Genomic DNA, 72089 nt, shown 5'->3' on the forward strand with positions numbered 1-72089 from the left:
GTTTCTGTGCAGTTCAGTTAGCTTTTCAGTTTCATGCCAAATGTTTTCTTCATGCTTCAAGCAACTAGCCGAGTTTTTTCTTCCTATTCGCAGTGAACCAGTGTGGTTTGAGGATCCTCCTGACATAATCGAACTCGTCATTATCCTTGCTTCAATTTAACTATTAATTTAATCATTAAAGTTCGATGTAGAGTGAGTCCCACAACTAATTTCTATTTTTGAAGTACCTAATTCCTTAAAGGTCCTCATATTCGCAGTGAACTATTGTGGTTTGAGAGCCCTCTTGACATAGTCCAATCATGGTTGTCATTGATTCAATTTAATTGTTAATTTAATCATTAAAGTTCGATGTGAAGTGAGTCCCACAACTAATCTCTATTTTTGAAGTACCTGGTTCCTTAAAGGGATTGTATATGTATTTATTTTTTATAAACGAAATACCAGATATGGAATAAGCTAGCATTTAATTAGCAGTAAAATATGTTATAGTGGCATCCAGATTTCATTTTGTTGGTTGTTCTTTTTTTCAATACATTTTTAATCTACAATAAAGGGAGCGGGGAGCTTTTGGATTCGAGACATAGTGGGTGTAAACACGAAAATTTTGTATTGAATGAAACAAGAACATATGTACAAAGTAGATTTGTATTAATTTGAATTTGTAGGTTACAATCTCTGTTTACAATTTTCCTCTAATTCAGTCTTCAAATTTGATGTAGATACGTAGGTTGTTGATCCAAGGGTCGTGATGACTGGATCTCGGACAAACGATAGAATGATTGCTTCGAGTTTTGAGCTTGAAACAATGCTTGGATAGTCTTCACCTCTAGGTTTGTGTATGACATGCGGCAAAGGTGATGTTGATGTGGGATTTTGTTGATTCAAGAGTCTTGGCGACTTGATCTTGAAACGAACGTTGTTACAAGTTTTGAGCTTGCAACATAGTCTTGAAGGAATCGGCACAGTTGCTTGTTGATTCTTCAAGGAGTGCTTCAGCTTTGGTCGACAGAAAGCTTCGTCTTTGGTTGTGCATTCTTTAAAGAGAGCTTTGGTAGCGTATTAGTCTTCAAAGATTTGTGCAAAGGTTCTTCTCAATGTGTAATTTTTCAACCCCCAATGTCTGTCTTGGATCCTTGTATTTATAGACTTCCAAAGCCATGCCTTTGGATGGATTTGGCCTTGATTTGTGTCTTGATTCGTCCATGGGAGAATTTAGGCATGTTTTGTGTCTTAATTTCAACCACCTTCCTCTTATTGGCTGAAATTTATAGGCCTTATTGCCTATTTGTGAGCAATCTTCAATTCTTTCTAATTTTGTGAAGATGCTTTGGCTTTCTTTTCGATTTTGAGATTTTGGGCCCCTTGCCTATTTTAAGGGGGATTTTCTCCCTTTTGCCAAGGGAATGTTTTACACTTCCTTTGCTTGATTTGTGCCACATGTCATTGATGACTTGTCCATTTGTGATGAGTCATATGTCACATGGAGTTTTGTGATGCATCATTTGTATGCTACAAAATTTACATGTCTACAAATGCCCCCACTTCAAGGCGCGTTGTAGGCATGTGCTTGTCACATGTAGGAAACATGTTTTGAAGTCCTGCAATGTGAATGTTCAAACTCAAGGGTCGTCGAGACTTGATCTTGAATTAGTTTGCTTCTTCAAGGGTCGTAAAGGCTTGATCTTGAATGAAATGAAAATTGTCTTCAAGGGCCGTAGAGGCTTGATCTTGAATGAAATGAATTTTTTCTTTAAGGGCCATAAAGGCTTGATCTTGAAAGAAATTTTATAAATGGATAAATCGGCACATACTTATTGTGCACATTGATTTTCCATAATTTTGACAAAATACATTTGGTGTATTTTGAATTTTTTCCTTGTGGTTGTAGGAAAAAAATGTTTTCCTTTCTTAGGTAGGAACCTCCTTCAATTTCCTTCAAAATGTTGGAAAGTTTTGGTGATTTCCTTCAAGGTTTTGGAAAGCCTTGATGATTTCCTTCAAGGTTTTGGAAAGGTTTGATGATTGTCCTTCGGTAAGTAGGATGTGCATTTTTCACTTTCCTTTTTCTTTTCCCATGGCAAGGAAGGAGCATTTTTCCTCTCCTCTTTTGATTTTCACGGCAAGGAGGGCAATTTTCTTTCCCTTTTTGTTTTCCGCGGCAAGGAGGGAGTTGCTTCTTTGATATTTTGGAAATTTTAAAGCCCTTTCCTTTTTTTTTCCTTTTTTTCTCTTTGCTGATTTTTTAGTGCAAAAACAGCATGCTTTTCTCCTTGTTGGCCAAAACTTACCTTGCCATTTTTTGCTTGGAATTTGCTTCCAACTTTTGGTTGGAATGTGCTTCCTTGTTTTTATTTTCCTTTTTCTATTTGGGTATGTGTTTCCCTTATAGCATCAGGAAGCAATTGACCCTTATTTATAGGATAATTGGGTGCGTATTTTTTTCACAATTCCTTGTCGTGCATTGTCTTTGCTGCTATGTCATGTGTGCTGCTGTTGTTGCTGCCATGGGCTGCTTGCTTGGAGCTTGTTATAGTGCATCACATTTTACCACGTGGTGCTATGTAAAATACTACAATGGCGTTACACTGTGTAGTGCCTTTTGATCACAGTTTTCCCTCAGTGGTGACGTTAGCAATTGACACCTATTTATAGGACAAATGGGTGTGTTTTTTTCACAATTCACATCATTGCCATGTGCTTGCTACTATGCTTTGTCATGGGTTATGATGCTTGCTTGCCGTGGGTTTTGCTTGCTTGGAGCTTGTTGCAGTGCGTCACTTTTATCGTGTGGTGCTGTGCAAAAGACTGCAGTGGGTTTGCACTGTACAGTGCCTTTTAGTCACAGTTTTCCCTTGGTGGTAATATTATCGTGCAGTACAAGAAACTGCTTGCGTAATCGTTGAGGGGTTATGTAGTGCAATTGCGTAGCATTTTGGTTTTCTTTATTGAAGGACCATCTTGTAACTGCCCTCTTTGCCATCCAGTGTGAGAAACTACTTGCGTAATCGCTGCGGGTTTGCGTAGTGTGATTGCATAGCATTTTGGTTTTCTTTGCTACTGTAACATGCGTTGAAGGACCATCCTGTAACTGCCCTCTTTTTCGTGCTTTTCAAGCTTTTGTGGCTGATTTCTTTTCGTCATTGTGACTTTGTCATCGTCATCCTTCAATGCTTACGAGGTTTGTCTCACATGTTTTTTGCTTTAACGAAGCAATTTTTTTTCTTGTCGTCCCACCTTGTGCTTATGTTACCTTGTTTGTTTTGTTGCAACCATGGTATTTTTTAAGTACTTTAAGAGCAATTCCATCACCATTCTTGTGAAGGAAGGCGATTCATAAGATAAAGGAACGACGTTGAAGCTTTATGCATCGTTGACTGGCCCTAAGGCATTTGTTCTTCCTTCAAAAGACAACTCGATGCACATCAAGTCGTTGTCTTCAAATGCATCTTGGGAGGTGACATATTTTAGCTGACCAAACATGAAGAAGAAGGTGTGTACGTTGAGGATTCTTATCTTGAATCCTTCGCTCCATACTCATGACAATTCATCGGCTTCGTTTGAGCTTCTTAGAGATCACGTCCGTAGTGGAGCTGCTACTTGGAATAGTACTTTGGTGACTATTGGAGAAGCTATCTTTATTGAGCTTTATTGGGAGTGGCTTGAAGATGTCTTGAGCCGATCCAAAGATGTACTTACCAACATGGGCTTTTATCACACTGTGTACGCATGTTTGTTTAGTTATGATCGCCATCCTTTCGTCCTTCGTGCATTCTTTGAGCATTGGTGTTCAACGACCAACACACTTCACACAACTTAAGGGGAGATGTCGATTTCACTTTGGGATCTCCACAAGATAGGAGGCTTGCGATCCAAGGTAAGTTTTACGATGAGGTTGTTCCTAGCGTTGAGGAATTTTCTCATCGTAATAGCCAAAGATTGCATGCGAGTTACCGCTATTTGTTTTGGGCGTATCACAAGCTTTCCCATGAAGCTCAGAGTAAGTCAGGCATGAAGATTTCTTCATGGATCCGACTTTGGTATTGGGATGCCATGAAGTACAAGAAGCCTTTGAAGAAAAGTGGCTGCAACAAAACCACTAGGCCAAAAGGAGACTCAAACCCGTCAGGTGTCATTGGTTCAACTAGGGGTGAGTATTGTTTCGAACTCATCGAGCACTGAAGATCGTGATGCAATACTTCCCTACCATTATGTGTACGGTTGGTTAAGTGAGTACTTTGGCACTCATTTTTCTTCGTCAACTTTAGACAAGTTGGGGCCTTCTTCGCCAACTTCAATCAAGCTGGAGCCTTTGATGACAAAGTACTCCAACGTTCTTTCTGTGAAGAGCTTTGATGATTTGCAGGCGCGGGCTTTGTTTAGAATATGTGAAGGTTTGAGAATGGACCATCTAGCAAGGGTTGGCTCGGCACATTGAAGCCTCATAGATGATTCACACCTTCATTTCTCAGACTTGTCTTATTTTACAAGTTTTGGCTCGGGGTATGTTTCTTTGCAGCAAGGAGACCGATGTATTGTTTAGCCGTATAGTCCTCACTATTTCAGCAGGCAATTTGGTTTTATCTAACATGTGCTAGGCAAACTGAAGGAAAAAGCACAGTCAGAATCTTTGCAAGCCGTGTATATGCATTGAGAGTCTTGCACTCGTTCATAAAATAATGCTTCCATCACTTTCCCAGCCAAGAACAAGTTCAAGAGTAATCTAGTGACCCATGCTTACGTAGGTTGGTGCTCAAAGGTCCATCGTGAGGACTTGGGGATGGCAAGTGGTGCCAATTCTTCTCATTCAAGCAATGATGCGCCGAGAGAGGGTTGTTCTAGGGTTCCTACGCAACTGGCACCTTTTGATTGTGCGAGTGCAGCTCCTTTGCAAGATTGTGCGAGTGCGGCTTTAACTTATCAACGCCTGTGTTTGTCTTCTCATCATTTGGATGTTTCTGAAGAGGTGGGTGACGAGGTTGACTCGCATAAGGATGACCTTGTTTTGCAGCATTGTCAAAAAGTTTTGAACAAGCGACCGCTTGAGGGTGGTCTGGATGACAGCAACGTTAATTTCCATCATAAGAATAAGAAAGTGTTTAGACCTCCTCAGTTTGATGGTCGTGTGTCGCTTGAGAAAGATGTATTTATTTCCTTCTTTCTTGTGATTTCTTCTGTTTTTTATTGGTTTAGCTTTTTGTTTCTAACACCTTTCTTTGTCTTCTTTAGGCTGGGCCTTCTTGTTTTTTTGACTTGGCGAACATAGGCATTCATTCCTTTACAGAGATGCTATTTGGAGGCAATCTACCTACAGAAAAGGAGATTAGGGACCAGCCCGGTGCAGAGCTTGTTCCAAATCCACCAAGTTGCCCAAGTTTGCCGTGTGTGGGTAAAGGTATGCAAGAGCCCGCCATGCGTCCAACACCTTTGCCAGCTAGCTTTGAGATTTCTCTTAGAGGGCCGAACCCTAGTGGTACTGAGTAGCTCATCCATCGCATCATCCTTCGGGCATTTATGGATATCAAGAGCCACATTGAGAAGAGGATTGCGAAGTGCCCATTGGAGGATCTTGCGTTGCTCAATGAGGACTTGTTGAAGCTTATTTCTGCAATTGACAACCTTAACATTGATTCTTTTATCTTGAGAGTCAAGATTGCCCAACTTATGGCCACCTCGATTGAGTATTCTTCCTTGCATGTTATTTCCTCGAAGAAGTTAAGTCTGGAGGTTAGAGCTCAACAGTTTGCGGCAATAGACTTATCAATTGCCCAAGTTCGGTCTTCTCAGCAAGTTGCTTCAGAAGGTTATCAAGATACAAGGACTTCTTTGGCTTCCGTCCAAGCAAGTCTAGAAGCTTTGGCACGTGAGCGAGAGCAGTTGGAAACCGAAGCATCACGACTTCAAGGTATTCTCTCGGAGCAGGAAGCTACACTTTCTCAGCATCAAGAGTAGGTTTCACACCTAGAGCAAGAGAAAGGCGTGGCCATGGAAATGCCCACCTTGTCTCCCACTGATGCAAAGACTTTGAAGACTTTGAAAGGCCTGCTTGAAGATCGTCGCCGTAGTTTTAAAGACATAGCTCTCACGTAGTGTCTTCTATTTTTTATGCTTGAAGCCTTCTTTTTTTTTTCTCATTTTGTAACAAGGCTTTGTAGCCAAATTCTTCCTTTAAAGAAATAAAGTATTCATATTCTTGAATTTTCTCTTTATTCTTCAAAGTTTTTGTGTTTTTGTTGATGATGCGATTGTACTTGAAGTTTTGAAGTTTCAAGTTGCCTACATACCCTCAGTTGAGGAGGGATCAAGTCATGGCGTAGTTCAAATGAGTGATGGGTTGCTTTAATGGTTTTGACTATTTTGATGGTGATTTTTCCATACACAATTTATGCTATTGCGGGCCAGGAGTTTTGGGTGTCGCCTTTCAAGCTTGTGCGGACAAGGAACATTGTTGTTGTGTGCAGTTTAGGCTCGTACAGGCGAGGAGCATTGTTGCTGTGTGCAATTTAGGTTTGTGTAGGCGAAGACCATTGCTTGTTTGGTTTAGGGATAGTAACGCTTCAAGAATCTGTCATTGATGAGGCCGATATTTAAGTCGTCTTCTGCCATGATTAAGTAGACGCCGTTGGTGTAAACCCTTGTATTACGTAAGGTCCATCCCACTTTGATGTGAACTTGCTTTTTGTCTTGTGAGTTGTGATGATAGGCCTTCGTAATGCCAAGATAAGATCTCCAGTTTGGGAAGACCTTGGGTGATGTGGTATAAACTAACACACAAATTAAACCCTATTAATATGGTTGTAGTACGCGTAAGTAGGGATCGTTCTAGGCCGGGGATTAGTTAAGGTTGCTAATCAACACAAATTAAACTTAAAAACTGAAAACGTAAAGTCCATCCCACTTTGATGTGAACTTGCTTTTTGTCTTATGAGTTGTGATGATAGGCCTTCGTAATGCCAAGATAAGATCTCCAGTTTGGAAAGACCTTGGGTGATGTGGTATAAACTAACACACAAATTAAACCCTATTAAGATGGTTGTAGTACGCGTAAGTAGGGATCGTTCTAGGCCGGGGATTAGTTAGGGTTGCTAATCAACACAAATTAAACTTAAAAACTGAAAACTATACTCAAACAACTCAAAACAAGCTAAACTGACTCAAATAACACAAAACTAAGTTAAATTGACTCAAAACAAGAACTAGAGGGTGATATGGACGAAAATTAAACTAAAAAGACTCAGAATACTAGATGGGGGTTGTTTTGACGAATTTAAAGTAAACCTAAGTACTTGCAGAAACAAACTAAATGTACTACGAAATTGGATATTTTTAGGGGTGTAAGGCTAGCTAGAGGATCCTTCTCCACACATGACACATATGCATACAAATCGATTTCCAATTATTATTCCTATAAACCATGAATGACAATGCCCCAAATTAATCGTGAGAAGCACAAATTAACTTTCAAATTTTCCTGAATTCATTGAATTGGACTCAACGACGCAACCAAATTATTCTTATCAAGTTCCCTATATGAATAGCATGATAAAGATACATATCAAAGATCATTAAGTTCTATAAAAATCATAAGAACTAACATGGCATTCGTAACTATGAACTGCATGATACTCCTGCCACTCCAATGGCAGATTTGACACAATCCTTGGCTGCAGGGTCACGGCACAAGTCCTTCTTCTCCTTACAAGCACGACACAAGCCTCTAAAACTCTCAGAAACATGCGGCACTCTTTTTATTTTTCTCTCTAAATTTCTCTCTTGTGTGTGTTGCGAAATTGTGGTCAGAGATGTGTATTTATAGGGCTAGGGTTGGCACAAAGGTTGTAGAGGAGAAGGATTTAGCATGACAGATTCCTAGGGGGAAAGGGATAGGGAGTTCGGCACAAATCTTCTAGAAATGGGGTGTTGTGGCAGGTTTCTAGAAGGAAAGGGATAAGAGGGTGTGGCACCAATTTAGGGCAGAGGATAGGGCTTTTAGAACCAGATATTTAGGTGCTTTAATGTGAAATTAATTCCCCCTTGCAACTGGAATCAAGGTAGGATAAGATTATGATAGGATAAGATAAGATAAGGTTAGTTTGGATAAGATAAGGTTGGATAATGTTCCTTCCTTTTAGCTAATTCCTTATCTTCTTTGTCTTGACTTTATTTTCTTCATCTCTTTAACATATTCCTAGCCTCTTGAACTTCAAAAACGTCCATCCACCTTGCTCCATTCATGTGTTATCCATTCTTGGCCCAAAACTGCTCCAAAATGCTCCAAATTGCACTTTCTTGCCAACTTTGTCATTTGAACCTAAAAACACACAAAAATAACTTAAAACACTCTAATAAGTAGAAATTAGCTATGAAAATGCAAGAAAACAAGCTAACTAAGTCGCATAAATATGCTCCTATCATTGGGCAGACCTTCATATTGAATGTCTTGGATATCTGTGCTTGGTAGCATTCCAAGTGTTGTTGAGCTTCAAGCCTCCTTTCATCGAGTGCTTCCAACTCTTGAAGTCATAGCTTTGCGTTTTCCTCTTCCGTCAAGCCTTCTTATATAGCCATCCTTAGTGAGGGGATTTGACTTTCGAGCGGTAGAATAGCTTCCACGCCATACACGAGAAAATAAGGCGTAGCCTAAGTAAGAGTCCTATGTGTTGTCCTATGTGCCCAAAGTACTTCACTTTTTTTTTCATGCCAGTCTCTCTTTGTTCGACCAATTACCTTCTTCAAGAGGTTGCACAGCGTTTTGTTGAATGTTTGTGCAAGATCATTGGCCGGAGCATGATACATGGAAGACTAGTGCTGCTTGAACTTGTATTTCTCACAAAGCTCGTCCATGAGTCGGTTGGAGAACTATTTTCTATTGTCAATGATGATGTAGCAAGGCACACCATATCGATAAATGATATGCTTTTTGATGAAACGGACGACAGTTTCCTTCTTGACTTCCCTTAGGGGTACGGCTTTAGCCCACTTAGAGAAGTAGTCTATTGCGGCTAGGATGTAGGCTTCTCCGGCAGATGATTTTGGTGCAATTGGTCATACAACGTCCAATCCCCATGCATCAAACAACTATGAGGCAATTGTAAGGTGTAAAGGCTCAAGTGGTTGATGTATGAAGTTGGCATGGAATTGGTAGGCATGGCACCTTTTGGCGTATTCCAGGCAATCATTCTTTTGAGCTGGAAATGTAACTTTGGTCCAGAATGATATGCTCCACATACGCCTAAGTGTGCTTCTTCCATGGCTTGATTGGCCTCTTCTTCACCTAGGCATCATAAAAGTACTCATTCAAAAGAGCGTCAGTAGAGTGTTCTTTTATAGTAGAGGAAGTGAGATGCTCGTCAACGTATTTCATAGCAATGTCGAGGATCGTCCGGAAGCTTTCCATGCTCCAAGTAGTCAATCAGTGTCTGTCTCCACTCTTCAACATCGACTGGAAGTACTAAGATTACGTTTGTGTCATCTAGTAGTATTTCAGTGACGAGTGGGATCACCCATCTTTGGCAAACAGGCATGTCTGCAGCTTTGTCTTCTTCTAACGCCATACTTGAGGCTAAGTTAGCGAGAGCGTCCGCCATTTGATTTTCTTTTCTTGGCACATGTTATAGCATCACGGCCTTGAACTTTTGTAGCAGTTGAGTTGCTAGCCAAAAGTATGGGACAAGATCATATTTCTTCAATTCATATTCAATCAAGAGTTGATTGATTATGAGTTTGAAGTTTCCATACACTTCAAGTGTTGTGATTTCCATATCGATCTCCATTTGGAGTCTAATAATCAGTGCTTAGTACTCAACAACATTGTTGGAGCATAGCTTGCTTAGTCAGAAGGAATAGGGTAGTACTTGTCTTTGTGCCAAAATGAATACTACTCTTGTCTCTACACCGTCCGTTCGTGCGAATTCGTCAAAGAACATTGTCCATGTCAAGAAGATGTCTATGTAGAACACATCCCCGTCAGGCACATTGCCCGAGATTTTACAATCAATTGGGATTGGGTGATCAGCAAGGATGTCTGCTAGTGCTTGTCCCTTGACAACTTTAGCTGAGACATAGATGATCTCGTGTTGGTTGAGAAGCAATGCCCATTTAGCTAGTCGCCCTGTCAAAATCGGTTTAGACATAATGTACTTGACCAGGTCGGCTTTAGCAACCAAGTGAATCGTGTAAGCATGTATGTAGTGTCTTTGCTTTGGACGGCAAAGACTAAGTCGAGTCACATCTTTTCGATTGGTAAGTAGTTGAGCTCAGCACCAGTGAGGGTTCTACTTAGGTAGTAGAGTGCTCTTTCCTTTTGGTCTTCATTTTCTTGTGCCAAGAGTGCCCCAATGGAACCTTCTTATGCAACAATGTATAAGATGAGCGGCTTTCCAGGCACAGGAGCTCCTAAGACAGGTGGGCTTGCCACGTACCGTTTTATGCTCTCGAAGGCATTGCGGTAAGCGTCATCCCATATGAATGGAGCGTCCAGCAAGGTTGGAGATGAAGCGTCTGATGAAGGCAAGTCATCCTTGTAGACTTTTCAGGTCGTGTAGGTTCCTTGGCTCAGGCATGCTTTAAATGGCCTTGATCTTTGACTGGTCCACTTCAATGCCACGGTGCTTGACAATGAAGTTGAGGAACTTCCCAGAAGTGACGCCAAATGCACACTTTAACGAGTTCATTTTGAGGTTGTAGTTCGTAGTTTGTCGAACACCATTCGTAAATCCTTCAAGTGATCGGATCTCTTCTTCGTCTTGACAACTACATCGTCTACATAACATTCTATGTTTTTGTGTAGCACGTCGTTGAAGATCTTCTGCATTGCATGTTGATATGTAGCCCCAACATTTTTCAAGCCAAAGGGCATTACCTTGTAGCAGTAGATACCTTTTGAATTACGAAAGGCTATTAGTTCCTTGTCTTCAGGAGCCATACAGATTTGACTATATCCAAAAGAGCCATCCATAAATGAGAGCGCCTCGTGGCCAGTGGTCGCGTTCACCATGATTTTAATGATTGGCAAAGGAAAGTCATCCTTCAAGGAAGCATCATTGAGGTCTTGGAAGTCTACGCAAACACGTATTTGTCCAAATTTTTTAAGGACAATGACGATGTTGGAGATCCATTTAAGGTATTATACCTCTTAAATGAAGCATGCTTCAATTAGCTTGTAAATCTTTGTCTTAACTTGCAGGATGAGCTCAGATCGATAGCATTTTTGAGTTTGCTTTATCGGCCGCATTCCAAGGTTGACTATAAGACGATGCACGGCAATGGTAGGGTCAAGGTTGGGCATTTCTTTGTAGGTCTAAGCAAAGACATCTTTATACTCCAATAGCAGTTGGTAGTACTCCTAGATCTCGTCCGCACTTAGTAGTGCACTAACGAAGATAGGCTTCGGTTCCTAACTTGTGCCTAAGTTGAGCTCCTTGAGATCATCAACCGTGGCTTGCCCCCTATCCTCGAGCTGTGGTGATGCCGCAGTGACGTCCTCCTTGGGCATTTCATCTTCTTTGTCTTCTTGGATTGTGATGTGGAAGACGTCTTGGACCTCTTCTTTAGTATTATCCTCTTAGGCTTGTTAGCGTGAAGATTGGACAGTATGGATGATAGTGTGCCTCCTTACCTTCAGTGGTCCTTTTGTGTTAACTTCCAAGGTTGCTTGGCGTTTCATCCTTGAAGGAATCGAGCTTCGAACGTCATCCTTTTCTGCTAGACTGTCAAGCTTTTCTTCTTTTGGCATTGTCTTCCTCTTTCTAGAAGGCTTTTTGGTTTCTTCAAGTCTTTCCAAGGCCGACCATCTCGGAGGATAGCTAGACGTGTTGCTTTGTTTCTGGGGTTTTGACAACCTTTCAAAAACAGAGCTTTGGGGTGTTGGCGTGTTACGCCTTTTGAAGATAAAAGTTTAGTCTTAACCATCAATGCGATCAAGTGTCGAAATTCTGAGTTTTGAACAATTCAGCCTATCAAAGACTGAAGTTCGATGGGTGGGTTTAGGCTCCTCTTAATCTTGTTCAACGCTCAAACTGATGTGTTGAGCACTAGCGTTTTTCGCTTTTCTTGAAATCTTTACGGGGTGTTTTTGGTGTGAAGCCAAGTCCAGCTTTGTTGTTGTCAACTCCGTGACCATGCTCCTTCAACATCTTTTGAGTCTCAGGGAGGTCACATTCTTTGTTGTTAACGGTGTTTGCATTCTTCTTTCCAAGATTTGAAAAAGAGGCGAAATCGTACCCAGCCTTTGACATGAGTTTATAAGCGTTTGGGTCGAAACCTTCTTCAGTCCTCTTAGTTGGAAGAGAGCTTGGTTCTACCCTCTTTGGCAGGGGTTTTACGAAACCTTGTGGTGGTTTTGAAACTTTAGTGTTGCCTAGCTGTGTCAGAGGTAAAACTGCATTTGTCTTGAGCAGCTTTACATCGTCCTTATGCAGTTGTGTGTCGGCTTTGCTTGTTCCAGTTTCGAATGGGGATTGCCCATTCTTTCTTCTCGACATGGGGATGTATCAAAAGACAGGTTTATTTGATCCTTTTGAGGGCGTCACACTCCCTTTGGTTGTTGTGGGTTTGGCAAGCTCATTATCATCTTTGTTTGAAGATACCACGGCTTCCCATTCTTGCTTCTTGGGCACAACTTGCCACTCCTGCTTTTTTGGTGCAGCTTTGCCTATGAATTTGATCTCCTTTGGAAGAGTTTCGGGCATCATTTCTTCATCCATGTAGAACTTGGCGTCCATGAAGTGTGATTCAGTTTCGGTGAATGGCTTGGTGTTGCCTTGTATCACCTTCACTCATTCTCGATAGAATTTTAAGCATTGGTGGAGGGTGGATGGCACTACTCCATTTTCGTGGATCCAAGGCCTTCCTCAAAAGTTCTTGCATCAATTACGTGAAATAGCATGCTTGACTTGAGTTCGCCAATGTTCATCTCTACTCGAATCATACCCATTGCTCTTTGTCCTCCTTGGTTAAAACCTTGGATTAGGAGGCGGCTTCGGGATAGTTCATCCACCTTAATGCTGATTGCAATCATTGTCGATTTTGGCATGATGGTTATGGCCGATCCACCATCCACAAGTATGCGGTTAACTTTGTGCTCCCTCATGTACCCAGAGACGAAAAGGGGATGGTTGTGAGGCTTTGATCCCAGCAGCAAGTGTTCGTTAGTGAAGTTGATTGCATCATGGGCAGCACAACATGTGGCATGCTCATGTGGCCGAAGTTTCAAGCCTTCGTCCTTTCTTTCTTGCACTTCGTGGTCGTCGAGACTTGCTAAGACCACTACTAGTGCTTTTCGAATCTCTTTGGGCAATAGTAGTGCTTCCTCAATGCTCAAGTATGTTGGCAACCCTTCTTTGGGCGTGAGGGTCTTCTCTTCCTCGATGGCGATAGCTTTGCCTTTTGAGGGCTCTTTTATCTCTATTTCAACCATATGACAGGCAACGGTAGTGCACTATTGGAAGAAATCCTTCAGGAAGTACTCGTGCAAAGAGACAGGAATATGTGGCTCTTGCTCCATAGGCTCCCCAATGTACGTTGGCTTAACATCTCTTACTTTTCTTTTGGGTTTACTATTGTTGCGACTGTGGTGCTTTCTCTTTTGCTCTACCTTTGGCCATGTGGCTTGTGGTCTTAGCTACCTTGTCCTTTTGTAGGTTACCAACGTCCACCCTTCTTCGTCGTCGGTAGGTGCATCTTGGTCATTTTCCCCTAGGGATGGTTGTGCAGAAGGTACCGTGCAACTTGAGCATGGACGGGAGTGGGCATGCGTCACTTGGAAAGGCACGGGATCAAATGATCCAAACATAATTGTAGTACTGTAAGTTACGGTTGTGTCTTCAAGGTTAAGCTCAATTTGCCCTTGTTATGCCAACTTTATGATGAGCTCCTTGAGGACGAAGCAATTACCAACCGGATGACTCATGATACGATGGTATTTACAGTACCTAGGATCGTTAATGCGATTCATCTCTTCGGGGCGCTTGCATTCAGGCAGCTCGATTACTTTCTTCTCCAACAAGTTGTCTAGCATTGCGGCCACGTCAGAGTCTGGAAAAGGGTACGTCTTCTACTCTAGTTCCCTCAAGGTGTTTTTGTACCTATCTTGGGTGCGATAAGGCTCACCTCTCTTTATCTCCTTTGTTTTGTTCTTGGAGGAGATCTTGACGGGCACGGAAGAAGTCTTGATGGAAGTAGTGTTGAAGGTAAAGGCTTCATTTACGGGCTTTTTCCCAGTCTTGTTTACCTTTGGGGTGAACATCTTATCCTTCTTGAAGTTGGTGATCAGCTCCTTCTACCCATGATTGGCGATACTCAGCTCCATGTCATGGGAACGAGTTGCCAACTCCTCAAACGTTCTCGGTTTTATGCCTTTAAGGATGTAATGTAACCCCTAGTGTATGCCTTGAACACACATCTCAATGGCAGAGGTTTCAGAAAGCCGATCTTTGCAATCCAGACTCAAACGCCATCTATTGATGTAGTCAACGACAGGTTCGTCCTTCCACTGCTTCATACTTGTCAGCTCCAGCATGCTTACGGTACGGCGAGTACTGTAGAAGCGGTTAAGGAATTCCCTTTCAAGCTAATCACAGTTATTGATATATTCAAGCTCGAGATCGGTGTACCAGTCAAAGGTGTTACCTTTCAGCGAGCGCACAAATTGCTTGACGAGGTAGTCTTCCTCCGTCCTAGCGTTGTTGCAAGTTTTGATGAAATGGGCAATATGTTGTTTAGGATTAGCCTTTCCATCGAATTACATGAATTTTGGCGGCTAATAACCCTTTAGCATCCTCAAGGCATCAATCTTCTTAGAGTAAGGATTTGAATACAGCACGGAGTCATGTGAGGTCCCTTCGTATTGCACCTTAATAGTGCTAGTGATCATCTCTTGCAGCTGCTAGATAGAGAAAGACCTCATGAGCATCATTTCTTGGTCCAACTTCTCCTCGGCTTTTTCTATCAGAGGCTCCTCATCTTCGTCAGTTTCCTTTTTTTTATAAGTCAACCCTTAGGTGGTGGTCAGCTTTTTCGTCATGCTGCACCTCCAATCGATTAACGAGTGTGGCAATTTGCAATGCATTTTCCTCCACGATCCTTATTAGCCTTGTAATTGCTTCATTCATTTGAGTCAACTGCTTCTCGATGGAAGTTGCACTAGTAGTCATGACTTGCATGGCTACGGGATACGGGTTGCTGCTTGAGTCGGCATCAGAAGTCAATGACTCAGAGTACCTCCTTGGGCTTTCTTCCCTTGGCGCCCTTAGCAAGGCCAGGGTGATCACGGGCTCGTGCCTCGGGTACTCTTGCTCCTTCTGCATAGTTGATGTAGAGGTGGAAGGCACGGCAGATAGAGCTCTTGTCTTGCTTTGGGTTGTGACACCCAAAGTGCCACCACTTGCGGCAAAGATGTTCTTGTTCTTAACGTTGGTTGCGGGAACAACTTGATCATTTCTTGATGCCATGTATGTTTCTTGTGGATTTGAAGACAAAGATGAGAGGCAGAGAGGTCTTAATGGGCGTGCCAAATTTGTAAACACGAAAATTCTGTACTGAATGAAACGAGAACACGTGTACGAAGTAGATTTGTATTGATTTGAATTTGTAGGTTACAATCTCTGTTTACAATTTTCCTCTGATTCAGTCTTCAAATTTGATGTAGATGTGTAGGTTGCTGATCCAAGAGTCGCGATGACTTGATCTCGGATGAACGATTGAATGATAGCTTCGAGTTTTGAGCTTGAAACAATGATTGGATAGTCTTCACCTCTAGGTTTGCATATGACCTACGGCAAAGGTGATGTTGATGTGGGATTTTTTTATTCAAGGGTCTTGGCGACTTGATCCTGAATCGAACGTCGTTACAAGTTTTGAGCTTGCAACAAAGTCTTGAAGACATCGGCACAGGTGCTTGTTGATTCTTCAAGGAGTGCTTCGGCTTTGGTAAATAGAAAACTTTGGCTTTGGTTGTACGTTCTTCGAAGAGAGCTTTGGCAATGTATTAGTCTTCAAAGATTTGTGCAGAGGTTCTTCTCAATGTGTAATTTTTCGACCCTCAATGTGTGTCATGGATCCTTGTATTTATAGACTTCCAAAGTCATGCTTTTGGATGGATTTGGCCTTGATTTGTGTCTTGATTTGTCCATGGGAGGATTTAAGCATGTTTTGTGTCATAATTTCAGCCACCTTCCTCATATTGGCCGAAATTTATAGGCCTTGTTACCCATTTGTGAGCAATTTTCAATTCTTACTTATTTTGTGAAAATGCTTGGCTTTCTTTCCAATTTTGAGAGATTTTGGGCCCCTTTCCGATTTTAAGGGGGATTTTCTCCATTTTGCCGAATTTTGGGAATGTTTTACACTTCCTTTGCTTGATTTGTGCCACATGTCATTGATGACTTATTCATTTGTGATGAGTCATATGCCACGTGGAGTTTTGGGATGCATCATTTGTATGAAACGAAATTTACATGTCTACAGTGGGATGAAGTGAAAAACGTCTCTAGCAAAGCAATTTATCACAGTAGATAAATATGTTACAGTGGCATCTTAATTTCATTTTGTCCGTTTTTTTTCCCACATTTCTAATCAACAGTAAAGGCAGCAGGGAGCTTTTGGACTCGAGACATAGTGGGATGAAGAAAAAAATGTCTCTACCAAAGCAATCTATCACTTATTATTAGACCATGGCCAATGGAAATGTCAAATTATTAGAGTCAAATTACAATTGATGTTTGATGTGACAATCTGAAGTCTTATGTCAAATTTTATGTTTCTCTAACCGATTTGTCAAATATTATTATTTTTTATTTATGTAGAGCTTTAAATGGTTTTATTTATAAATAAAATAAAATAAAATAAATTGCTAAAACAAAATTTTAGGGACCTTTATATAGAGAGACAAAAACTTACACTATATTTCAAGGAACTCCACTAGTTTTTAAACATGTCAATAAGAGACAAAAATATAAAAACAACTAAAACCCAGCCCCAAAATATGGAAACAATGTTTTAAAGTACCAGCCATACCCCTAAGGCTCTAGTTAATAGAAATTAACCCTCACAACTTCAATAAAATTAATGTGTCATAAACTCAACTCATCCTCGACTACTTCTGCAGAATCAGTTTTGAAACTATATGTAGAATCAATTTGTATCATTTACTTCTATAATTAGTTCAATCAGTCCACGACCATTGTTACAGAATCAGTTCAACCCGTCTATGATCATTTTTGCATAATCAATTCAACCCGTCTTCGATCATTTTTGCATAATTAGTTCGATCTGTTCTTGACCATTTTTGCAGCATCAGTTTAATCAGTCCTGGACCATTTTTGCAGAATCATTTCAACCCATCCTCATTATTTTTGCATAATCAGTTTACCCGTCTTCAACTATTTTTGCAGAATCAGTTCAACCCGTCCTCGATCATTTTTTGCATAATCGGTTCAAACATATGCAGAAGCAATTTTGGTATTATGCTTTTTAGTGCAACCAATTTGTAAATACATACTTACATTCAATGTAGTTGATTACTTCAACTATCCTCACAAACTAATTGTGCAGTCATAGAACGGATGCTCAGAGATTGTGTGACCATTTCATTCTAAGTAACGACAAGTCTACTCTGCCCAAGCATAAACCCACGTTCCAAAACTGAGGTGGGCTGAACTTTGAAGCCAAATTTCAATAGTGAAAATATTTCATAAAAAATAAAAATTAAAAATCACAATTAACAGCCAACAACTAACAACATTCAAAATTGCAACATGCCAATCAGCTACATGGGACAAGAACAGAGAAGGAAATGAGTAATAAAGAGCTGGCCACCAAAGCAGCACTCACAAATCGATCAAAACTCCCAAATCTAAAAAACCCCAATTTAAGAAAATTCACTGTGATTAATGATTAAACAAAATTAATCATTTTTTCATACCCATAATTGCCCAGATTAGTTCATCAAGGCACAAATGATTAATGTTATATCAAGACGAAAAGCAAGAAAGACTCAGAAGAGAAATGGGGATAAAGAGGGTTAGAGAAGAGTTGCTGCAACAGCAAGCCAAACAAAGGGAGACTCAAGCATGGCTAGACTCATATTTATCTTCTTATACCCTTGTATTAGATTATTTCCTCTATTTTTTATTTTGTTTGAGTATTGCTCTCTTGAACACAGTCACAATCCTGGAATAATTTAAATTGGCATTCACATAATAGCTAAGTTCTGACTTATTGATGACTTTATGAAAATCACATGTCGTGTTTTTCAATGTTTAGCAACACTTGAAATGTTGATTACTATATACCGGGGCACGGTCAGGAATGCATTATCTGAACATTGTTCATATAAAAAATTATAAAAAGAATAATCAAAAGGACCATTCCTTTTTATATACCCATTAGTTAATCAAAAATCCCCAAATCTCAGAAACCCAATCACCTATGAGGAATTTTTATATACAGATGGAAAGGAGTATGGCTGCGTGAGCATGGTGTTTGATGAATGTTTATGTTGTTTTGTGAGGTATTAGCTTTTGGGTTTAGGTGGAAAATGTAGGTTAGAATCTGAATGATTGTGATGTTAACACCTATGTTAATAGAGGGTATTTCTGTAACTTAAAAAAATAGTCAACGATGTCATATTTTACATGTATTAATTTTTGTTTATCATTGAAATGTTTAAAAATGTTGTCTCCATATACAATTAAGTATTAAAAGTATACTTTGTGTAATTTTCCAAAATTTTATTGGTTGAAATGTTAGTGAAATAAGAGACCCACCATTAAACTAATTAAAAATAAATTTGACATTGATGTCAAATTTGACTTCTAAACACAAAGGCTTCCAATCTAGTCAGCAAATAACACTTCAGCTAGAATGATTTTTTATATCAAATATGCACAATCGTATCTCCCCTTCAAATTTGATATCCCTTTTGAAGATTTTCTTAGAAGTTTTGATTTATATGTTATAAATTATCCCATGAATGACAATTGTTCATTCAAATAAAAAATGCAGATATAACCAAATTAGTGGGAATTCTAATCCCTTGGTCCCACCAAAACTAACAAAAGCTAAAAACCATGAAATGAGGATCCTCTCCAAATCCTCTTTGAGAGGATCTTGGAAATCCTCAAACTGTATATATTCATCGTTTATGTTCATCGTATATCGTGCGGTTAATTATCTTAAAGTACTATTCATATTTAATTTTAAATAAAAAATCTTCGAAATCCTCAAATCGTGTATATTCATTGTATATCGTGCGGTCAATTATCTTTAAGTACTATTCATATTTAATTTTAAATAGAAGTATTTAAAATAATTTTTAACCACACGATGTACGATGAACGAATATGATTTAAGGATCCCTAGGATCCTCACAAAGAGGATCCAGAGAGGATCCTCATTCAAAACCATGGGCTGCTGATGTGGATTACATACAAACCAGATAAGAAAAGCTGTTTATTTTAACTCAGTAACTAATTATCTTCCCAAAACAGGGAGCTGCATAAACCATAACCTTCCTTATGCATACATACCACAGAAATTACAGAGGAAAACACCAACGATGTGAAGATGAAAAGTCGATTTTCTCTAAACTTCTATAGACGAATCTTGCCATTAAGCGTCAGCGGTGGTGGTGGCGGCGGCGGCGGTAGCTGTTGGCTTCTGAATGATAAAGGCCATGCACTGACCCTGGTTGACGTTGTCGAATGCCACGCAGCGAATATAAGCATTCGGGTATTCTGTTTTGCACTGCTGGATTTCATTGAGAACGAGCGACGGATCAGAACAACCAAACATGGGCAGCTTCCACAATGTCCAGTATCTCCCATCATAATACCCTGGCATCTGGCTATTCTCCCTGTAGACATACCCAACCTTCCATATTTGCAAAAATCAAATGTTAATGTTATGAGATAAACCCCAAAAGTTGATTGCTTAATTAGCGATCTACCCAGGATTATCATCGAGAAGTTACCCTTGCTAGTCAAATGTATAGTTCAAATATGACTGATCATAATAGTCAAAATACAGCGCATATTTAGTACGTAGGATATGATGCTGGATTGGATTAAATAGTCCAATCTGGTGTTAGTGTCATTCATATTGCACAGCAACCCGATACAACTATTCAATTACTTAATTTTGTCAGATAACATGTTGTACTAAAATCATACGCCATGGAGGTAGAGATGCAAGTTATAGTACATAGTTTAATGCACAGAAGAGAAGTTGAAATCTGATTTATTTGTTTGTTAAGAACAAAGAAGAGCATCTAAACTTTGTAAATCAACTAACCTCATCGAATTCGAGGCAAGGGATCCATCCCTTCTTGAGCATGTAGTCAATCTCCTACGCAATAGAATCATCAGAGAGTGGTGGTAGGTACGAGAGGGTCTCGAACTTCTTGTTGTTGATTGGATTCCATACCTGTAAAATTCCGCAAACCGAGGATGAGAATCTTGGGTACTTGGGATATAACTTGTTAGATTCCCTTACCTTCATGCAGAGAGTTCTTGATCCATTGGAGACGGTTTTCTTGGCCCATCCAATAGAATCGTTCACCGGAAAAACTTTCCAAGGGTTGGCTTTCAAGCCAGCATAACCGGATGCACCAACCGGAGCATTAAAGATCGCAGCAGACATCTTCGAACTTGATGTCCAACAGGATGACTGATCAAAAGTATAGTAAACCAACACAACCACAAGGTGAAGGACTATTTGTAAAGGTGGTGGAATTGGTAGGAGAAAAGAACAAAAAGTTGCAGTTTTGGTGGTTTGCAAGGCTGATGATGTAGGGTTTGCTGAGAGAGAGAGAGAGAGAGAGAGAGAGAGAGAGAGAGAGAGAGTGAGAGTGAGAGTGGTATTGAAAAAACGGTGGGTACCAGATGTTGTAGAGTTTCATAAGCCAATCAAAATCCACTTGGCATGGTGACAAAGTCTTGGGCCCCACCAAATTGATGGTGCCACTTGGGAGTCTCTCATAGCCAGTTTTGCAGACATCAGAGAAACCGTGGGAATTAAATATTAGGAAGATGTACGACTCATTTCTGCAACTGCCTTTTCATGGATGTGGAGGAAACTTTAAAATAGCTGAATGGGAACACAGGAATTTCAACAACCTTTCTTCGCTGCGAACGCAAGCTGAATTCTACAAAACAGGCAAGGCATGGTGATTCAGTAGAGAATATGAGAAAAATCAGCACTTTGATGGACAATATCATTCCGTAATCTAGTATTACAGGCGATGTTTTTAAATTAAATTTCGGAGGCGAAAAACTTAGAGACACACCAAAGGAGGCAGGTGCCTGAGCTAAATACAACAGCATATCACTCGCATGCTTGGGTTATGTTTGCCAGAACTCAACTCAGCTAGGCTGTAATATTCAACGTAAAGATTGTAGCTAGATGCGTCTTTGAAAAGACAGGATTGACTTGCCTGCGGATTGGTCCTTCTATTTCCAAGATAATGATTTCTTTTAAAGTAACGATGCGTCGCTAGCAATGGAAAAACTTTCAAGTGCCCTGCTGAGTTGCTTTAAAGTTCTTTTTATCTTTCTCGAATGGGAATGAGACTTATCGTCTGCTATAAATTTATGGACAATATCATCAGTCATCAGTCTCAATGAAGCTCCAAGCAGAAATTGTAACTACTTCTCTATCTCTCATCATTTTCCTTAGCCTCGTCACATCCTCCCAGTTGCCCATTTTGGCGTACATGTTGGCCAGAAGAACATACCTACCACTATGTTGAGGCTCTAATTCAATCAAAAGCTTCCCCACCCTCGCCCCTAAGTCAACATGGTCATGCATCAGACATCCATTAAACAAAGACCCCCAAATGGCACCGTCCGGTTTCATTGCCATACTTCTTATCAATACCTCTGCTTCATTCAATTTCCCAGCACGGGCCAAGAGATCAACCATGCAGCCATAGTGCTCAATCCCCAGAGCAATGCCATAAACTTTACTCATGCGTCCTATTAACCGCCATGCTTCATTTACCAGAATTTTGTGATTACATGCAGTGAGTACTCCAACAAATGTCACTGCATTTGGTTTAGGTCCTTTCTTTTCCATTTCTGCAAAAAGCTCAAGCCCCATATCATTCTCACCATTGATGGCAAATCCCATGATCATAGCACTCAAAGTAGTTACATCTTTACGAGGCATCCTGCTAAACACGTCTTGTGCGTCTTTAATACATCCACATTTTGCATAAAAATCTACTAGTGCAGTACCAAGCTCAAGTCCATACTCAAAACCATTTTCTTCCAAAAACGAATGAATCCACTTCCCTTCTTTAAAGGCACCCACAGAAGCACAAGCATTAAGAGTGCTAACCAAAAGAGACTCTTTGAGCCTCACTTGTGTATGGCTTTTCAATTGACGAAACAGGTCAATTGCTTCATTGAAACAAGCATTCCCAACATACCCAGAAACCATTGCACTATAAGAAACATCATTTATATCCGGCATTGCATCAAACAGATCACGAGCTTCATGAACCAGCCCATTACTACAATATCCACTAATAAGACTAGTCCAACAAACCACATTCTTATCCACACTTTCCCCAAACACTCTACGAGCAAATTCCACAGCTTCACATCGACAGGAGGCCCTAATAAGTGAGCTAATAACATAAACATCACACCCATGCCCAAACTTCATTATTTGACCATGTACCTGACCAAGCAAAGATACATCAAGACATGCTTTAACTAAAAAGGTGAAAGTGCAAGCGTTTGGCTCTGTGCCTATCCTTCTCATTCTGGTGTAAATGGAGAGACCCTTTTCAGATTCTGAGCTTTTCAAGAAACCCATTATCATGGAATTGTAATCAAATACATTGGGTCTTGGAATTTGGTGTGACAGTGTCTCAGCATAGTGCATATTACCATGTTCTGATAATGCAGAGAAGGCTACGAGCTTGCTGGCAGTGTAGGCAAAACGAGCAAGACCAGTAGTGACTGCATGGGCATGGATTTTCTTAAGTTCGTCCAAGATTGAACATCTTTGTAGTAGGAGAAGATATGGAGGACAAGTTACTGGTTTTAAAACCATTTTGCTGCCCATCTGGAGCACACTTTGAAGCTGACAAAGCAGCGGCTCCCATTTTAAGCCCCTTTTTTATTTATCAGACTTTGTGGGAAAGTGCTCATTTGTGTGACACTCAAACATCATCATATCCAAGATCCGCCACTGTCGACAAAACAAATACTGAGTACGCCACAAAGTAATAAATAGATCTTGAGCTCAAAAGAAAGGAAAAAAAGAGATGGTTGGGGTAATTAATGTGTCAAAAATAAAGCCAGGCGTTGGAAAGAATTTTGACCCCTTATTGTGGCCAAAGTATTATGTGTTGTTATAAATAATTATCTGACTACTAGTTTTAGTGAATGTAAGTATGTTGCACCTGTAATACAACACTTAAAAATATTGAATATTAATGTTCAAAGTTTAAGAGGAAGCTCAGTGTTGATCCATCTTGTATTTTGGATGATGACAAGAGGGGAAAAGCTCATGTTTGGGGCTCATGTTTGGGATGTAGTGTGTTAGTTTTTGTTTGGCTTCGGCCTGCCATTTACCACAAAAAAGAATTGAATATTATATTTCCATTGCAAAAATTAATCTGACGTCTGACAAGTGACCATAAAATCTTTTGATCCTCGCCAACTCTATTTTTCCTTCTTAATCTTATCTTTTTCTCTAAACCCTAAACATCATAAACATCATACCATCTTCTGATCCTCATATCCTCGTTCTCCATATTTTCATTATGTTTAAATACTTCATAATATATATGTCATTTTATTTTGTAGTTTATGATGAAATTATATGTACTTTAAGTATAAGCAGACACTTATTTATACGAAATATAATATATTTACTTAAATCCGCCTAGCTGCCTAAGCATTAGGCCCTAGCCCGCCGCCCAACTAGCGCCTAGTGTCTTTTAGAACCTTGTTGGCGCTTCAAAAATGTCATTCCCCACCCCTTGTACTTTTTTATAGGGGAGAATTTATACATGAAGTAGCGCATGATTATGTTATTGGTGTGCCAATAACAATACTCGCCCCTAAACCCAGAAGCATTTAAACAAACTGAACGAAAAGTATTAGAACATATACTTACTTGGGTTTCAAGTGAATGAGAAAGTCCTATGAAAGCCATAATCAGTTCCTTCTTTTCAGCCAGTTCTTGTAAACCCCATTGAACAAATAGTAAGCAATTAAACCTAACAAATAACCAGATATCTGTAACCCGATCGGAATCAAATGTTTTCATCAATATTACGACTTTTCTTTCGGGTCTGAATACTCAGTAAAATTACTCAAAAACCCATTCAACAAAAATAAATATAAAAAAAGTCCTATTGTGTATGTCTACTTTTGAGTAAAACGAAATTTCTTCAAAACCCATACCTGATTGATGCCGAAGGAATTAGGGAATCTGAGCTTCTGTTGACGAGAGATATTCGTCTCTGAAGGCGGCGGTGGCGGCGGCGGCACATATTAATTCGGTTTTCTCAACTTAGCCATGGAGATGTTGTGGGTTTGTGTTGGGTTTGCTTTCGCTGGGTAGATAAGAAAAGGTGAGAGGAAGAGGCAGAAGGTTCAAAGGATGAGCTTTTGCCGGAGTCGAGGAGGGAGGGTGGGCGGCCACTGGGTGGTGGGCGGCTCACTGGGTTGGGTGGGTGCAGAGGCGTGGTGACTGATGGGGTTTTCTGTATTTTATTATAAAACTTCATATAAAACTGACACTGTCAAGAGAAGGAACAGGTGTAAAAAATTGGATAAGGATTCTTTCCAGATTCCCGTATCATCTTAGCCGTCCATTGTATATTGCGCGGTTAGTTTTTGCTAGGTAATATTTGTATTCAATTTTAAATAAAAAATTTAAAATGATTTCTAGTCACAGAATGACTGATGAACTGATTCGTGAGATTATCACAAAGAGGATTTGGAGATGATCATGTTCATAAAAAAAAGGTTTCACACAAGCAATTTTCGCACAGCATAATTGAACTCCGTTTTTTAATTGTTGCTATTAGTTTTTGTCAATCGCAAGTTTGATATTTATATATTCCTATTTTTCTTGGAGAAAATCTATTAATGTATTCGAAAAGTGTGAGAGACATGCAAAAGACATATTCGTTGTGGTAGTGTCGTCTCAAATCTATTACAATTTCACGAGTATATTTTAACTTTTTTTTGTATAGCATTGTATGATTAGTTTAGAATACGACCATCATACTGTATTTATTTGCAAGTTATTCACATGGTCTAAGAGACAAAAAAAATTGGGGCTGATCACTTGTCCATTAAATCATTTAATAAGATGATGCCACATCCTCATTTACTTGCCACGTAAATTTTTGCTGAAAAAAATATATGAAATAACTATGTAGCCGAAGTAATAATAATATGAATGAAATATCCATAATAAATAGGCCAAATCGGATAAATGATTCATGTGGTCATAAAGTATTTAGAAAATAGCCCATGTGCTAAAAAACTCAGATTTAAACTCCTGTAGTGTACTCCGTTAGCAAATTTAGTCTAAAAGTGATTTTTCCGTTAACTGTCTGTTAATATATGGATAAAATTGTACTTTGACGTGTGCACCTTCTTCTTCCTGCATCTCCCCTACGCAACCCCCCAAACTCACTTCGTGCAAGAGAAAAAGGAGAAACCATTTTCAGTTTTCCACAGAGCTACCACCGCAACCATGGCGGCCATCGTGTCCCTGTGGGTGCGCTTATGGGAGTTTTCCATAGTTTGGGCGACTTCCGAGGAAATCGAAGCCGTCTCAGCTTGGGTTTTTTTTATTCGAACAATTACGGCCTTTTGGGGGGTTTTGTTCTCGAATTGGTGTACGTAGCAGAGGAAATCTCTGTTTTACCAGAGGTGTGATATATTAGATGTGAAATTTTCTATCTTCCTGTTTGGTTGCCTAGAAAGTCCAAGAAAGTAGAGAATGATCAATCAAACAATTAGAGGGGGGATAAAGTTTCTGGGATTGATTTTGTTCTGTCTTTATTTTTGATTTAGTAAACTTAATCAAATTATTATCTCGTTTCTACCGAACATATGTGTGCGTGTGACTTGATTAATAATTTGGGTAACTTTTGTTTTCCAATTAAATTGAGGTTCAGTGTGTAAGATGAACAATTTTATGGTTTTCCTTGGATCTGGAAGATGATGGGAAAGTTTATCTAATTCGTGATTTTCTTTGGTGGGCTGTGAAGAAGAAGGTGGATGCAGGAAGAAGAAGGTGCATAGGTCAAAAAACAATTTTACCCATGTAATAACATATAGTTAACAAACAAATCACTTTTGGACTAAATTTGCTAACAAAGTACACCACAATGGTTTAAATCCAAGTTTTTTTAGTACATGGACTATCTTCCGAATACCTTATGACCACAGGGATCATTTATCCGATTTGGCCTAATAAATAACGTGCCTATATGCTTGTCACACAACATGCACGGTTGCTCGAAGAACGCCAGATGTCAAACTACGGAAATGAACTTTCACTACTATAAAGACCCCAAAAAAGTACAAAAGCAACTCCCAAAAAGTCTTATTTTAGGTTAAAATTCTAGTTTAAGCATGAGAGATTCGTCAACCTACACAAGCCAAGGACATTTGAGTACCATGTCACTTGGTTTCAAGTGGAAATGGGACGTGGTTAGGAAATCTGACTAAAGTTTTTCTCCGAGGAGACCCTAAAATAATGGAAAAAAAATGTCACTCAAACATGGCATAAGTTAGTAACACCACTTGACAATATGACCATCACCGAAAAAACATTGTGCACCTTGATCTAGAATTGATGAATTTTCAAATTTTACATCATAAAATGGTACTAGAATTGTGATACGACATAAATAACAAATGCTAGGGGCAGAGGAGATCCACCAGTATTACTGCTTGCAGATACCCTTGAGTGCCCAACTCTTAAGAAACTTAGTGCCAAAGCTTCATGCAGAACCCGTTGGGCACAACACACGATTTCTTGCTTGAAATACTTTCTGAGAAGGTGTCAACAAGTTGCCCTGCAAGCGATGCAGGATCTTCGATAAAGGTATCTACAAACACTTTCACAATCCTTACCTCCTGAGGGGTAGCTCTCAAGCTATACCAGGTCAGGAATTTCTGTCGGAAGTTCTGCTCGATATGCCCCTCGCACTCTAACCACCTGATAATCTTCACGTAATACTCAAAATCCCTATCTGAATCATTGTTTGTCACACACTCCTCACCTTTCCTTTCCGCACTTCTCTTTTTTGATGTGCTGCCATCTTGGGGTTCCTCTCCTTTCCCAGTCCCATTTTTTAAATCCTTGCTACTGGAATTTGATCTTACATTCCTTCCTAGCCCATCTTTAAGAATGTCGATTTTGCAAGGAGTGATGGGTAAGCCAGCCTCTGAGCTACCAACAAATGGGACACATTCCATTCCAGTTCGAGCAGGGGAATTTGACCCATTATCAGTGCTGATGTCTTCAACGATTTGGCAATCTGGTGATTGCTTGCGCTCGAGTTCAATGACATCGGATCTAGATATGGAGCCAACCATCCCATTGGTGTGTTCCTCGTCCAGCATTGAAATAACATCTGCTGTAGGTCCTCTATCCATGCTGTTGGCATTGACAACATCATTTGATAAATCAGCAAAGACGGTATTATCAGTGTCCTTACAGAAAGTAATATAATTGTCAGCTCGGTTATCAGCTTGATCACCATAAGCAGTAATATTATTAGTTTCATCTTCCACTGAAGAAGGATTAGAAAGGCTACTATAGTTGGTAACTGGGCTTTGACTTCTCTGTGTTACTGAACAATTAGGGACTTCATCTCCAGCAGTACTTGTGGAGAACCATACTTCACACATGCCCAAATGTCTTGAATCATTGAACGAAGTCACTTTGAAACAGTACTCTGTAGCTGGAGTTAGTCCAGTGACAACAAATCTCGTCTTTGGTGCAAACAACAGTGTAGCAGTGGGTTCTGTTGGATAATTCATATCATCAGCCTTCCGGTGCCATAATTTGTAACCAACTAAAATTTCTGAGGGAGGATATTCAGAACTCAAAACCACAGTGAGCGATGTAGCATGGACATCCTCAAATCTAACCATGTCTGGAGCAATAAAACTTGGATCTGAAATGTTTAAAAGATGTATAGCAGAAAACATCCATTAAATTCCTTATTGCACTCTCTGAATAAGCCAAATACAAGAAAAAATGCATCATCTCCATTCTCCAATAACCTCATGGTTATTCTGTGATTCAATTAGGAAGTGGTGAGGAAAGAAAAAAAACCAGAAACTCAGAATCAAATGAATGAAGAGATTATCGCAACTACATCATTGTATATGCATTATCATTAGAAAATTTGTCGAATGCAAGTAAATTCAATGATTGTGGTTATGGCATGAAAATTGCAGCTATTTACAGAGTTTTCGAGTGCATGTAAATCCAGTGATTGTGGTTAGGGTGTGACAGTTACTGGTAAATAGATTACCTTGTACATTAGGCTTGGCCAATAGAGGCAATGTTGCTTTCTGAAGCACCGAATCCAGTGACTCCACAGCAAATGTACATAGTTTCTGAATCTCTGGTCCAGAAGAAAGCCTGTTAACAATACCCCGACCCATCTTTAATGGTAAGCCAGTTAGCGGACCCACTTCACCTTGAAGCTTCTTCATAGCCTCATCCACAATCTCATGAAGCTTTTGATACTTTGCAGTCCCCTTGAGAAGCTTATGACTCAAGGAAATACGATAGCACAGTATGTCTACCCGTCTGGTATCCTTTGCTATTACTAGCTGTTTCCGCCAGGATCTAAATACATGTAAGAACATAGGCCAATCAGATTGCTGTATATGAGGAAAAAGTAACATCTAAGGTAACCAGTACAAAAAATTAGTATTAATTATGTGTTTGAAAGTATTTCATCATAAACGTTCACTCAGAAAAGAACTAAGAACCATTTAATTGCATTAAATAAACATGAAATAAATGTATTAGTGAACCATTCATGATGTCTTCAATTGTGTCACTTGTCAACAAACAATCACAATCTAACTCACTTTATTTATCACAGAGAGAGAGAGAGAGAGAGAGAGAGAGAGAGAGAGAGAGAGAGAGAGAGAGAGAGAGCAAGTTTTTGACAAATAGAAATAGTATCAACTCTACACAAAACCGATGAGGACAGAACTCCGAACTTTCAGGCAATAGAAATAGGGCGGTGCCATCCACACACCCATTTTTACCCGACATTCACCTCTCCCAGACCCTGCGTAAAGCGGGAGCCTTGTGCACTGGATACGACCTTATACATTTACATGCTTGCCTTTTATATATATGTATATATATGTATATATGTATATATGTCTATATATGTATATATGTCTATATATGTATATATGTATATATGTATATATATGTGTGTATATATATATATGTATATGTATCTACGATGTGACTTTAGCAGCAAAATCTCCAAAACCACATTTTCAAAAGCACTAGACAGAATTCCTAACTTTCAGGCAATAGAAACAACACACAAACACCTGCATGTTCGTGTGAATTATACATTTACATGCTTGCCCTTCGATATATATGTATATGCATCTACCATGTGGCTTTTGCACAAAGATCTCCAAACCACATTTTCAAAAGCACTAAACATTCTCTTTTTTTATAATACTATCAAGGTCTGCAAGTTACCATGTCATCAAACCAGAACTGTAGCAGTTTCAAGTGAAGGTTATTGACCCAACAAACAGGGTACTGCCACCACACTACCCACTCCAAATCTGTGTTCATAGAATCTAAAGACAAGTCAACATAACTCGTCAACTCGATGATTCGTAGGTGTAAGGAAAGTTTCACAACAATTTACAAGTTTCACCAGAAATGGTTAATCCTTGACATTAAACTGAGGGCATGCAGAAAGCTTCTGTATAAGGCGTTAGGATTATGATTTTCAACACATTGATATACTACGATATTTAGCACGCTTCATATACTCTGAAGAAAGTTTAGTAGAGCTTTGGAGAAGAGGCAAAAGCACCCCAGGAAAATCCATCCCACCATTTGTTGTTTAGGTGATTCTTTGCAATGGAAGGACCAAATAGAGGGAGACTGATTTTTATTAGATGTATCTGCCAAAGCATTAGATGAGATGAAAAAAAGCCCACTTTTAAAAGAGTTCATGCGCCCACTTAAATGCAAGAATAACTCAAAATAATAAATGGTCATATCAGATAAATTCAATACTGCACCATAAACAATTGTAAAAACTCATAAATTGTTAAAGGACATATTTCATGCTTAAAATCCTACATCAGTCTTTAAAGAAGGGAGGAAGTTCTTAAAGCAATATTCTTTGAATTAGTACAAGATAGTGATATCGCTGATATTACACAATAATAAACAAAATATTTCCTTCCAAGTGTGAATGGTCGTGTAAATTATGTTACACTCGTAGAACCACTATACCAAAAATAAGGCCAATGTACAATATAACTAACCAGTATTACTAAGATACCGCAACAACAACAACAACAACAACAACAAAGCCTTTTCCCACTAAGTGGGGTCGGCTATATGAATCCTAGAACGCCATTGCGCTCGGTTTTGTGTCATGTCCTCCGTTAGATCCAAGTACTCTAAGCCTTTTCTTAGAGTCTCTTCCAAAGTTTTCCTAGGTCTTCCTCTACCCCTTCGGCCCTGAACCTCTGTCCCGTAGTCACATCTTCGAACCGGAGCGTCAGTCGGCCTTCTTTGCACATGTCCAAATCACCGGAACCGATTTTCTCTCATCTTTCCTTCAATTTCGGCTACTCCTACTTTACCTCGGATATCCTCATTCTCAATCTTATCCTTTCTCGTGTGCCCACACATCCCACGAAGCATCCTCATCTCTGCTACACCCATTTTGTGTACGTGTTGATGTTTCACCGCCCAACATTCTGTGCCATACAACATCGCTGGCCTTATTGCCGTCTTATAAAATTTTCCCTTGAGCTTCAGTGGCCTACGACGGTCACACAACATGCTGGATGCACTCTTACACTTCATCCATCCAGCTCGTATTCTATGGTTCAGATCTCCATCTAATTCTCCGTTCTCTTGTAAGATAGATCCTAGGTAGCGAAAACGGTCGCTTTTTGTGATCTTCGCTAAATTGCTCCGGTCATTAGTGTGGATAAGTATATAAATGGATAGAGATAGGAAAGCAAACACAAGATGTACGTGGTTCACCCAGATTGGCTACGTCCACGGAATAGAAGAGTTCTCATTAATTGTGAAGGGTTTACACAAGTACATAGGTTCAAGCTCTCCTTTAGTGAGTACAAGTGAATGATTTAGTACAAATGACATTAGAGTACAAATGACATTAGGAAATATTGTGGGAGAATGATCTCGTAATCACGAAACTTCTAAGTATCGGAGTGTGGTATCATCTTGACTTGCCTTATCTGTCTCATAGGTAGATGTGGCAGCTTCTCTGGAAGTACTCTTCCTCCATCCAGGGGTGGTATCTTTAACTGGTGGAGATGCACAAGGTAATGTATCAATTTCACTTGAAGCTTACTTGTAGTTTCAAGCTTGGTCAAGCGCGATACAAACCATGTAGTAGGAGTCCCCCAAGTCGCCGAGCTAGGGGATTTGCTGAAAGAGGTGACAGACAAGGTAAGCAATCAGAGCTCCGGCTGATTGTTCACCTTCTCCCCATCTTGCAGCAGCATGAAGGATAAAGAGAAGAAAAATGAGAAGAGATGATATGGGATACTTTTGCTTTTGAAGAAGTAACTTTCCACAGGCTTATTCTTGAACTGAGCTGGAGGGTTTTCTGGTTTCCTCCAGAGTATAAGGCCGACTGAAGAATTTGAGGGTCAAAACAAGTCCATCAAATCTAGAGTACGTTCGACCCTGCTGATATGGGATACTTTTGCTTTTGACAGAGTAATGGATGGATCGGCACGTGTGCTGTTACGCTTGTCTCCACATGCTTCCTTGTATCCTTCGCACTTGCCCTATCTGTTCCTCAAGCAGATGCGGTATCTTCCCTGGCAACATAAGATGTTGAAGATGAGTACTCGAGAGCAATGCCAGGTAAGTAATCAGGTAAGGGGTTCCAGGCTGTCAGTTCCTGGCTGGGAGCTTGATTTCAAGTGTTGACTGATTGCTCTCTTTCTCCTTGTCTTGCAGGTAAAAACAAGGCCAAAGGAAAAGACAGGGAAAAAGCATGATATGGGATACTCTTGCTTTTAACCCTGATGATATGAGATATTCTTGCTCTAGTATAGCTTGTTTGCAGAGGTATTATCGGGGGGAAAGAAAGCTGAATATTTCGAAAGGCTTCGTTGGGAGTGCCCTCTCAGATATGAGGAAGGGTTGAGCATTTTTGCAGGTCTGCCTGTCCGTTGGGGATGGAGGTCGACATATATAGGAGTCTCCCTAACAACAAGTAGTAATGCTATTCCTTTACCCTGCTTGGTCATAGCACGGTAGTGGGAGCTGCCAGCTTCACATGTTTTAACTCTGTCAGAGCACTTTGAAAAAGTGGTATGTAGTATCTGGCTCTCGAGATTCGGAGAACGATGCTTCTTCGATTTTTGAGAAAGCAATCATGGTGGGGGTCTGGCTCTCGAGATTCGGGGAGCAGTGTCTCTTCGATTTTTGAGAAAGTAATCATGTTGGGAGTCTGGCTCTCGAGATTCGGAAGGCGGTGCCTCTTCGATTTTGGAGTAAGCAATCTTGTTGGGATTGTTTTCTCGGATGTGAGTAAAGGTTGGGCATGTTTGCTAGTCTACCTTGCCACGAAGCACGGAGGTTGACACACAGGGACTTTCCAATTATCCAGCAGTGGTACTGTTCCTTTACCCTTGTGGGTAATAATATGGTAGCTAGACCTTCAAAATTTATGTGTCTAAACTTTGTTAGTGCTGTTTCTTTGCTATTCTTTTACCTTTCTTGGTCAGAGCGATGTAGTGGGAGCTGCAAGCTTCACGTGCTCAACTTTGGCAGAGACTTTGACAAAGTTATCTGTGGTACCCATGAGCTATTGTTGCGTGTGGGAAGTGGGTGATTGAACAGTAAGATTCATGTGCTTTCTACTTCACCAGAAGTCTTCGACAGAATGCCCATAATTTCCGCAAAGCTGAGTGTGCGTGTGACAGGTGCTGACAAGGCTAGAAAAGAAGGTGCTTCTTCGATTTCTGAGATCGGCCCTCGTGGTCTCTGAGCAGCCCAGCTTTTGAGAAAGCGAGCGCCTCTTCGATTGATTCGGAGAACGATGCCTCTTCGATTTTTGAGAAAGCAATCATGCTGGGGGTCTGGCTCTCGAGATTCGGGGAGCAGTGTCTCTTCGATTTTTGAGAAAGTAATCATGTTGGGAGTCTGGCTCTCGAGATTCGGAGGGCGGTGCCTCTTCGATTTTGGAGCAAGCAATCTTGTTGGGAGTGTTTTCTCGAATGTGAGTAAAGGTTGGGCATGTTTGCTAGTCTACCTTGCCACGAAGCACAGAGGTTGACACACAGGGACTTTCCAATTATCCAGCAATGGTACTGTTCCTTTACCCTCTCTTCGATTTTTGAGAAAGTAGTCATGTTGGGAGTCTGGCTCTCGAGATTCGGAGGACGGTGCCTCTTCGATTTTGGAGCAAGCAATCTTATTGAGAGTTTTCTCGAATGTGAGTAAAGGTTGGGCATGTTTGCTAGTCTACCTTGCCACGAGGCACAGAGGTTGACACACAGGGACTTTCCAATTATCCAACAGTGGTACTGTTCCTTTACCCTTGTGGGTAATAATATGGTAGCTAGACCTTCAAAATTTATGGGTCTAAACTTTGTTAGTGCTGTTTCTTTGCTATTCTTTTACCCTTCTTGGTCAGAGCGATGTAGTGGGAGCTGCAAGCTTCACGTGCTCAACTTTGGCAGAGAACTTTGGCAAAGTTCTCTGTGGTACCCATGAGCTATTGCTGCGTGTGGGAAGTGGGTGATTGGACAGTAAGATTCATGTGTTTTCTACTTCCCCAGAAGTCTTCGACAGAATACCCATAATTTCCGCAAAGCTGAGTGTGCGTGTGACAGGTGCTGACAAGGCTGGAAAAGTAGGTGCCTCTTCGATTTCTGAGATCGGCCCTCGTGGTCTCTGAGGAGCCCAGAGCAGCCCAGCTTTTGAGAAAGCAAACGCCTCTTCGATTTCTGAGCAGGCGCCTCTTCGATTTCTGAGTAGGCGCCTCTTCGATGTCTGAAGCTCCGTCGAGTGCAGCTTTTTATAGGGGCTGGCATTAAGTTCCAAAGCACACTTGAATCTCCACCAGTAGAAGCTCCATTCTTGCACTTCTAAGATCTTGATTTGTCCGACCTCTTCTCTCTTCAATACCTTTGAAAATGTCTGGCCCCTCCGACCGTCGTTTTGACTTGAACCTTATTGAAGAGGCAGCCCCGCCTTCTCCAGACAACATATGGCGCCCATCCTTCGTCTCCCCTACTGGTCCTCTTACCGTTGGGGATTCCGTGATGAAGAATGATATGACCGCTGCGGTGGTGGCCAGGAACCTTCTCACTCCCAAAGATAACAGACTACTTTCCAAACGGTCTGATGAGTTAGCTGTTAAGGATTCACTGGCTCTCAGTGTTCAGTGTGCAGGTTCTGTGTCTAATATGGCCCAACGCCTATTTGCTCGAACCCGCCAAGTTGAATCATTGGCGGCCGAAGTGATGAGTCTCAAACAGGAGATTAGAGGGCTCAAGCATGAGAATAAACAGTTGCACCGGCTCGCACATGACTATGCTACAAACATGAAGAGGAAGCTTGACCAGATGAAGGAAACTGATGGTCAGGTTTTACTTGATCATCAGAGATTTGTGGGTTTGTTCCAAAGGCATTTATTGCCTTCGTCTTCTGGGGCTGTACCGCGTAATGAAACTCCAAATGATCAACCTCTGATGCCTCCTCCTTCTAGGGTTCTGTCCAGTACTGAGGCTCCGAATGATCCCCCTCCGATGCCTTCTCTTTCTGGGGCTCTACCGACTGCTGAGACTTTTCCTAAGCAACCTTTGTGAAGGCTCCATCTTGTTTGTTTATTTTGACTCATGTATATGTACATATTTGTAGCTTATCGGGGATATCAATAAATAAGTTTTCCTTCATTTCAACGTATTGTGTTAAATACACCAAAGCCTTCTTCGCTAAGTTCTTTGAATTTTCTTTTGTTGAAGCTTGTATGTTGAAGCTTTCTGAGTGGAGCATGTAGGTTGGGGTAGTGTTCCCTTAATTTTTCGAGTGAGGAAAACTTCTCGGTTGGAGACTTGGAAAATCCAAGTCACTGAGTGGGATCGGCTATATGAATCTTAGAACGCCATTGTGCTCGGTTAAGTAACTTAAAATGTTGCAAAATTTTTATTTCCTTAGTGGAGGACTTAGGATAAACTTTAAATAGAAATATGAAATTCATCACAACCATAAACATTTGTCTATAAAAATCTAAAAATTATGAAAGAAAAATGATATAAAAAATAGTTAATAGGTAGGAAAGTTTACCCGAGCAAATCATTCACTTTGCCACAAGATATACAACAAAAGCTCCCATCAAGTCCCCTACGTCCTCTCTCTTTTCCAATACCAGAACTTTCACGCTTTAAAGCACACTCAAGGTGGCACGACATGCCACATGAATTACCCTCGAACGGCGGCTCAGAGCTGCAAACCAACCAAAGGCTCGGGTCCTTGTTGTCATCAAACATGTAACAGATGCAACACGAACATCTTTTGCAAAATGCATCTTCCGGATTTAAGGTAGCTCTGCAAGCTGAGTTTTTGCAAAATGCATTATTGGCTAGGTCACTCCCACTACTATTTTTAGAAATACAATTCTCTGGAACATGTAGCCGAGATGGATTCTCAGTTTTCCTCTGCCTTTTAGTAGTTCTTTGGCCAGTGGCATTAGATGACTGTGGTTTAAGGTCTGTTACATCCTCACCTCCCCCTGCTTTCTTTTCAGACACAACTTTCAGAAGGTGCTCTATTATTTTCACTTTTGTCAAGCCAGTATATTTCCTTTCTTTTCCCATTTCTGCACATAGGATCTGTAAAATCTCCTGACGGCTCCATGACTGTAACACTTCAGAGGCACCACGTGGCCACTTTGATACTTCATAGACAAGCTCTCTCCTTTTATCCATACTTAACTTGCTGCTGTTCAAATGATCAAGTGCAAGTCCTAAAGCCAAGGAGAAAGGGACGTATATCAGTATATAGAAAGTAGAATAGTTGAACAGATGAAAGAAAAAACATAGATCTCTGAAAAATTCCTAAGAGAAAGGGACAGATATTTAAAGAGAGATGAAGGGAAAATTAATCAAAATTCCTTAGTTACATCTTTTCACAATTAGGACCATCTAATTGAATCCATAATCCATACGTCTCAATTCTCAACAATAAGGAACAAGAAACATGATATGATTTGACCAGTAGCACAAATCTCCATTGCCTGCCACTTCAGAGACCCATTAAGAATCACAGTTCTAATTTTGATTTATGCCACAGCATAAACTCAGTACTAAGCTAATACATATTACTAGCACAACCAAAATCAATGGAGAAAGAGAGTTGACTTTCATTTACAAAGACAGCTCAACTACACCAAATAGAATAAGAATTGGATGGGACTGGCACGCATAATTGGGTACGATGCATCAAGCCCACATGAATCCTTAAACTAAACACAATATTCAGTTGACTTTGGAATGCCCCTGGCTCTGCATCTTCTTAAGAGCTTTCACATGAGTATTTGATAAGGTGGCATACCCCAGTAAAAAGGAAATACCAGCTCACTTCTCCTCTAAGAAACAATAACATATAGAGAAAAAAAACCCACTGAATTATTTCATCAGAATAAAGTGAAACGTAGCTGAACAACCTCAGAAATCTACCCTTTGCAATTAAGTCTGAAATGCCGAAAATCATCAGTCAGAAGATGATCTAAAATCAAACATCAATCTGGAAACAGTAAGCACTAAACAAAAGTTAATCATACAAAATAATATAACAGAAGCAATTACCGTCGATATTTACCCACAGGTTCCATACCCATCAAAACCTAGAAGCTCAAATCACAAACAAAAAGAACAATGAATTCCCAAATAATTGTTTTTACATTAAAAACCCATCCTGCAATCTGAATACAACATGCATATTCCAAATCCAGCAAAGGATTCAACTTTGATTCCCCAATCAACAAAATATCAAATCCAGACATCCACAGACCATGATGAATCAAAACCCAGATATAATTAGAGCATAAAAAGCAAAAATGGAGATTAAAAATAACAAAAAAGGTACCGTGAGAAGAATCCGTGGCCATAGCTATTGAAGAAGAAGCAGTTGAGCCTCCACATTACCTCCAAAGAGCCCAACTTTTGTGAAGCTGCAAATCAGAAGAAAAAGGAAATAGGACACACCATATATGAACAAAAATAGGAAAAGAAAAGAAAAATAAACAAAACCCAAAAAAGGAAAGAAGGAAGGAGATGATGAAGAGAGAGAATGAGAGGGAATAGAATAACCACCACCCAGAAAAAGACGCTTGAAATTCTGCCGCACAGCCTACGAATCCATCACCTCTCTTTCTCTCTCTCTCTACTTTTTTTCTTTCAGGACCCGAAGATGTAGTGGAAGGAGATTCCAGGAAGACTCATCTTCTGCTGCTGCTGCTGCTTCCTCCTCCTCCTCTTCTTTTAGAGAGAGACAAAGTTTAGTGAGAGAGAGAAAGGGGAAAAGAGTATCAAACCAATTTATGAGAGAGAGAGAGAGTAGAGAGGAGATGGCCATGAATTGAGGCTACGACAAGCGCAAAAGCGGCTGCATGTCATCATCATTTTCACCTATCACTCACTCAAGCGTTACTTTGGTTTGCTTCATTTCCCTTCCTTTATGAAGAAATACTATTTTCCTTTAGATAATTAGATACAAGTCTAAAGATTGAGTCAATTATTAGGTTTAATCCGAGACATTTTGTTTACCAATGTTTAAAAAAAAAAGGGTTTAATTGGTGACTAGCTACAGCCGTCTATTATCACAAAGACTTATAGAGGCAATTTAGCATTCTCCTAACCATTATCATGTGATACACTAACGGCAGAAATTGAAGTCAAGACGTGCCGTGTGAAATGCAAACCTAATTCATCCTCAACCACTACACCACACCACTGCTATGGGTATTTTTGTTTACTAATTTGGGTTTCAACTAAGCAAACTTCTTTTTTCGTGATGATGAGTCATTTCTTTAAAGACGAGATTTTATAATATTTCACAAATATCTACTATACCCTTGAGTTGTTCCCAAAATGGTAAAGTAATTAATTTTGCTACAATGTCTTATTTAATTTACCAAGATTTACGAGTTTTGTATTTTCAGCTTTTTATTTAACTTCGTTAGACTTGGGATACTAAGCACATTAATATCAAATCTGCACTGGAAGTTCACCACCCTGGTTCACCAAAATAATAAACCTACACCGGAGGTCTACCACCCTATTATAAACCTCCATTGGATGTCTACCACCCTTCAACCCAAGGGGAAGAGATCCCCTCCAGATCTCTCCCACCAAATCTTAGGGATCAGAAGATTCGGGCTCTTGAAATTTGATCCAACGCCTACAAACAGGAGGTCCCTCTAAAAGTTATAATAATTGTAGTTGTGGGATCAAATTTCAAGGGTCCGGATCTCCAGATCCCTATGACTTGGTTGGAGAGATTCAGTAGGGTAGGGATCTCTTCCCCAACCCAAGTTCACTAAAATTATAAACTGGATGGTTAGGCTTCCTGTTCTATGTATATTCAAGCCTATTACATCTTGAAGCTCGATTGTCGTAAAAACACTCCAAGTCAAGCTTAAATAAATACGAAGGTGCACAATCGAGAGGAAAAAAAATATTTACAATCATGCCACGCTTATAAAATAATAATTTATAAATTGAACGTTAGTAAAATCACTCCAAGCCCATGCATATTCCCCATGTCAATCATTGCCACGACATTGATGTCATGTACAAAATCATGTTAACTATGATAAATGCTCACGTAAATCCAAGTTATGTCTTGGGGCATGCCGAGTGGATCGTGGTGTAAACGGTTATGGAAGTTTATCGGGCCTATGTGGAATCAAGATTTGTGGGGGACTTGGATTGCTTGCGAGCACCAAAGATCTAGCCCACAATCCTTGAATTCCACTTAGGTAAGTTTGGAAGAAAACAAACTAAGTTTCCCTTTCCTTTAGCTAACCAACTAGCCCAGTTAGGAAGAAACCAAAATTTAGAGCCTCAAGTTCACATGAAAGCCTAGTATAGGGCCTCCATTAATAAAGGGGGAAGGGATCTTTTTTTTTTCCTAACTCATGCAGAAGAATGATGATGGAAAATAAGGAAGTGTGTTGCCAAAAGTAGTGCATGTGGAAAGCTGATAAGGGAATAGGTCAATATGAGGAGAGCGTGCGATGCAGTCTTCATGAGAGCAGATGCGTTCATCAATGTTACACTTAAAAGGAAAGTCGTAGCTGCACTGGGGGAAAGAGAGAGGAAGACTTAGCCAAAACGAGAAGAAGTAGAGAAACTAAATGATTCTTTAGGGAAACTCAAGAAAGATACTTTTCACTTATAAAAGGGAAGGATCAACTCAATGCAAAAGAGGGCAGAACAGAGAGAGAAAAAGGAGGGAGAAGACTCATAATTGCATCGCACCAAGCATGGAAATCCTTCTTTAAGTGCAGGCAACCTTGAATCCTTGGGGAAATCACCCCTCTAGAATTTTAAGTATGGACGGAGCCACTATGGGCCTAGGGGGCGGATGCCCCCACTCAGTTTATTTTTTAAATAAAACTTGGTATAGTTTTGAATCCCAATGACCCATCCTAATTACACTACAATTAAGAAAAGGAAGTTTTAACGAAACACTCCGGTTATTGTTCACTTTTAACGAAAAACCACATATTTACCTTTCCCTGGTATTATTCACTACATCTTCATTTGTCATTTTTCATTAAAACTAAAGTTTTTTTTTTTTTTGAACTTTTTATTAGTTTTCCTTAAAAAAATGGGAAGACAATTAAAATAATTATACCGTTTTGCATCCCCAATGCCCTACGTGGTGATGCAAATTAAATTAATAATTAATTTAATTGTGGCTCCCCTATTTCCTAACCCTAGGTCTAGATTCTTCTCCTGTCTTCTTCAAATTCTTCTCCTCCCCTTTCAACCAACTCAATAAATTTGGGATTTCATAAACAGCTGAGTTCAACTCATCAAGTACCAAATGCGACACAAAAAACTTTACTCCACAAGGTATTTTACATGACTTTACACCATTAATTCATTTTGGGCTTTCTAATTTTGAGATTTTATTCTATAAACTTTCCAAATTACATATGAACCCTATATGTTAATTGGTATCTTTGCCAACAATGATTTTAATTAAGTGTTTTATATGAAAAACTTTATGGATTAACAAATAAGTGTTTTGTTCAATAAATTCTTGAGCTTTTTAATTATGACTTTATTGTTTAAGGATGCCCCCTCATACAAATCTCATGCTTCATCTCTGATTTTAAGGGTTCTTTTAGCTTTCCTTTGAATTTCCTCGGTCAATAAGAACATCCTTAGAACTTTAGGAAACCTAGATTATCCACCCTCCATGATCATGCAACCGTGCAAATTCTCTCTAACTTCTAGCGTACACACCACGCCTCATTTATGCAAGCCAGTATTTGTCTATTCATGCTATTTTCGAGTCATTGATCTAACCGAAATACTTAAGACACGCTAATTCTTTTGAGGCACCCCAGAAGTCCATACGCAAACGAACCAGGAAAAAAAAAAGTGTCCACCAAAGTCCAAGTCTAACTCAACCTAAAAATCCTCCAACACTTATTAAATTAGAAAATTGAGATCGACGAACATAGAGTTATCTAAGGATTTTTACATTTGTAGCAGCAAGAAATATTCAAATAATCCAAACTAAGGCATGTTGCCATATTGGGTCAATGGCATTTTGAGTAATATTGAACGAACCTTAAACCCCCATTTTGTAGTCTAAATGGCAAGGCCTAGGATCTGCTGACCCGAATGGACAAGGATTGTCTGCCCTCCCACTTCCTCTCGTGCCCTCTCGTTTTGTGTAGTCACTGTTAAGCCACATCAACATTTTATATTGTTTTTTTATAGAGATAATAAGACAAAAATGAATAGTAATATAAAATGTTGACGTGGCTTAACCGTGACCACACAAACAGGAGGGCACGGGAGGGCACCGAAAGTGGGAGGGTAGACAATCCTTGTCCGACTCGAATTCCATGTCTCCTTTATGTCTCTTGTTTAGTTTTTTGACACGTGTCTTTCAATTTAACTCCACAAAAACACTATTAACTTTTTATAAAATTAATAAAAAAATTAAAGAAATGAAACACACACCCAAAAACTTGTCTTGCTGAGGTCGTCAAGATACCCAACCCCCGAAACTCCCAACATCCGAAATTAATAAAAAATAAATTGTTTTCAGTTTGGGATTTACCCAACCCCGAAAAACTCCTAACACCCACCCAAAAACTCCCGACAGCCATGCCTCCAACCACATCACCCCAAATTATGTTTCAGTAAATTAAGACGTCTTTGGTACTCTACTTGAAGCAAACTTTTTAAACTTAAAAATAATTTTAAAGTTTTAGACTTTAAAAACTTGTCTGGTAGGACTATTTTAAAAAACTGAACTCTGTTGTAGGCATAATTTACTGAACAATTATGGAGGCCTTAGAGAGAGAGGGGGTGCGGCAATAGAGAGAAGAATAGAGAGATGTGTAATTGTGGGTGTGTGTTATCTCACCCCATTGTGCCTTTATTTATAATAGTAGGAAGGGTAAAACCTTTCCCTTTAGGATCACAACATTTAATAGGTAATCTAATCCTAACAGGAATATAAGATACATTCTCATATTTCCTAGGATTTACACAATCACATTCCTATTCTAAATAGGACTGCAACACTCCCCCTTGAGTGTGTAAATACTTAAGTAAATGGCTTATGAAGTAAGTACAGTTGATGAAGTCGTCAGCACAATAGGCAAATGCGAGTCTCAAATCAACGGAAGAATGCATAAAAAGTAAAACTCACAAAACCTCGCTATGGTAAAACCCAAGATGGGAGAAAAACTCATAGTCTAAGGAGAAAAGTGAGAAGTTGCATTAAGTCAAAACTATACGTCTTTTGGACGCAAGTAGAAGAGCTCTCAAGGGTATGATCAGCCCAGGATGGGCGCCTCGTTAAAACCTAGTTAGGTAGCAAAAACCCAGTGGGAAAAATGCTCCTAATCATAGGGAAAAAGAGTACATTAAGATCAAGTGAGTATACTTCTGGATACTCCCCCTGAGTTTGACATAACTTCCAAATGAGAACTACAAGCATTGCATATGAGTAGTTAGGCATACCAATTCCTCGGACAAGCTTCTGGAAGGTTGACTTCGGCAGTGACATCGTGTAGAGGTCGGCAAGGTTGTCTGGGATCGGTTTGCATGACTTCAATCTCCTGATGCTATGCTGATGTAGATGTAGACGCAATATGTCTTGGTGTTGACTTCATTGATGTATCATGGCTTGGTCGGGTTGATACATGTGGCATAATATTCATGGATCGTCGTTGGGACTCAACGATGGATGAAAATATAGCAAGTACTTCGAATATGCTCAACAAGAACTCCTAACCATGTCTCACTTGTGGCATAGTGTAGTAAGGTGAGTCTTGGAACGATTTGAAGATTTCTCAAGTAGGGTCATATCGTGGACCTACAAGATATTGCGATATCTCTAACGGTAAAGACATAACCATTCGAGATTTTGCCTTGTGCGAGTTTGATAAGTAACCAGCGTCAGTATAACAAACAAGGCAAGCATCATTTCAAGGATCAGGGGGTTAGATCTGCTCAAGATGCGTTGGGATTTGCCCACGTAATACCTTCAGGGTACGTCTTTAATACCAATTCAGTGGTTGCGTATAGGCGCGGTGCTGCATCTTTACCAAGATCAACAGCGAAGGAGATGTCCTGTCTAAATACAATGAGCTAAGTACAACGAAGTGCAAAGTTGAACTTTTAGATATGGAATTTCGGATTCCATAGACTCTTCAAGAGTCTCATTTGCATATAACGTATGGACGATCATGGGTATACTCAAAGGTGACACATTTCGGGTGTAGTTCAACTGGTAGACCAAAATACCGTTAGAACAATGCTTCAACTTCAGGTCAAGGCATAAACGAGTTTTCCCAAGATCCTTCATCTCAAATTCCATCTTTAAGTGCGAGGCAGTTTTCTCAAGCTCTTCCAGAGTCTTAGTGAGATTCGTGTTAACGACATAAACTGTAACTCTAGCAATTTGGAATAAGACTTCATAGTTTAACACGCAAGGGCATAATTCATATCCTTGACTGATCAAATAATCACTTAGACGGGTATACCACATTCGTCAGATTTTTCAATCCATAAATGAACGCTTCAAAACGAGTTAAGAGGGTGTTCCGTGGTTTGGAACTATTTGAACCAGTCCATGTAATTCTTCGAGAACTTACACGTAAATCTCCGTATTTATATCCCCATGGAGAAATACTAACCACATTTCATAATGATGCTATCAATCACAGGACGTTTTGAGAAAAACCTTGCGCCGTAAGGCGTGCATCATATCGCACTATTTCATTCATCTCATAACGTTTCCTTTCCCACTTGTAACTCAACAGGGTTACCTTGGGCAGTGTAGGAACGACAGGTCCAATACACACTTTGGTAAGGAATTTGACCTGGATTGTAACTTTAGTTGTCCAATTAGTTCTACGTTGTCACTTAATCAACAGAACACAGATCGATATCGTCGCTTTTCATTTATGTGAAAACATCATCGATGATAATCTCATTTCAATTCCATTTTCTCATCCAAACTAGTATACTGGACCAAGAACTTCAAGTCTCGGGAGTAATTCGGATTAATCTCATGAGATGGAAATGATTTGAGACAGCGATCGAGTTTAGATTCATTGTTGTGCCGTGTATTCCTCTTCCAGGGAAGTGAATCCTACGAATTGAATGATATGTCGTGCTCCAGGCCAAGACATATTGATTGGCTATCCGCCGGTGTACCGGACCGTCCAACAGGGGCATCCAAACCGTCCAACATGGGCGGCACACCCTCCAGGGATGTTGACTCGACGTCCATTAAGTACGTCTACCCTTGCAGGCATGTTTGCAGCTGGTATATGATCTCGTCACTTTAGCTAGATCAGAGGAATGCGTCTGGAGCAACATTCTGAAATCTAGAATTCATCGCACTTGCTTATCACACTTGTGCAGTATGGGGATTGAGATGAGACATAGTGGGCAACGTCCATGCAAATTAACGCTGTTCTACAGGAACGTTGATGTTCTTATCTCCCCCTAACGGCGGGAAGACTGTCTCATTAATGTGACAACCCGCAAATAAGCGGTAAAGAGATCGTGTGCAAAGGCTCGAAGAAAGCTAGTGTGAAGGAGAATCATGATCGACAAAAGATACACATCTTTCTTTGAAGACCCATGGTGGTACGTTGCGGCGGCGCAACTTGGCACATGGAATGCGCACCCAAATGCGTAAATACGAAAGTCGTCACGTTCGTACCCAGTAACCAATTGTAACGTCATATAGGTTAGGTGGCAATGGGCCTCAAGGCGGACCAACATAGCTGCGTGCAAGATTGCATAGCCCTAGGCAAAGACCGAAAACTTGGTATGTTTACCAAAATTCGGGCGATCATTTAAATTGCGCTTTATGATCGCTAGGCTAAGCTATTTGGGGTGAACATGGGAATGCGATGTTCAATTAAAAACCCAAAATGACATGCAATACTTTATCGAAAATCGTCGATATAAACTCTCTAGCATTATCCAGTCTTCTAGACCTTAAGGGATAAATAGGGTGGTGAACCCTTAATCGGCCAAGAGGTTTAGCAGTAATGTGTGTGGACAAACATGTGACCAGTTTGTTGATTCATCAACCAAAACCGTAAATATTTATATGGTCCGCATTTTGGTTGGATTAGTCCACATATATTCCCTTGAATCCACTGCGAAAATGGAGTCGTGTCGTATCTTTGCAAGAAATGATATAGAAAATCAATTTCCCTAATGAGCAGGATTGGCAAAGTGTGCTTGTAGGCACAAAGTCCTTACTTCAGATAAGGAGATGCGTTGTAGCATCATTGTTCGACCTAAGTGTCCCAAAAGGTCGTGCCAAAGCAAGTAAACTGCTCAATCACCAGGCTATAGGCCGGCCACATGTGGTGTATTCCCAGTTGGGAGACAACCCATTGGCCCCAAATCAAAGCTTCAGGCTCATTTTTGAAGGTGGTGCAAAGATATTTCACTCTATTTTCTTCAGTGGTTTCATTTATGATCATTGTCATCTCGAATATCCTTAAAAACTCAACGTCAGGAAGAATTTAAGGTCCTTTAAATGATAATTCAGTATCATTCATACAACGAGGAGCGTGCCAATACTCTTAATCAGGTTGGATAGACCTGAAGTCGTTGTTAGAGATGTGATTTAGGTGTAAAGTTAGTGTGCGTAGTACGCATTCATCCAGACAACTAACTTTCCCACATTCCTACCTAATCACGTGTTTAATTGAATCGGTCACATTTATTAAGAAACATGATTCAATTAATTCATATTTGAGGACAATATCAATAAGATTATCCATAAGTAAAACATACACCAAACTTGAATCCAAGAACATGGAAAAATGTTCACAAAGTAAATTTACTAAGGGGATTCGGCCAATAAGGCCATCCATGTCGAAATTTTGCTCTGCCAACGATGTTCGGTGGAGCAAAATCAATCTCACATATTGACTACTAGAATGGTACTCCTCAACAACATTGGTAGGGGCACGAACAGGTGCATAATCAATGATCTATTCCATCAAGACGGGAGTAGATTCTTGCAAGGTTGAGGTTCGAGAATATTATCCCTTATTCTTGAAGTTTTAGGTCGTATGTACCAAGGATCATGCTTCGGGCATGATGCCACACCTTGACAGGCCTTGATTATACTATATGTTTGTGAACACAAACTCGAAATTGTATTGTGAAAGAATATGTCATTCAGTGTATCCCTGCCGAAGCAGTGCATCACCATTTGGTTAGGTTTTGACTAAACTGGGTCGAGCCATTCGGTAGACTCCAGCCGAACTAGGTCCATAACTTTCTCTCATGTTTGTAGTAGTAATCAAATCCGAGAATTTAGTAAATTTCCACTTTCTACACTGCTGCTTCAGGAGCGAGTTAGAAACATGGAATAACGAGAAAAGTATTCTTCAGTCAAGATTCGATCGGATTTATAAAATTCAGAATTGTACTCATTCATGGACGTAATCATGGTTTGCTGCGGGCTATTTCTTTCATGATTAGACGGTCTATAGAAGCGAGCAAAAGAGCCATGGAATCCTCGTTCGGGGAGTATTTCCATTTGTAATGCTTTGAGCATAAGTCTTCGAATGAAGATTATGACGGAGGCTTATTCAGCTCTTCTTTGCCATTGTTGGCATCAATGGTTTCTCAGCTTCTTGATAGTCAAGTGGAGATTCACGTCTTGTACCCCACCTAAAGTGGTTTCTATTAGAAAACGTCCAAATCAGGAAAATTAAACTTGTGACGGTTCGACAATCCACTGAATTTGAGGGAACAAGATTGTGATTGGTGCTATGAGAATGAATCATCCATAAGCATCAAAGTTTGAACATTTGAGTTCTAAAACATGGTTTTCATGAAAAATGTCGGGTTTTCATGGGTGTATTGTTTTATGAAATCTTCGGGTTTCAAAGGCACTAAATTGAAACTACAGGTTCAATTTAGTTTATGAACGTTTAGTTCATAAAGGAGAGGTTCTTGCAAGAAACTCATAATGCAATATACTAACTTAGTGTAGTGGATTTGAGTTGTCTTCGGGAACTCAAGTGTGAGAGCTTCGTTACTACGAAAGTATGTGACGATTCAAAGAAGAGAAATAAATTATTGAATCGTTAATGTCCAAAAGTGATCTTCAGGTCAATAATTTTTGATTTATTATCAGATTAATGGAATGCCGGTCATTTTTAATTAATTCAATAAATCGGGCCATACATGGTCGATTGTAGAAGCTAAATAATATTAACATACGGGTTAAATTATTTTAGAATGCTAGAGTAATAGCTTGTGGGTTGAAAAATGCCCCAAAATAATTTGGGCATGGGTGCCGTGAAAAAAAAAAAAAGGAAGGCACGAGGTGCCTTGAGTAAAAACGGCAAGTCCAGCTCATGATGGCCTGTGGGTTGTCACGGGGATCCCAGCGAAGGCTGGCTGCGTGAAAGCAGCCCCATGGTGACTGCAGGTCACGGGCTTGGGTATGGGTGGCGCAGGGACAAGCCCAGCATATGCTGGCTATATGTATGCGGGCCAGAGCAACAAAACCCAGCAACCAAATAGGTTGCAGCGTGTGTATGGGAGGACAGCCCAGACAATTGGGCAGGTTGGATGGCTGCGGGCCAAGGCCAGTGTGCATAGGCTTAGGGCTACAGGCCTTACCGAGGTAAAATCCAGGCCTAGGCCTGGTGATTATTTGCACAATGATGGTGCGGTGGTGTGCCGCACCATGTCCTGATTCCCCCATTATTTGTTTTCAAATCCTTTAGGGTTTAGGAAAACCCTAATATGCTTCTAATTTCTTTCGATTCTTTGACTCACAAATTCCACATAGCAATTATTGCGTAATGCATGAAACAAATATATATATTGACAAATATATGAAACATATACAATATATATATCGGAAGGTAAATATAAATGTAAGGGGTTCATGCATCATGGGGAATGTTTTCATGCTTCATGGGTCGTTTCAAATATCTTCCTTTATTTTAAGCGTACCTGAGTAGCAGAAAACGAATAAGCCTTTGAATTTGTAGAAGATCCTTCTCCGAAAGCCGAAATTGCATCTCCAATTCGTTGTATCACGTTCAACATAGAAAAATTAAATTGAATCAATAGCATGTAGATCAATTCAATAAAATAATTAAATTAATCATGAAAAGAATGATTAAAGACGTAATACTCCCCAGATTGAAGATCCGTAGCGTCAAGAGCGTACTGATAATGTGTTGTAGGCATAATTTACTGAACAATTATGGATGCCTTAGAGAGAGAGGGGGTGCGGCAATAGAGAGAAGAATAGAGAGATGTGTAATTGTGGGTGTGTGTTATCTCACCCATTGTGCCTTTATTTATAGTAGTAGGAAGGGTAAAACATTTCCCTTTAGGATCATAACATTTAATAGGTAATCTAATCCTAATAGGAATATAAGATACATTCCCATATTTCCTAGGATTTACACAATCACATTTCTATTCTAAATAGGACTGCAACAAACTCAAGATTAACTAAAAAATATAGTCTATTCTTTAAAAACATAAAAAGCGAGTTTTTAAACTTAAAACTCACTCTTTTCTTTTTTTTTTCTCTCTCTTCCCCTCTCACTCCAAATCTATTTCTCTCTTTTCTTATTTCTCTTTCCTCTTTTTTTTTGTTTTTTTTTTTACCTTTTTCGTCTTTCCATCAATCCGCTATCTTCATTCTCTCACTCCTCTTCCTCTCTATCTCGTCCGATCATCTCCCTTCTTTCTCTTTCCTTCAATCATCTCTTACTTTCTTTCCTCCTCTCTCCTTTTTCTCCCTCTTTTGCGACCCGCTTTTTTTAGATCTTTTTGTCTAGTTTAAGTCGTAAGATTTAAAATTTTTAAATCGCAAGCCAATCAAGTTTTTGAGTCTTAACGAAAATTGTTTTCAAGAAATGATAAAAAATTTCAAATAGGATATCAAACAAGCCCTTAGCATCTTCATTTCCAATTTCTATTTTTTTAGGATGTTTTTTCATATTTCTTGAAAATTGAGTTGGATAGGATTGGATTGAATTACATGGAGGAGGATGGTTGTAAATTTTTAGCTGTGGATTCTACTATGAGTTGGCTTCAGAAGTCCCAGCCAAGGGCGAAGAAGAAGGCGACGGCGGAGAATTCAAAGGATGATGATTCCGATGAGGCGCCGTCAGTAGTAGCCCAATTCACCTACAATCGACTCCTCCACTGCCTTCTTAAGCAAACCCAAATCACTCTCTTTCAAATCCATTTCCCTAATCATTCCCCAAATCCCACCACCGCCTCCCGCTCCTCTGCCTCTGCCTAATTCAATTTTCTCGTCCTCTCTCCAATGTGCCCCTCGATGAAATCACACTCCCTCTCCTTCTCCCTCACAGAAGGATGGTAACATTATTATTTTTTTAAATCAAAGTCTAAAGACCAATAATCAAATTTTCTCTTATAAATATTGGGTCCTTTTAAATTCATTATTTATTTATTTTTGTAATTACTAGATCAACTTTATTATTATTATTATTATTCGAACGATAAACGAATTCTATTAATGATCAAAAGCGAACAGAAACATTAACATTAGTGACTAGAATATTGAAAAGCCAAGGGGTTCTAAGACATGCCAAAGAAAACCCCCTTGCTCTCTCACAACAAAAGAATAAATGAGGAAAAAAAGGTTGTAATATGTCGATGTTTTCGCTAGATGGAATAACAAGGTTGACGTGTTGCCATATGATAGGTAAGAGAATAATCGATTTTGTTATCCCTACTGTAAACCACTTGATTGAGACTTTTCTTTTGGTTATAACGGAACGGAAAGGAATTCGCGATCTAGCCTATTCTTAGTGTGTGTGTTATTTTTTTTCACCACTTAATTTAACTCTAAGGGCTTTGATTGATCGAGATTTTTTGTTTTTAACAAAACGATATTATCTACACTATGTGAGAGGAGGTAGGTTTAATCTTATAATGGGTTAGTAATAATGTGGTTCAAACTCATCTAGACGAAAATCGAATATAAGACTTATCACTTATAAGTGAAGAAGAATACCATTAGATCATATTACGAAATAACGGTTGATCAAGACTTTGAATGGATGAAAAGATTTATCTCAAAGGTTGAAGTATTATGAATTTGTGTAATAAAAACATGAGCAAGAGAATAATCCTTCTTGAATATGATAATAGGCAATTAAAATAATTGAGGGTTAGACTAGTCATGACCCATGAGTGTTAAGATGATCTTATACGATTCCTGTAGGAAAGGAATAACGTGCACAAGTGGCACGCATACTCTCTAGAACTATTAAGTTATGCAGGAAATTATAAAATAATATAAAGTTGACGAGTTGATAAGGAAATTATAAAATTATATGAGCACCTCCTATTCCTTGTGGTCCATGTAATATATATATATATATATATATATATATATATATATATATATATAGCACTATAACAATGTTATGTTGGGGGCCACATAATGATGGTACAATACAATCAATAGGTAACAATACTCAATTGTACAAACTAGTATGGCCCGGAAACATAAATACATGACCAACCAAAAGATATCACGTTGTATGCAGTGGTAAAGTCATTAATTGTCCAATGGAGAGGCAATATTTAAAAGGTAAAAAGTTTTAAAAAATGTAGATAACCAAATAATTTTTAGATAGTAAACAATATTAATGTTGTTCATAATTTTTTCCATACAAACAAATTACAATTGTTGCCCGGTGAGATTTCATGTCATAAATTTACTGCTCGTTTGATAGCTTTAAGGGAAAGGGGCATAGCAGTGGTGTCCATCCCTTTGATCACAATACCATGTCTTGTTTGGTCTAAAGGATTGAATTTACATGTTTGTCCATTCAAATCCAATTCTAAAAATCAAACGAAGCTAAAATTTGATACAAGCAACTCTAGTGTGATATGCCAAATGTGAAAACACTGAACCTTATCATACCAATTTGAGTTTTTTTTTTTTTTTTTTTTTTTGGAAATATATCCACCTACTAAAAATTAACTTTCTCTCAAGATAAAAACTGTAACTTTAACCAATAGTTAATGCGTCAACCCCCTTCAAGCATCAAACTTTAACCGAATCTACACTCTTTTGAAAAGTGGCAACTAAATTTTGCTTGAAAATCTAGGATTTTGAGGACCCATCTAACTCCTGTAGTGAAATCAGCACAAAAAATGAAGGATCAGATTGGTGAAAAGCTAATCTAAATCAAAGATCAAATTGCAATTAAAATCAGGTGCTTTGGATCTATGATATGTCTTGCCACCAAACAATACCTAGCCCAATGGTGGTAGGAAACCGACTCTTCGGAGTCCCCCTTTGAGCGTCCAATGCACCTGCGCTCTTACCAACATGGACCTTCAAGACTACTAGTTGGCAAGATTGCAGATACTGATCAGCATTATAACTAGCACAACGTTAACGTATGCTTAATATAGCCTGCAGCATCCTATCTCAGTAGGCTGATAGGGTTTAAGTCTATAAAATAGCAAGTCAAACAAGGCAATTGATAATCGCCACTTACTTCTCAAAACTCTCTCAAGTTCAAAGTTTCTCTCAAACAAGTTCCGACTTAGTGATCACAAACCCTTTGACGAACACCCTCACCCTTTTTTCGATGTTCGTCAATTAGGCTAACGGTGTAAAGCCTAGATTTGAAATACGTACAATATTTGATACGTGACACTATGATGTAGAGGTGTGAGAAATACAAACAAGATGCACAAAGGAATACTAAAGTTGAAACTAAAAACTAAAGTCATGAAAATACATATTACGAAAATAAAATAATGAAATTTGGGGATAGGACTTCACATTCTTCTTCCCTGAAAAATAGTTTTCTTCCCTAAACTCAACGTGCATGTGATCATGTCAGGCTCTGCCTTAGCCCCTAAAGCGGAAAGTGCACTAACTCTAGTAACTCTCAATGAACTATTCTATCATGCTCTGCTTCTCTAGGATAATCTATGCCGACCTCCTCCCGGGTATCTACCACTTTACTGCCCAGTCATAAATTGAATCAAGTCCAATGGTAATCCAACTAGCTTACTCTGCACTGAAAGTGCAACTGAGCCACCAACACTAGCCGTTGATTTGCTCGTACATAAAATTGCTACCTTTGGGCACTCCTGATGAAGTGGCCAACCTGGCCGCAGTAAAAGCACGCCTTAGACTCATTCTTACATAGGCTCGATTGTCGACATCCACAATGTGAGCAAAATCGTATTATGGTCATCTGTGACTAAGCATATTATCTTCCCCCAGAAGAACTATGTGGTATGCGCCTGAAGACACTATGAGTGTCTCCTCGAAAACGACTGTGACTCCCATAAGAAGAACAAGCCTTCAAAAGTAAGCTGAAATTGATACCAGGTGAAATTCTTATAAATAAAAATTATAATCCACTGGACTGACTAGTCAAACCCACTAGTCAACTGAGATAGATTTGTTAGTCAATAAATCAAAGATTCAATTACCAATTTCTAATCCCACAAACTATCCTAGTCAGCAAGGCTGCAATTTGTTGCAAGTTATTAATATGTCAAGTGGCCCATATTATGAGCACATACAATTTAAATGTTTAAAAAGCTATATATGTATCATGTATGTGTATGTGAGATGTGTGACACAATAGCAAGAACTTGAATACAAGATGTTTTTGGCAGGAAAAATACACCTTTGTGTTAAAAAATCGGGGACTCTCCACTGAGTCCAATTTATTAGTGTAAACAAAGGTTTATGCAAAAGATCACACATGCTCAATTCCTAAAACCCTATCTATGGAGCAGTTTTACCTTTGTACAACCTTGCCTTACACGAGATGGATTTCTTTGGTTTTCACGAAGTGGCAGCTCCTCCTGAGCTCATCACCTTGTGGCACCGAGATCAACACAATCAATGATGTGATATGATTTTATGATATGCACATAAAATATAGATTCAATTGACCAGTCAGATTCTCCAGTCAAACAGTTGAAAGATGAATCTAACTTGAATCCAAAAGCTTGGTTTAAAACCGAATTTAAAACTTAAAATCAGACCAAGACTTTAATGCAAAACCTTAAAACAATGCAACCCTAATAGACAATGATTGGGTGTTTAATGCATGAGAAAATTTAGGCAGTTCAGGTTTCATAAATGGAGAAGATGTAAGCTCAAAGCCATAAAGCAACTCTATTTCTAAACCCCCAAAGAGCAATCTGCAACCTTAGAAGCAAATATACCCAAGGAAATATGGTTTTCCATCAGCCAACTTGTCCCAAAGACACTTGTCGACTGCAAAAGAGATCTAGGCAGATCAATGGCCAGAAACTGACTACCAGTAGAAAGGTGTCAGTCAACCCATGTGGGCTATCTTAATTTGTGTGCCCTAGACAATTAGAAGTCAGCGCGCAAAACTAACTATATAATTAAACTAAACATAATGCAACACAAATAGAGATATGATATGCACATGCATGAACAAAACTTTGAAGTGAGGTGAGCCATATCCTTGAACGTTTAATCCCAGTAGCAGCATCCCATACTTAGAGAAAGTAATCTAAAACCAAATTGAGCATGTGGTACACTTACAATATTTGACAAGAAAAGCCAAACATTTAAGACTAGACTTTACATAAACAAATCGCCCCTTCATGTAAGCCAATGTTGTCCTCTGCGAGAAAGGCCATAAGACCTACCAGACGAAAACCCATATTGCTTTTGAGCCCCACCAGAATGTGCATAAGATGAATGCCCATTTGAATGGGCCTTTTTTCTCTACTCTTCATTCGGTCGTGCATTACATTCCTCATTGAGATTCGTTGTGCATGTACCTATCACCTAAGCGTATTACGACAACCCCTGAAAGATAGCAGGTCTCGAATGTTCGGTCAAAAAACCTCATATCACCTTCTTTGTCCTTTTCTCCTCAGAGAAATGTTGAGAAAATGGTACAATCTAGTAAAGTGTATACTTATCAATCGTACATATGCTTTACTCGGTAGTAGCGCACTCTACCTATAGCTCATGTTGGAATCACTCTGGAAAATACCACTCGTAGATGTAGTTTTAAATCACACCAAAGTAATAGAACCTCCAACCGCAAGTATAAGGTGTGTAATTTGACACCACTCATATCCCTTACCTGACAGCATGTACGTAGCAGGTCTACCTACTTCTCAAATGTATAACGAAGAACACTGAAAATCATTGATATCTAGGTGATCTAAGACTTAATTGCCTATAGGTCGGTAGTATAATCAATATAAGCACTAGAGGAAGTCATTGATTTTTGCTCAAATGATGGCTTACGAGCAGCTCACCTCTGCATTGCAAGCAGTGGAAAAGTAAGGCAATTCGCTTACCTTCGAGAAACTTCATTGGGATGCACAACTCAGCCGAAGAATTGCACTCCTACTCACCACTATTCTCTAGGATGCCCTTGGCACATTTGTGATCACCCATGCTTGAAGAATCAAAAGCAACCCATCAGGTTGTAACCAAGCACCTCGCATGCCAGGCCTCCTCTCGAATTGAATTTGAAGCCCAATCCTCACGGGCCCAGAATCACCAAACAAGCATTTCAAGTCCAATCCACGTGAAGCCCATCATGTTTCTCCTCTTAGGACACGGCCCACGCTTGCTCGTTGTGCACCACGACTACCAGGAGTGCTAAATTGTTTCGTGGCTCCTAGCTGCTCCTACCTCTTCAAAACTCCCAACCCCCGTCGATTGCACCAGGAGCTCCAACCGAGCCGCATTTGAAGGAAATATTTTTTATTTTTTATTACCTTAGAGCCGCTACAACAATGACGAAGACGCTAATCAACTCTTCACAAGGCAAACAAATAAGAAAAATGTGGAAGGGGAACAATTTCCTATGGTTTTCTCTCTTTCTTGTTTGCAAAATAATTGTTCTCTAGCTTTTTATTTAATCATTTACTTAAGTTAAAGTTAAATAAATTCTATAGGCAATTAGATTCTATTGGGGGACTTTTAGGTCGAGGTGGACTTGGGCTTGAGAATGTCCTTTTGTCTCCCTTGGTTAGGATTAGTACCAAGTCCCATAATATCTCGAAAGAGTTAGCTTGTCTTAGGAAATACCCCAGCGATATCAATGACTCGAAGATAGCATGATTGATCAAGATAATGACTTGCTCAAGTGAAGAGTGGTGTGAAAGCTTGAAGATTATTGGTTTTACATGAGAGAGAAAAGATTTGCATGGTTGCATGAGGGTCTTGGCTGGATGATTTAAGCTTTCCTAGGGTGATAACAAGGTTTCTAATGGCTGGGATCTTCATTGGAGAACTGTGGGAATTACTAAGGTTGCATGAATGACGCTTTTAGAGGCTTGAGGTACACTTTTAGGCTAAATGGAACTCTCTAAGTTTATTTCCTGTGTGGTTCTTTCTCCTTGTGTTACCTTCTATATCTCCCCATGCTCAATGTTTTCCTCCATCCTTTTGTAGATGAAGGGTTCTTCTTTAGGCTTCAAAGGAATCTCCCTTTGTGGCTTGATCTTCCCCTTTCTTTTTCCCTAACCTTTTTACTATTCCCCTTTTGGTGTAAGGTAGCTGCACTTTTGAAACTTGCAGTCTGCTTTTTCCCGAGGGGCAGCTTTCCTAGGCTGACCTTCCGCATGCGCTACTTCTGGTAGCGCCCCATGACTTTCGCACATTGTTTGTCTATGCAAGCTGAGAAGAGAAAGTCAACATAAATGCTTGACTTGATGGGTTTAGCATACATTTAATGCAGGAATCTAGTTTAGTCCTAACGAAGAGGGTTGGCTTGCTAGGGAAAGAGGTAACTAGGCTAGTTCTTTCTCAATTGCCTACGTGGAATGCAAAGGTATGGGCTTGGATCCCTAGGCCCTCAAGCAGCTCAAAGTCTTTCATAATCTCGATTTTGCGTAGGCCCAATAACCTTTTGTAACCATCCACACCACAACTCACTTGACAAGCACCGAGAATGTGACTTGGGCTTAGCATGAATAGAGACTAGCATGAAGAAGCTTGGCATGATGGATAGGCATGAACATGGCTTGATTTGTGTAAATGTCTAGCTTAATTACCGTGGCGTGGCAAGTTTGTAAATATAATTCCTTCTCGATCCCGCACCTTGGCATGTGTTTAGGCTTGAATGAAGGCTTTGTATGACAATTGGGCCATGAGACTTCGTTGGGTTTGAGTGTGACATTTTTAGGCCTCAACAGATTCCATCTCCTAAAGGCTTTCACTGCAAGTCAGAGCCCAAAATCCCATGTAGTCAAGGAACCCATTTTTGGCAAGCCTACTCAACTTGAGATTTATGCACCACCTACAAGCGGGACAACAACTGTGTTGACATTTGTGGTGCCAAAAATAATCCATAAAATCTTAGAGCTAACATGTGGACTTTTACCTCCAAGTGATGAGATGCCCTCATTCAATTGACAAAGCCCACATTTGTTCCACACACAATTCAACCTTCAAAAACACCTGAGCTGCTGACTACAACTTCTCCGAGCTTCGCTGCCTATGACAAAGAGATAAGACAAGGGAATTAAATATAGGATTAATAACTAATCCCTATCTATAAGCTTTCCTTATTGAAGATCAGCTCAATCAAGTAAGGGATCAAAATCAAATCCAAGCCAGGATTTTATGAGATAATTCTAAAATATTATTAATTAAATAATGTCTTCGAGATAATTCTCTCCTTCGTCCAATGGATGACACACCTTGGTCAATTGAATGCTGATACATGGTGTGAGATCCCTCGCTCCATGGCCGACCCTATGCTTTACAAATACCCCATTCTACACCAAATTTTGATAAGCTTTTACTAAGCAATCAAGCTTTAAACACTCTATTTTTAAAGAAAATGACTTAGGCATCGGAGATCCATTAGTAAACACACCCCCTCCTCCACTCCTTGGACGTGTGGCTTTGATCTTTGATCAAAGATGTTTAATTGTTTTCTAAGTACAATGTCATGACTGAAGACGGCAAATTTTTACTACCACAACTGCGACGTACAAACTTAAGATTAATATTTGTACAACCAGCCATGCATACACAAAATCTGACTTTAATTAGGTTGGCAATGAAATTCAGTTTTGGTGCACAAATTTAAAAATAATAAGAGATAGGGAAGGAGATACTCTAATTGGGCGCCGACAAAAATTGAGGCATTAAGAAACTCTCTGAGATATTGACCCAATTTTATAAAAATAATAAGAGATAAATTAAAATTAAAATTTTGTCATGAAACACATGAAATGGTTGGATGGGAAAGGGTGAGCCTGCAGCCAAGTTGTTGTCTTGTGGGTGTTAGGTATCAATTATAAAACCCACTCTGTTGCCACCTGGATCCCTAGCAATGGATTGGACGGTGTGATGGGTGTCGTAATTGGTTGATAATCTACAAGGGGAAGAGATCCCCTCCGGATCTTTCCCATCAAAACTCATCAATCAATTAATCCCGATCCTTGAAATTTGATTAAGAGGTTAAAATTATTATAACTTTTAAAAGAACTTCTTATTTGTAACAATTTGATTAAATTTCAAAAACCCGAATTAATTTATTGGTGAGCTTTGGTGAGTGAGATCCAGAGGGGATTTTTCCCATTTACAAGCACTTAGCCACCAGTTAGTGTCTTACTAAGATACCAATTGTCAGTCTAAGAGAGGTCAAAAGCATATAAGAAAGAAATAGAGTTTTCTCCCCTCCTATTCCTATCTCATTCCATCCCCTCCTCTCACATTTTAAGACAAAAAAATAGTACTTGCATCACAAGGAATGCACATATCCCACTTCTTCTTGCTCATATTCTACTTTTTACAAATAGCGTATATTTTTTGTTACTTTTATAAGTAGAATCTTTTAATCTTCATTTGAAGACCATTATTGCAAGAAACTATTCGAATTGAAGATCGTTTATACATCCAAATGTACAAAACAAATCGACGGTCCAAATACCATCCACTGAACCGCGCATATTATTTTTTACATTTGGAAGACTAAATGATCTTTGATTTGAGTGAGTTTTTGTAAAGATATTCTTCAAAAGAAAATAAGAAATTGAACGGTTTCGATTAAAATTAATATGGAAAAGATACGTTACTCACAATGAGTTAGATATATTTATTTCCCGTGTGATGAGATGCAAATTGTATTCACGACAAAATAGTCATTACTACTAAATATTAATTAAGATCATCTGGAGGGGATATTTGGAGACGTATAATACATCTTTTGTTGACCAAAAGGCTCTTCCTCTCTCTTGTCCCTCGCCCTTCTTCTCTTTCTCACTCATCAGTCCTCTTCCTCGATTCTCATCGTTCTTTTCCTTTCTCTTCAAATAACTCAACCTTAAACCGTGAACCTTCTATCAACCTAAAACTGTGAACCCTCTACGAAACACCTTTTTCGCTATCCATCACTAATCATTCTTTTGCTTCTTTTAGCATCATTCGTCGTTCTCACTCATTCTTCTTCTTCATTATCTCTAAATAGAGGCTCAACATTGCCTGCCCAATGGTGGATTTTGGATTCTAAATATCGGGTAGCCTTAATCAAGGTACGTTAGACACTAGCTGAATAACAGACTGGGACCTAATGCCTATGCGCTTAGCAGCTGATTTAAGTAGATTTATTATATATTACATCAATAAGTTTGATAGAACGAAATGAAAGTTCAAGTGACTACGAGTTTGTAATACTTTACGAAATATTTTTCAAAGGTTGTATGAATTTATAATGAATTTACAAAATAATTAAAGTGTCAACTTATGCTATAAAAAGTATCCATTGAGTACTACACTATTATTTTATTGATTAAAATGATAGGTGACACAACCTGATTGGATAACAACTAAAAGAATATGGAGTTGGTCACATGGAAAATGGAGAGAGAAAGTCTTTCTTCTTTGTTGGAACCAAGGTCCAAGAACAGCAGAGTCATGGTGGTCTTTTCTGCATTCCTCTTCATTTGAAATTAAATTTTTCTTCTTGGTTCAAAGCTTCTGTTGCACTAAATCTGCATAGTCATGGTGGTATTATCTCTTTTACCACCTTTCTAGACTGTTGGGTGGTCCTCAAAAGTCCTCACAAACACTTCTTCGGACTTCCTCCTAGTGGTCCAGAGACCACTCGGGTCCATATATGCACTTGCCCCTGCACTCGGCCATGCCATTTTCAGTTGGCCCTAGGGTGGCAACCTAATGGAGACCTCGTGTGAGCCCGTCGACTTCGCTCGTGTAGTTTGCTTCCCCATCATTGTTTTCTTCTCTAGCATCGTTTGAATCCTCTGCTTCTCTGGCGTTATCGTACTAAAATATTAAATAACAAGGAGCATAAACAAAAAAAGTACAATTGGTCTTCAACTGGAAAAAAATAAGGAAAACTAACGAAAAGTCCAAAAAAAACTTCTCTTTTAACGGAAAGCCCTTTTTAAAGGTATAGTAAATAATATCAGTTAAAGGTAAAAATATAGTTTTTCGTTAAAAGTGAATAGTACCAAAAGTGTTTTGTTAAAACTCTCAAAAAAATATGGTGGACCACTTTGTTTTATTAATGCGAGCATGCAATTGAGAAACACAATAGACATATAAAAGTAAGTCTTGGATCTTTTACTGAACAAAATAAGTTGGGTTTTGCTCGCGTTGGTCTTGCGCGGCATCTGTTACCATCAGGGGTTGGTTTGAATTTCTAATGTATTAAAATTGAATTAAAAGAGGAAGCAAGATAACACGAACTCAAAATTAAATCATTTTCCATGATTTTCAAGGCCTAAAGGTTGATGAATAAAAAACAAAAAGGTAATGTCAAGTAGACTAAATAGAGAGAAAAGAGAGAGGAATGTTTGTCCTATGGGTCCAATGAGCCGAAAGCCCAGGGCCATGAAACCTAGAACTAACTTAAGACCCTATTTAAACTTGTTCGTGTAATTAATTAACCTTTTAATTAATCCAATCCTAAACAACTAGGCTGTTTCATTTTTTTAGTTTTCGGAATTTTTGTTTCACTTAAAAAAAATAAAAAATTTAGAGCTGAAGACTCGTTACCTTGGTAACTAGTTCTAGTCACTGTTTTAAAAATCTCTGCTTAGCACCGCCTAGGCCTCGTCTAGGCGCTAGGTAGCTATCCACAGCCCCGATTAATGTCTAGCCGTTTGAAAATTAAGAAATTGTGCCTAGACCTAGTGAGCCACCTGCCTAGTCTGCCTAGGCACCCGCCAAGCCCACCCAAACCCGTCTAGGCACCCGCCTAAGTTGCGACTCACTTAGACAGAAAATATATAACTTTCATTTTGCATTTTATTTTTTTCCAATAAATTGTAAGAGACTTATTGAATACTTAAATGAACACACATTATATGCTTGTTTCCCATGTTTTCATTATGTTCCAAAAACTTTTAATATATGTCATTTTATTTTGTAGTTTGTGATGAGATTATATATATTTTAAGTATAAATAGACACTTATTTACACGAAATATAATATCTTATAATATATGTCATCTGTATTGAACTTTTTCATTCTCTCGTTTGTTCTCCAATGACAAGCACCATTTTTTAAGAAAACTAAAGAAAATGACTTGAAAACTTTGACTTTTAACGATAAGGATAAAATAAAGGGTAAAGTGAATAGTACCAGGATTGATTTTTAGTGTAAAAATATGGTTTTTTGTTAAAGTGAACAGTACCGGGAGTTTTTCGTTAAAGTTCCCAAATATTTTTTTTTTTACTTTCTTTGCTTTTCATGGATCACAATATATTGTTGTCCAAACCTTTAGAAACAGTGCATGTATGTAGTGTATTTCCCTCGACCTTAAATTATGGACTATAGTCACTAATGAGGATCACTGTAACCATTTGGATGACCAAGATCAACAAAGTATTTTACCATTGTGAACACATGCTAGCACAACATTAATAGGAACTCATAGATCACTGTAACCGTCTGGATATTCAAACATTCTCTATCAAAAATTACCATTTGTCCGACAGATCCAATTTCATGGGGCAAATGAACTTACACGACGGAAAAAAAAAATTGATCGATTAAAAGGGATCAACATTTGAAGTCTTTTTCAGAGACTTTAGGCGACAAAAACAATTTCAATTGACAAAGTAACTGTTAGGTTGATATTTTACATATATTTTTTTAACTCTTTACATATTATTTAACAAGTGGACTGCTGCTACGTGAGATTTGTGCTGGAATTTGGGCCTTAGCAATTTAGTCCAACTTCTGTTTATCAGTTGGCCCATTATAACTAAAAAGTGGTGGCTGGGCTTTTCTTAAAAGGAAAAGGGTTTTAATTCATTATTGGATGTAGACAAAGAAAGAAAAGAGGAAGCATATACAATTTAAGTTGCTGCACAATTTAAGCATATTTTTCATCTTGAGTAATTGTTATTATGTATTATTGTTATTAAATAGATGGGCATTATTTGTGTTAAAAACTAAATTGTGACTGACAAGTTGAGTTTAGGGGATTGCTTCTCATAACAATTACCATGAATTACATAGTTGAGTAGACATTGGTTATGATTTGTGCAGTTTTGTATAATTATCTATATATGTGGCTAGACATAGCGTGGGTAGCAGTTAGAAACACATTTAGTATATTTTGATTGGAAATATTGACGAATCAAGGGATAATTGCTAGCAACATGGGAACAATTTGATGTTAATCTAAAGAACGGAGTTAGATGGGATTGAGAACGAGTAGCCTGAAATCCTAGTGTTTCCATGTATTAACCTTTCATAATTCATTCACTTTGTTTCGTGTTTGATCAATCTTTATTTTCAAGCATTTCGTTTCTTTTGCATATTCAAATTTGTCAACGAAAGTCTTGTTTTATTTAATTTTAGTTTGAAGTTAATCGCAAAAGTAAGATTAGGTTAGTTTGATCATTGTTAGAACGACATTCTACTTATCATTATATTATTGAGCGATATTGTTCACTTGCAATTATTATCTAACTATATAAAGGCGGGCGCATATCTATGAATAGGAGATCTTATGCGAGTAAGCTAAGTCAGTTTGGATCTAAACATAGTAGCTTTCTAACTTAGTGCTTGTGCTAAGCTCATTATCACAGTAAGTTTTGGGCGCCATTGTCTTGGATCAAGTTTATTTAATTTAGTTTTATGATATTTTTATTTATTTTCTTTTATTTTCAATTTTTATTTGTTTATTTTTTAGGATCATTCTCACTCTTTTTCATTTTTTTCTTGAAGGTGAATGCTTGGTATGTGTTTACCTCCCGAACTTGGGGTCGTTGGAAAAAAACAAACCCCGCACTCAGTGTGCAAGCAAAAATTAAAATAAATAGAGAAAACAAACTTCTCTTATAAAAATAGCTCCAAAATCCTAACAGGGTGTACAAAATAGTAAAACTCTTAAATCTCTTGTCTAATACAATCTTAGCTCGTCTATCACCTGTCTTGCCAAATGACTCATCCGTAAAATAAAAGGTAAGGGGTGAGCAACAACCACCATCGCTCAGTGAGTAGAATATATAATATGCCAGTCAAACGATGTCGTTTTACACACTCTAGAAAATACAATAATAATATCAAAGCTTTAGCCATGTAGTGCCATATCACATCATCCATTTATGTGTTCACTATATCCTTCATAAACTGTAACTCGCTACGTGACCCCTAATGGCCAGTCTGCCATAATGTCATCGTGTGCAGTTTACATTTATCCCTCAGATTAATGCACACCCTTAAACCATAGCTCTCCATGTTTCTTTTATATATATATATATATAAAATCTACGTAAACTGCATGCACTGCCTTCTTACATATTTGATGATTACCTATTTGCATGCACAAGAGGTGTCGACATAAGGTAATAAAGGGCTTTAAAACATTACACCTCCTACTTAACTCTACCACCTTATGCTAAATCAAGCTTAGTCATTAAGTGAGTTGTCCAAATGCATGAAAGTGTAACCACCAATTGACAAGTAGCTTCATAGACTTTCCACCTTTAGCTTTAGTGAAAGCGTAACTACCAATTGTCAACCAAAATTCCATAAAATTATAATTTTATCCCTCTAATCAAAGCTGAACATAAATGAAAAATATTGGTAGTAATGTAAATTCACACATGCCAAATTTTCCTTCTTTTTAAGCCTCCCCAACACGTGACTAATATATCTCTAATATTAAAAAAAAAAAAAAACTCTCTCTCCTCTCTCCTCACTCTCATGTTCACTCTCATGTTCACTCTCACTCTCTTCCTCTCTCCTTCCATTTTAAACACAAAAATAAGAAGTGTTCACACACACTTTGTGTGTGGGCATATGCTAGTTTAAATAATTGTTGTTAGATGCATTCCCTATAATCCAACTGTCAGACTTTGTAAAATATGAAAAAAATTAAATCATATGCAATAATATAATTTTTCACAACAAAAATTTTACTTTTTGTTTCACGCACATGTAAATAAAGGCTACACGTGTACAGAAATTACTATAATCTTCACTCTAATATTTTCTCCAGCCGTCCCATGCAGTCCCTGTAATCCAACCATTCATACATTTGCTGACGCAATAAGTAACAATGTAACAATAAACAATAAAAAAATATTGAAATTTGGCATCCTGCGTAGGGAGTATAACGACTTCTTTTTCGGTCAAATTGGTCTGACTTGCTGGCGACTGGCAGGTGAGCCGTGTAAACACACGAAATGTATAATATGTAAACTTAATTGGTGGCGACTGCATTATATAAAATTAATTAGTACATTTGTGTAAAAAAACACAACCTGTAATATTTAAGTAATGTTTGCATATCTTTTTTTTTTCAATATTAATATTAATGACATTTGATGTAAAATAGACTTTTCTCATGTATGTAGGCAGAATTTTAAATTTTTTTATTTTATTTTTTATACATATCAATGTACAAAAGAGTCGAGAGTCAAATAACTCTATGACACCACATCAAAAGCTCGCCAAGGGCCCCTAAATTCTTAGGGCTGACCTTGAAGAGGTCAAAGAAACTGCACAAGAATAGCAACCATTGTCAATTGTCCTACATCCATCAGCCACCACGTGAACCACTACGGAAGTTCTCCAAAATCTACCATTGCTATCGCTACCTAAGGCATATGTGCCCTTATTTCTCTTCCTCAGCAGTTCAAGAAGAATAAGTTAGACAAGAAATATATCAAATTCTCAAAGATGAAACTAGAGATTAATATTCTGCTTGCCGATGCTCTGGAGTAGATGTCGAATTATGCTAAACTCATGAAAGACATCATCTCAAAGAAAATAAAATTCGACGATCATGAGAAGATTTAGTTGACAGAAGATTGCATTGCAATCCTCCAAAGATAGCTTTCGCTCAAGCAAAAAGATAGATGGAGTTTCAAAATTCCATGCATTAATGGCACAAATTTATTTGAAAAAGCTTCATGTGATTTGGGTTCTAGCATTAATTTATTATCTTTATCTGTTGCTAAGAATATTGGAATATGTGAGATTAAACCCAATACTGTTTCTTTGCAGATAGTGGATAGATCAATTGCATATCCAGAGGGAATAATTGAAGATGTGTTAGTGAAGGTTGATAAGCTAATTTTTCTAGGATGTTTCTTGGTATTGGATATGGAAGAAGATTTTGAAACCGTTGATTTTGGGTTGACCCTTTCTTATCACATCAAGAACTTTAATTGATGTGGAACAAGGGATTTTGACATTGAGAATTGGAGAAGAAGCAACATTCAAAGTATTCATGGCTGAAATTTTCCAAGAGAAGAGGAAGATTGTTTTCGAGTTGATCTAGTTGATACAACGATTTCAAAAAAATAAAAAGAAAAAAAAATTGAAGTTGAGAAGCCCAATGATCCTATGGAAGCTGCACTAGTTCATCCTATTACTTTCCAAAGGAGCATGCTGAGTATTTTTTTGACGTGGTGGAGCGTTATATTGAGGTATTCATGGATGGTGACTTCTCAGTTTTCGACTCATTGTTTGATTCTTGTTTAAATAATTTAGCATTGGTTTTGCAAAGATGTGAAGAAACCAATTTAGTTTTAAATTGGGAAAAGTGTCATTTTGTGGTGCAAGAAGGGATTTTTATGGGACATCAAGTTTTTGTCAAAGGCATTGAGATTATAAGGCGAAAATTGAGACAATTTCCAAGTTTCCACCACCCACTTCCATCAAAAGGGTTCGAAGTTTCCTTGGTTATGCTGGTTTTTATCGTTGTTCTATTATGGATTTCTAAAAAAATTACAAAATCATTGTGTAACTTGCTCCTTAAAGATCCTGAATTTGTATTTGATTCACCATGTCTTTAGGCGTTCAACACGTTGAAAGTTAAGCTGCCAACAACCTTTGTGATAGTTACACTGGATTGGGAATTAACTTTTGAGATTATGTGTGACACAAGTGACTATGCTATTGGAGCGATTTTTGGTCAACAGAGGAACAAGCTATTTCATGTGATGTATTACGCTAGTCGAACTCTCAATGACACACAATTGAATTATGCCACTACTGATAAAAAGCTTCTAGCGTTGTCTTTGCTTTAGACAAATTATGTTCTTATCTCATTGGTTCAAAGATAATTGTTCGCATCGATAATTCAGCTTTGAAGTATCTATTATCCAAGAAAGATGTAAAGCCTAGGTTGATTCGATGGGTGTTGTTGCTACAAGAGTTTGATTTAGAGATACAATTTAAAAAGGGGTCTAAAAATGTGGTGGAAGGTCATCTTTCTTGACTAGTGCATCATTACAGCAACAATGATAGAAACATTTCCTAATGTGCAGCTCTTTACCATTAAATCTGCAGTCACTCATTGGTATGCAGATTATGTCAATAATTTAGTTAGTGATATCATGCCTCTTGATTTGACTTGGCAACAGAAGAAATGATTCATTTTTTTAGTCAGACATTACTATTGGGATGAGCCTTGTAGCATTGTCCAGACCAATGTATAAGAAGGTATGTGCCTGACAACGACATGGAGAAAATCTTGTGACATTGCCATTCTAACACAATTCAATTTTTATATCACATCAAGCAGAGCATAACAGTAGTGCCCACATCAATAAACCGCAAAGTATGCGTTGTGCCATTTATAATTAATAGTAATGTTATACAATTGATTATAGTTTAATAAAGAACAAGCAGAAGTAAAAACGACCCAACAATGTAGGAAGTCAACACTACTGCCACGCTCACTCATCCTTCTCAACATACGCCTTGCACTTGCTAAGACCTGAGGGGGTGCATAACAAAGTGAGTGGGTCATAATCACTTGTCAAGTAAAATCAGACCATACTAACCCCCATTTTGTAAAACATATATAGTTGGAAAACTACATAATAATATTTACTACTATAATAGTAAATGAAATTCACAATCAAATCATTAATCAAAATCATTCAGTCAAAGTTCAAGAATCATACCTTTACTCAATCAATCATACTAGCATCTACTACTTAAGCATAGCGCTTAGGGAAACTGAATAACACTTTAAGACAACTCAATATTATGTCTGAAAGGGAGTGGGATCGCGAACCTTTAGCACTTGGTCAACCTCTCCTCGAAAGCCATTGGAATTGCTTGTTGATTTGGGCTTTTTCTTGGAAGCCTTGATTTCACCTTCTTTTTTCGCACCACCTTCAGGCTTTTTCCTTTTCTTCTTCTCAACTTTGGAAACTTCACTTAATGCTTTTGAGTTCATTGGCATTATGGTATCCTTAGCATTAACCCAGATTGGGTTAGGGATGGGATAATTAGAGCTAGTTCAAAATGGCATCTCTCCCATGCTATATACTTCTTTTCGGAGAGCCATTTCCAACTCCGGTGTTCGATTGGAATTTCTCAGAACTCCTTGTCAATTAGTTGGGGATGACACTGGCCGATGCCCCATATGTCATTATTACAACAAAGATCAACAGCAGGCTGTTGAAGATCAACAATAGCCCAGTTGGTGTTTGGATTCTAGAAGACTCTAGCAGCAAGTCTAGAAGGCAGAGCTTCTGGAAAACTTGCACTCTGTCCTGGTGAAATGGAACTAGATTTTTCTAGTTCGAATATGCATGGGAGGTGGTCGGTGAATGAATATTAAATATAAAAATATCTAAGCTAAAGTAACCTTGTAGAAAGAGCTAGAAAACTAGTAAAATGACATGCCCAAGTCAGTGGGCAATGTGTAAGTCGGTGGAGTACTTGATAAATGCACTAGAGAGTTCTAGCATGTTTAAAGTCGGTAAACATGCCCTATAAATATGGGTGTGGTGCTATGTAACCAACAAGAAAATAGCCAAGTAGGCAACTAAGTGAGAGTGAGAACTAAGAGTAGTCTTGTGAGAAGTGTGAGTGGTCTAGAGTTTGTCTCTAGAAAGAGAGTGAGTGTCATTGCTTCTAAAGTGTCTTTGTGTCCTTTTGAGTGTTGTAATATTTTGTGTGTGTAGTACAAGTAATTTGTTTACTTGTGTTGTCTCTCCAACACTTGTGTTAGAGTTCTGTACTCTAAGTTTTTTCCTCAACAATTAGTATCAGAGCGGTACGATTGGGGACCGTCTCTAGTGAAGCTTCTAAGAATCGTGAGAAGTTTAGTACTTCACAAGATTGTTGGTTAATCTTGTTCGGCTTATCGAAGCTCTGCCGACACGATGGGAGACCTTCAAGTTGTTGGAGGAATCAAGAAGTTGAACAACAAAAACTACAACACGTGGGCAACATGTATGAAGTCTTACTTACAAGGTCAGGACCTTTGGGAGGTTGTCGGTGGTGGTGAGGTTACACAACCGGTGGCAGAAGATGCCAATGGCATCTTGCGAAAGTGGAAAATTAAAGCAGGCAAAGCGATGTTTTCTTTAAAGATCAGAATTGAAGAAGAAATGTTGGAGCATATCCGGGATGCCAAAACGCCAAAGAAAGCATGAGACATTTTCGTTACACTATTTTCAAAGAAGAATGATACAAGACTGCAACTTCTCGAGAACGAGCTACTATCCATGGCACAACGCGACATGACGATTGCTTAGTACTTTCACAAGGTGAAGTCGATATGCCGTGAAATTTCAGAGTTAGATCCAACAGCTCCTATTGGGGAAACCAGGATGAAGAGAATAATTATTCATGGTTTGAGACCCGAATATTGAGGGTTCGTTGCCGTTATACAGGGATGGCCGACACAACCATCGCTTGTTGATTTTGAAAATTTGCTTGTAGGTCAAGAAGCTATGGCCAAGCAAATGGGAGGAGTCTCGCTGAAGGGTGAAGAGGAAGCGCTCTACACCAGTAAAAGCAAAGGCACTTTCAAACGGTACACTGGTAGTGGATCTAAAAAGGATGGAGACAAGGTGAAAAGTCACCAAGGAAAGGGAAACTCTCGTCCAGGGGGAGCTTCAAAGAATCGTGGTAATAGTAGAAAGTTTGATGGCGAGTGTTACAACTGCGGGAAGATAGGCCACATGGCGAAAGATTGTTGGACCAAAAAAAAGCCTGTTGAAAGTAATACTGCTACTTCCAGTTCAAAGGAGAATAGTGAAAATGGTTGGGATGCTGAAGCATTATTCGCTATGGAGGAAGAAGATTAGCCCTCACGGTAACAACACAAGAACAGATTGACTACAAAAATGATTGGATTGTAGATTCGGGCTACTCAAATCACATTACGGGTGATAAACAGAAGTTGCAAAACCTATATGAATACAAGGGAGGTCATGTAGTGGTGACAACCGACAATTCAAGGTTACCGATAACTCACATCGGTAAGACGATAGTTACGCCTTGATATAATTCTAACCAGGTGCCACTTCAAGATGTTTATCATGTCCCAGGAATGAAAAAAAATTTGCTATCTGTGGCCCAATTGACATCATCAGGCTACTATGTCTTGTTCGGTCCACGAGATATGAAGGTGTATTGTGACCTCAAAATCTCAGAAATACCAACAATGGAAGGGTGACGATTGAAGTCAGTCTAGGTAATGTCAGCAGAATCTGCATATGTAGATAGGACAAGGAAAAATGAGACATCAGATCTATGGCACATGCGGTTAGGTCACGTTAACTATTCCAAGCTAAGTGTGATGGTGAAAAAGTCGATTCTTAAGGGGCTTCCTCAACTTGACGTGCGAACAGACACAGTATGTGCGGGATGCCAGTATAGTAAAGCACATCAACTACCATACGAAGAGTTGAAGTTTAAAGCGAAAGATCCATTGGAGTTGGTTCATTCCGATGTGTTCGGGCCCGTCAAGCAACCATCAATAAATGGGATGCGATACATGGTGACGTTCATTGATGACTTCTCCAGGTATGTTTGGGTTTTCTTTATGAAAGAAAAATCTGAAATATTTTCAAAATTTAAAGAGTTTAAGGAGACAGTTGAAGGAGAAGTGGGAAAGAAGATCCGTTGTATACGCACGGATAATGGAGGGGAATATACCTCGAATGAGTTTTCCCAGTATCTACGAGAATGTAGAATACGTCACCAGTTCACATGTGCGAACTCGCCACAACAGAATGCCGTAGCGGAAAGAAAGAATCGACATCTTATAGAGATATGTCGAAGTATGCTTTATGCCAAGAATGTACCAGGAAGGTTTTAGGCCGAAGCAATGAGAACTACAGCTCATGTGATCAATAGGCTTCCTCAACCAAGGTTAGAATTTGTCTCACCCTTTGAGAAACTGTGGGATGTGAAACCTATAGTTAGTTACTTTCGAGTATTTGGCTGTGTGTGCTACGTATTTGTTCCAAGTCATCTACGTAGCAAGTTTGACAAGAAGGCAATTCGATGTATCTTTATGGGATATGACAGCCAAAGAAAAGGGTGGAAATGTTGTGATCCTACAACTAGAAGGTGTTACACATCACGAGATGTGGTGTTTGATGAAGCATCTTCTTGGTGGTCCTCAGAAAAAAAGGCATTGCCTGATTCGAGAGAGATTAAAGATAAGCTACAACAGAAGATGAGGGAGCAAACTGTTCGAATCCAATTGAGACCATATGAGTCTGAGGATTCACTTGATGATGATGGTGTTGAGCAAGCAGTACCTCAAAACCTTTGGCAAGGTGGCATATATCAACAACCAGAAGAAGAAAGACCTAGTGAAGTGGAAATATCGACTCCACAACCAAGGAGGTCAATAAGAATCCGGAAGCTAAATCCTAAATACGCCAACGTAGCCATAGAAGAAAAAGCAGTTGAACCTGAGTGGCTCAAAGTTGGGAGAAGAGGTCACTGCAGCGGAGCTAAATCAAGCTTAGAATCTAGTGCCAAAGCGAAAAGATGTGAAACCCATATCATGCAAATGGGTGTGCAAGAAAAAGCTTCGTCATCAACTCAGCATGGAGGAAAGAATGAGCTGGTGTTGAGGGGGAGTGTTGAAGATCAACACCAGCCCAGTTGGTGTTTGGATTCTAGAAGACTCTAGCAGCAAGTCTAGAAGGCAGAGCTTCTGGAAAACTTGCACTCTGTCCTGGTGAAATGGAACTAGATTTTTCTAGTTCGAATATGCATGAGAGGTGGTCAGTGAATGAATATTAAATATAAAAATATCTAAGCTAAAGTAACCTTGTAGAAAGAGCTAGAAAACTAGTAAAATGACATGCCCAAGTCAGTGGGCAATGTGTAAGTTGGTGGAGTACTTAATAAATGCACTAGAGAGTTCTAGCATGTTTAAAGTCGGCAAACATGCCCTATAAATATGGGTGTGGTGCTATGTAACCAACAAGAAAATAGCCAAGTAGGCAACCAAGTGAGAGTGAGAACTAAGAGTAGTCTTGTGAGAAGTGTGAGTGGTCTAGAGTTTGTCTCTAGAAAGAGAGTGAGTGTCATTGCTTCTAAAGTGTCTTTGTGTCCTTTTGAGTGTTTTAATATTTTTTGTGTGTAATACAAGTAATTTGTTTACTTGTGTTGTCTCTCCAACACTTGTGTTAGAATTCTGTACTTTAAGTTTTTTTCTCAACACAGGCATGTTGGGAACTCTGGCCCTGGTGGTGTCCCCCTCCCAGTTTCCATCAACAACAAGGACATCTTTATACCAATCCTTTTCTTGGTGGATCAGATCAGTGATATTAGAGATTTGACCGAGATTGGAAGAAGTAGTGGGTATCGGCCCTTCTCCTCGGTGTGTAAAGCATGCAAAGTTCTTGAAGACCAAGGTCCGCTCCATACTAGACATTTAGACGCTCATAGCTAATAATGATAGGAATGGAGGTAAGAGTGAGGTTGCAAAGACTGACCGTGTGGCAGATTAGAATCTCTTGCAACAAAGGGGATAAAGGAAATTTTAGCAACAAATCTAGATACCAGGGATGGATTCTGGTGCAAGGATGGTTGGGATCGGAGATAGGTCTCATACCAGATCTTAAACTTGTTTAGCGAGTGGCCACGGCCACTTAAAAAGGCTTTATCTTTTTCTTTATTACGAACCTTAACCATGGGAGAATCGAAGTAGGAATCGTAATTAGCGTGGGGAGCATAGGTATGATTCCCTTCACGTGGGGAGCAAAGGTATGATTCCTTTCTGCCTAGCTAAGCATAACACGTAGGAAAACTGAATAACACCTTTACTCAATCAATCATTACTCGTTAATAGCTCAATATTATGCATACTCTGATTTCTCTCTTCTTAAATTTGTAAGTTCAAATTTTCACACTTTATATATTGAATGAATGTCAATATATTCATTCAATATATAAAGTGATGTCAAATTTGTAAGTTCAAATTTTCACACTTTGCTAACTGGGAGCTCATGACCTGCCCTAGCAATGTCAATCTCTTAGACCCTGAACACGCATTAAGGTTTGGCGCATCCACTTTTGAACATCACCAGTACAAACACACTAACCACCACAATTAACACATATCTACATTTAAATAGATCTCCATCTAACTAAATGGGTGCCCATTGACCATCCTTATTCGCAGTACCTTCTTGTGTTGATGCTCTCATTTGGACTGACGAGGGACCTCATCATTTTTGCAAAAAAAACAAAAGAAGATGAACCTCATCAATGTCCAAGTACAATGATGCAGGAGATGTTGGATAATGGCCAAAATTAGTGGCCAACTTGCAAATACCGTTTGATTAAATAAAAGAAAAGA

At 39.0% G+C, this 72089-nt stretch overlaps 2 protein-coding genes and 1 pseudogene across 3 annotated transcripts; all 3 read right to left on the reverse strand.

Annotated features, from left to right (window-relative positions):
* Positions 1–19433: 19433 nt before the first annotated feature.
* LOC114820498 (pentatricopeptide repeat-containing protein At5g06540-like) lies at positions 19434–24717 on the reverse strand (annotated as a pseudogene).
* Positions 19606–20634, reverse strand: LOC139190907 (ribulose bisphosphate carboxylase small subunit, chloroplastic-like). The gene is made up of 2 exons (XM_070811397.1): positions 20419–20634; positions 19606–19866 (listed from the first exon to the last, which is right to left on the reverse strand). Exons 1-2 carry the CDS (start codon positions 20632–20634, stop codon positions 19606–19608), a joined length of 477 nt encoding a protein of 158 aa, XP_070667498.1.
* A 2078-nt stretch (positions 24718–26795) lies between the features above and the next one.
* On the reverse strand, positions 26796–38078 carry LOC103453826 (VIN3-like protein 2). Of its 2 annotated transcripts, XM_070810558.1 has the most exons (6): positions 37590–38078; positions 37363–37447; positions 36941–37020; positions 35563–36241; positions 28526–28845; positions 26796–28162 (listed from the first exon to the last, which is right to left on the reverse strand). In XM_070810558.1, the coding sequence occupies exons 4-6, from the start codon at positions 36201–36203 to the stop codon at positions 26967–26969; spliced, it is 2157 nt and encodes a 718-aa protein (XP_070666659.1). In that variant the 5' UTR covers positions 36204–36241; positions 36941–37020; positions 37363–37447; positions 37590–38078; the 3' UTR covers positions 26796–26966. The 2 variants fall into 2 exon arrangements, with proteins under 2 accessions (XP_070666659.1, XP_028946970.2); XM_029091137.2 differs by lacking the exon at positions 36941–37020.
* Positions 38079–72089: the final 34011 nt, after the last annotated feature.

The sequence above is a fragment of the Malus domestica genome, chromosome 13, assembly GCF_042453785.1.
Source record: "Malus domestica chromosome 13, GDT2T_hap1".
Lineage (NCBI taxonomy): Eukaryota > Viridiplantae > Streptophyta > Magnoliopsida > Rosales > Rosaceae > Malus > Malus domestica.

What these genes read in the sequence shown, in the direction of transcription:
- LOC139190907 (XM_070811397.1), bottom strand. Translation starts at nt 20,634, where the DNA reads ATGTCTGCTGCGATCTTTAATGCTCCGGTTGGTGCATCCGGTTATGCT. An exon ending in CGGTTTGCGGAATTTTACAG is followed by an intron (nt 19,867 to 20,418) that starts GTATGGAATCCA and finishes CAAATATGGAAG; the next exon opens with GTTGGGTATGTCTACAGGGA.
- LOC103453826 (XM_029091137.2), bottom strand. Translation starts at nt 37,384, where the DNA reads ATGGCCACGGATTCTTCTCACG. An exon ending in AAAGTGAATGATTTGCTCGG is followed by an intron (nt 28,846 to 35,562) that starts GTAAACTTTCCT and finishes ACATGTATTTAG; the next exon opens with ATCCTGGCGGAAACAGCTAG. An exon ending in GGCCAAGCCTAATGTACAAG is followed by an intron (nt 28,163 to 28,525) that starts GTAATCTATTTA and finishes TAAACATTTCAG; the next exon opens with ATCCAAGTTTTATTGCTCCA.